Source organism: Dermacentor andersoni, chromosome 11 (assembly GCF_023375885.2).
Source record: "Dermacentor andersoni chromosome 11, qqDerAnde1_hic_scaffold, whole genome shotgun sequence".
Classification (NCBI taxonomy): domain Eukaryota; kingdom Metazoa; phylum Arthropoda; class Arachnida; order Ixodida; family Ixodidae; genus Dermacentor; species Dermacentor andersoni.
Genome location: NC_092824.1, coordinates 73,599,121 through 73,671,209, shown reverse-complemented (window position 1 = coordinate 73,671,209; position 72,089 = coordinate 73,599,121). Strand labels below are relative to the sequence as shown.

Here is a 72,089-nt window from a genome sequence, read left to right as displayed (position 1 = left end):
CCCGGTGGGCTTGCTGGATGCCAGATTACAAGAACCTGACGCTCATGAGTTTAAAGAAGCAGCCTGGCAGCAGCGCTTCTCCCTTCCGAATCCAGTTTGTTCTTAGCTCTGAGGAAAAAATTCATTAGATTTCCTTACAGCTCTTTGGAAAATGTGTTGTCCAATTGTTGAACGCAATGTTTGTAGTGGTAATTTTTTATTTGTGTTAAGCGAATAGAGTGCAAAGATAGTAGTTTAATTTTATTGCTAAGCTCCTTTTAAAATGCTCAAGTAATGAAGTCACTGGACTCAAGCTGAAATGATCTGGTTGTTAACAGCACAGCTTCCCGCTTGAAGCCTTATTTACAGAGGATGACGTAGGCCAGAAATTGTTTTCTGAATTGTTTTGGGGCCTATAGGAAAGGGCCACGATTACGGAGAACCTTATTCGAATTGTAATGAAGGCAGAGGAGCAACATCCTTTACAGAATGTAAAATCCCAAAAATCTTGGGCTCCAATCCACGCAGTGAAAGTGGTTGGCCAGCTAAGCTGTGATGTCACCTGATCCGATAGACCAATGTGAAGTAGGCTTGAACCATTAAGAGTCGAAGTACACAAAATGTTTGACACTAAGGCAACTAAGTGCACCGTGCGAAAATTTTATTTCTTTGAAAAGATATTGATAACTACTTTGTGAGCACTGTTGTAAAGACTGAGGTGTGTGGCTTGCTTTGGGTAGAAACCGCTGTGTCCTGCCTAGCGTGAGCTCGACGCCGTTGTGCATATTGACGTTGCTGTTCCTAAGCCCCTTATTGTGTTCGCACTGCTCTTCAGGGGTTCTTACTATGCCTACTAGAACTAATCTTGAATGCTGACGCATTACCACTAGTTTTACTAAGTTTTTTGTTCAGAATATTTTATGTGCTTCCTTCTCACTGATTAAATTTTCAGATGAACACCATGCCCGTTCAAAACAAAAAATAAAAAAACGTTCCCAATATTATAGTAGTAATTAACGAGTCTATCAATGTTTTAAAGCAAAGAAATGACAGTTCCATATTGGAAACCTACATAATCAATTCGCGCTATTCAGAGAGAATGTTGAGGTAACGAAATGGATATAGGCGAAATAACAGAGCATAATGAGCACAGATAAGCAAAATTGCATTATCAGAAAAAGTATCAGTTGCTTTATGCCTATTTTTAAAAACTAGTTTTAGGAACTTTCTATTTTACATAGTGTCATTCTGTATATCCTACTTACTGTTAAATTTTTCAGCTTGAGGCCACGCCCATTCTGAAAAAAGTACGGCAGGTGCCCAATATCGCAGCAGTCATAAACAAGACTATCAGATTCTTAAACCCAGGAATTAACAGTTCAATCCTTGAAAACCTAACTAATCAATTGACGCAATTCTCAGGGAAGGTGAGTATGCAAATTTTTACAAATTCAATAGTCAGACTAACCACTATGCTCACCAAGTGGTCGCTGCTGAACATCAGGCCACGGCCGTTGTAGTATTAAGCGGAAAAGTGCAAGAACACTCGTGACTAAATATCCGTATCTATGTTGGTAAACTGCCGTCTGTGAAAACTCATCCGGGGCTTCTATTACGTTATATCTCATGAGCAGTGAGAATTTTTAGTAGGTTACACACAGACAAAATCACTGAATCTGTCAAAATAAATTGCGGAGTTTTGGGTGGCAGAACCAATGATGAGTATGGGCATGGTTATTGTGGGATACTTCGGAGTAATTTTGACGACGTGGGATTCCTGAGCCTGCACCTGGATCTAAGTACTTGAGTATCTTGCATTTCGACCCTACTAAAATGCGGCCACCTTAGATAGGATCGAACTCGCGACCTCGAGGCCAAGATCGCATTTCCATACCCACTGGGCGACTAGGGTGGGTAACTCAATCAGCAATATTGTTCCGAGTCGAAGATGCGGCGAACCGATCACGCCCACAGCACGGATCACACTCGAGAGCCAGCCCCACAAGCGATGATGAAGAAGAACCCCATATGAACCCCACATGATGATGATCATGTACAGATGAGAAAGAATAGCTTATAAATGGCCACACTAATGTCCCCTCGCGCGAGAGCGGCCATCCTGGCCGCAATTCAAAGGGGCGGCGAACGCCTCGTGAAAGGCTTCATACGGAAAACGTGGACAACCTCAGCGGCGCGGCAGCGGCGGTCATTTGGAAGAATAACTGGCACCACGCGATAGTTAACCGGAGAAGTCTGCTCCAAGACTTTGTAGGGGCCGATGAACCGAAGTTGAAACTTGTCACACAAGCCAGGAGTACGAACTGGTGCCCGGAGTAGCACTTCGTCGCCAGGGCGAAAGCACACGACGCGATGAGAGGCGTCGTAATGCTGCTTGCGGTCCTGTTGCCGTGCTTCGGTGTGGGCGAGCTGGCGACAACGCAGAATGCGGGACACATATTCTTCACAGGAGGATGGACAGTGATTGACAGTTGGCGCGAAGAAAGAGACGTCAAGACAGGAACTGGGCGAACGACCATAGACAACGTAGAATGGCGAGTAACCGGTCGTGCGTTGAACGGCGGTATTATACGCAAAAGTCACGAATGGCAAAATTGCGTCCCAGTTTTTGTGAGCCGTTTCGATGTACATGGCTAGCATGTCTGACAGCGTGCGATGAAATCGCTCTGTGACGCCGTTAGTTTGCGGATGGAAACTGGAGGTAGTCTTGTGGGTAGTTCCGGAGGCTCTGAGTACTTCGTCTACTAGTTGCGAGAGGAATGCTTTTCCATGGTCGCTCAGGAAGACGCGAGGAGCACCATGGCGCATTATTAAGGATTGAAGTATGAATGCAGCAACTTCAGAGGCTGAGGCAGAACTCACACAAGTTGTTTCGGCGTAGCGTGTCAAGTGATCAACGGTTGTCAGAATCCATCGCTTACCGGTGAGAGTCACAGGAAGAGGACCATACAGGTCAATGCCAACGATTTCAAATGGTTGCGACGGACAAGGCACCGGTTGCAGTTGTCCGCTTGGAGCTGATGTAGGGAGCTTTCGACGCTGACATAGGGCGCAGGAAGCGACATACCTCGCTACACTGGCGGACAATCCAGGCCAGTAGAAGCGACCTTTGATGCGGTCATAGGTAAACCAAGGTGACCAGCAGTCATGTCGTCGTGAGAAGCCTGCAGAACATGAGCACGTAGAGAGCGTGGCAGGACAGGAACCCAGCGTTGACCGTCAGGGTGATGGACACTATGGTACAGGACGCGGTTGTCAAGCTTAAATTGCGTCAGTTGTCGACGAAGGTGGGCGTTAGGCGGGCGGGAAGCTCCTTGAAGGTGGTGTATGATGCGCCGACAGTAAGAGTCCGCAAATTGATGAGATTAGAAGAATCTGTTGTGTTTAGGCATTTCGTCTACAGTGGCCAACAAGAAAGCATGCGAAGAGGGGTCGTGCGAAAGCTTGTCACGGATGGTAGTTGGAGGTCCATTGCATGGTGTCGTAGGAAGCGGACAGCGAGAAAACGCGTCTGCATCCTAGTGTTTTTTCCGCACTTGTAGGTAATAGTAAAGTCGTATTCTTGTAGACGAAGGATCCACCGACCAAGCCGTCCAGACAAATTCTTCAGCGTCGAAAGCCAGCATAATGCATGATGGTCTGTAACGATGGTGAAAGGGGGGCGTGAAGATAAGGTCGAAACTTCTATACAGACCAAACGATAGCTAGGCATTCCTGCTGCGTGATGGTGTAATTCCTTTCGACGTTTGTCAGAACGCGACTTGCGTATGCGGCGACCCTCTCCCATAAAGTGTCGTCTCGCTGTAGGAGAATGCCACCAATGCCGTGACCACTAGCATCCGTATTCAGGAGGGAAGGAGCGGCTTCATCAAAATGGCGTAGTACTGGTTCAGATGTGAGAGCGCGCTTCAGATGGGCGAACGTAGATTCACATTCGGGAGACCACACAAAGGGAACATTAGAACCCAGTAATTTGTGCAGAGGTGACGCTACTGAGGCGAAGCCTCGTATGAATCGGCGAAAATAGGAGGCGAGGCCTAGGAAACTGCGCAAATCTTTGGTCTTTTCGGTACGAGGGAAGTGCTGAACTGCCGAAACCTTGTCAGGATCAGGACGAATGCCATCTTTGCTCACAATGTGGCCTAGTACCTTGATTGTCTTGCTCGCAAAATGGCATTTCTTGGTGTTTAGCTGAAGTCCAGCGTTGGCAAGGCATGTGAGAACTTCATCCAGACGTTGCAGGTGCTGAGAGAAGGTTGACGAGAAAACAACAATATCGTCCAGATAGCACAGGCAAGTCTTCCACTTCAGGCCACGAAGAACGGTGTCAATCATGCGCTCGAACGTTGTGGGTTCATTGCAGAGGCCGAATGGCATGACATTAAACTCGTAGAGCCCATCTGGTGTTGAAAAGGCTGTTTTTTCTTTATCGTCCTCGTGCATAGGTATCTGCCAGTAGCCGGAACGCAGATCGATGCTGGAGAAGTACTCGGCACCCTGCAGCGAATCCCAGGCATCGTCTATTCGCGGCATAGGGTATACATCCTTGCGTGTGATCTTGTTAAGTGCTCGGTAGTCGACACAAAATCGAACAGAGCCGTCTTTTTTCCGAACCAAAACAACGGAGGAAGACCAAGGGCTAGCGGAAGTGCGTAATATACTTTGTTGGAGCATGTCAGTGACGTTCTCGTCAATGACTTTCCTCTCGGCTAGCGATACGCGATATGGTCTACGGCGCACGATAGATGTACCATCTGTCTCTATCCGATGCGTCGTAATCGAAGTCTTTCCCAACGAAGCTGAATGCGCGTCAAACGAAGCTTCATGTTTTTGGAGTAAAGCCAGCAATTGTAGTGACTGCGAAGGTGTCAGGTCGGAACTGATGGCAGCTGCAAGAGCTGAAGAAGATGCGGCCCGTCCGGTACAAGGAACTTCAGAGGAAGCTCGTTTAAAGGAAACAACAGATATAGACCCCAATTCGGTGGCGGAAGCCAATGTAGTGCTTTTAGGGATGAGATTTTTTTCGGATGTCGGGTTTGTATCGTAGAGAAGTGCAGAGCCATGATCAAACCTAACCAGCCCTGATGCAAAGGCAATCCCTCTTCCGAGACAGCGTGCAAATGGTAATACGAGCACGTCGCCACAGTCAATCACATCAGACGTGATAGTCACAATGCTTTGATGGCGAGGAGGTAGCGTGGTATCTTCTGCAGCAAGAAAGTGAAGTGGTGCGTCATCTGCGTGAAGTGAATAGGTCGTGTCGGTCATGTGGAGAACGCGTTGCCCACAGCAGATGGAGGCGGAGGCCGTAGAAAGAAAATCCCATCCCAATATGAGCTGCTTGGCACACGAACTTAGCACTGCAAATTGTACATAAAGCAGAAGTCCATCGATGGAAATACGAGCTGAGCACATGGCGATAGGTCGAATGGCAGCCCCTTGAGCAGCGAGTAGCGTAGGTCCATCATAGGGGGTCGTAACTTTCCGAAGTCGCGAACACAATTCCCAGTGAATGACTGAAACACTAGCACCAGTGTCTATTAAAGCTTCTACTTGTACACCTTCTATTACAACCAAGATCACATTGCACGGACGCGATGGAGGAATTTCTGTCCTGTCGGTCGATGCAGCTTTTCCTCCAAAAGCTGCATAATTTAGTTTTCCGGACGACGCTCGGCGAATTGAGAAGCAGGTCTCAGTGGGGACGTAGAGCGGCGAAGGGGTGACGGTGAGCGGCGTCTCGCAGGACGGTACGTCTGAGCCGTCTCGGATGCTACAGTAGGCGATGGAGAGCGTCCGCGCGGTGGACCATAAGGACGGCGTTGGTCATAGAAGCTCCCTAGACGTTGGAAAGTAGCTCCGGGCGAAAAGTAATCCCGTTCGTATAAGTCATCCGCGGCGCTCGTCTTGCTGGCGCTTGCGGCAAAAACGTGCTATGTGGCCACGATAGCCGCAGTAGTATCGCCACTGCGGATAGCTGGTTTGGGTAGGTGCGCTGGTAGTCATGGACGCGATGGGGGCCGGTGTTGGTTTTGGAGGCATCGGTGGAACGATGACTGGAGTAGCTGCGGCTACTTGTGCGTACGTGGATGGGGGCCTCAGGGGTTAGAGGGTCCGTGTACGCTGCACCAGCCATGGACGCCAATTCCTCCTTGATAACGTCTCGCAGATTGGTATCGGAGGCATGAGACGGCATAGACCCTGCGGCTAAGCCAAGATACTGGAGCTCTTCTCGAATTATTGCGCGTATCATTGCTCGTAAAGTAGGGTCGTCGGCAGTAGTGTTCGCAGTGGTGTCTGGCTGCAACCGTACTGATTCGAGTTCGTCAAGGCGCTGGCAAGACGCGACGATATCAGCGATGGTAGCGGGGTTCTGGATGGCTGAAGCATTGAAAGCAATAGCTCGGATGCCTTTGAGGATGTGGCGAACCCTGTCTGATTCGGTCATAGCCGTGTTCACGCGTTGACAAAGAGCAAGCGCATCCTCGATGTACGACGTATAAGATTCACCGGTTCGTTGCTTGCGAGTGTCGAGCATCTTTTTTGCGAGGGCGGAACGAACAGCTGGTGTGCCGAAGATTTGGCGGAGCTGCTGCTTGAAAGCGCCCCAGTTCGTGAAATCAACCTCATGGTTGAAAAACCAAGCCTTTGCTACTCCAGTCAGATAAAAGGCGACGTGACGTAGCTTGGACGCATCGTCCCAACGATTAGCCGAACTCGCTCGGTCGTAGTCGTCCAACCAATCCTCGACGTCTTCCCCGCGAAGTCTAGCAAACAGATGGGGATCACGCTGGTGTCCACTGACAACCCAATACGGGGAGGCTGGGGTAGCCGAGGCCGAGATGGTGGAAGTATAAGTGCCTGTTGGCTCGTCCTGCGACATGCTGGCGGACAGCTGGCACAATCGGCGACCTGATCGAAGCTCTAGGAGGTTGAGCGGGGAGTCAGAGGACGGAGGACCGAAAAGCACACTCCACCACTTGTGACGTAGCAGTTGTCACGTTTATTCCGAGTCGAAAATACGGCGAACCGATCACGCCCACACTCGATCACGGACCACACTCGAGAGCCAGCCACACAAGCGATGATTAAGAAGAACCCCATATGAACCCCACATGATGATGATCATATACAGATGACAAAGAATAGCTTATAAATGGCCACAATATTTCTATTAGTTGCTTCATAGGCATCCACTGTTTCTTGCAACCTGCTGAACTAATGTTCCATATTATGCAAATCTCCCAGCCATGCCTATTTTAGACGATTAATATTGTACATACCCTCAACACAATTCAGAAATACTTTCTAATATTTGTAGTGAAATTTGATCTTGCACCATAAAATGATTAAGCGACGCTCACGCTATTTATAATAAAAATAACGAAATCTCTAGAGAAGTATGACGAAGACACATCATAAGGAAGTGCGGGCCATGGTGGTGGTTCGGGTAGAATTCCTCCTGGCGTGCTGCGACTATGGGAGGCCATAACGAACACTATAATTTGCCTTTTCTGCAGTCGCGAGCGTAGTCAGTGAATAGTTGGGCAGTGGTCAGAAGAACTCTGTCGAAAAGCTAGGGTAAATCTCCTTTATGCGGAATGCGGAAGACAGGGTTGCTAGCGGTGTCATGGTACCAGGTATACGAAAGGTGAGAAAAAGTAGCACAGTGTCCCATTCGCGATGATCAGGCGAAGTGTGCGTGAGGTGGTATCAATACTTTTCGATTCAGGTATTTGGTAAGGGCGATCGTTTTGGGGTGGCAAACAGTCGTAAGTTCCTGTGTGGTGGCATAAGAACAGAGTAAGTCTTACATGACTTAACACCCATACCGACGCCGGTCGAGAAGAAGCAGATGATGATCACAGTGGGGTGGAAGACGTCTTGCATCAGGATTTCAGCGACGTTCAAAGCAGAACTGGAAAGATGAGGTCTTGCTCTGGCGTAACGAGTTGAAAAACCCGCATAATAATTCATTGCTAGCATTAGTGAGATGCAATAGGCCGGGAAGCTCGAGAAGCTCGATGCCAACACGGATATATTACTTTCTGGGCATAGCAGTAAGCTGGAAGCATCCACTCTGAAGAACAGCAGGCCTTATCCGACGTAGACAAAGCTCGAAGGCAGCAACTAACGACGTTCAGCGTTACAGAGATCGGGCCAGAAAAAAAAAATCGACAGCGATTACGATACTCCCTAATGCAGAAATATGAGCGCACGTGGATACGTTCTTGCGTTTCGCAATATAGTGGCTGGCGCGGAAAATATGTCTCGTGCGGCACGTTGCAAACAGAAGGAAGTGTGGCGTACAGCATCACTAACCCGGAGATCGCGAGAGGAAGCTCGTGGATGACGGGTGGACGCGATTCACAGCAGCCGCCACAGACAACTTGCCCTCATGCAGCTCTTTGTTTCCATACAGAAGACACGCGTAGCTGTGGCGTCATCTCGTGACTACCGCTCTAAAAGCCCCGCGTTCGCGTCACTACGCTTTTCTCCTGTCATTTTCTCGTTACCCTCCTCCGCTTTCCGCTTCATGGTCGCATTGCACCCTTCTCCTGATGTTCTATTCGCTCACGGCACTTTTTTCGTGAGCCGCTGCGTTCCACGTTCGCTCGGTTACGCCGACGTTTGCCGCAGGAATGCGATCCTAGGAGCTGCGCTGTAAAAATCGTCCACGGACCTGGAGACACCATGGCAGACAGCTGTGGCTACATCATGCAGTTGCTCGATTATAGTCCCTAGAAATCATAGACATTAGAATAATTATTTCCCGCCCCCTGAGTTCAACGTTCCAGTAATATTAGGGCGGCACTCAAACTGATAAATGTACATATTGTGAAAGTCTTATGAAGAACACATTTAACATTATTCGCTCATGGACTTCGCCAGCTAACTACTATTATGGAAGCCGCTCCAGTCATTCTAAATTTCACCAGTAACATTTTTCGTAGTAGTTGCGGGTTCAAGAGCAAGACGGATTTATGCAGCGGCCGCTCCTTGCCTGCGTCTCCAATGCCAGCTCAAGATGAAGATGCTTCGGGCGCGTCGCCACCCTCGCCCACCATGAATTTGGCAGAACTGCGCTACCCAGGAACCTTCTCCGCCACCGACAACATCGACACTGAAGATTGGCTTCAAATATACGAGCGTGTGAGCTAAAGCAATCACTGGGAGCATGCCATCGTGCTAGCTAAACTGATGTTTTGCCTCGCGGTAGCGGTGCCCTTTCATTTGTGGCGCACCAGGAAGAATTCGACAGCTGGAATGAATGTAACTAAAACACCAAGAATTTGCTTCAGAAGTCCGTTGGGGATCATTGCGCCACCAAAAAAAGACCTCGCTTAGCATGCGCAGGCGCGCACTGACTGCTGCATTATGTACCTCCAGGGCGTGCTCACGAAGGTGATGACGTCACGCATGTCATTATTGAATAGCAGAATGTGCCTTTGACCTCCAGTACTGAGCAGTATCGAAGATACATGTATCTTGTATCTGTATCGTGATACGTCTTGGAAGACGTGTATTAGTATCTGCGCTTCTGATATATAAAATAGTGTATTGTGTATCTTAACATGCAAGATAGTGCTATCGCAACATTACCGTATGAAACTATGAACGTAGGCTGAACTCCGCTTCTCAAGTTGGTACAGCGGCCACTAAGCCACCTAGATAAAGCTAAGTAAAGGCAGCGACATCCTGTTATCTTTCCGTCAGAGCCCTCCAGCGAGAGCAGGCGATGATGTCCGCCAGTCCTTATTCGTGGAACCGAGTCCCATTCTGACGCTCGCACCGTCTCGACAACAGCGTGTGGTGTTTTTTCGCGCAAATTCAGATGCAGCTATAATGCCGGTATCGAAGTTCCTCTTGCGTGGTGCTTTGTTACAATGTCTGAAGAATGCAAGAATGGAGTTCTCTTGCGTCTAGTGGCTTTCACACATGAGCGATTTGACGGATCTCGTGGATGTAAGTTTGACTTCTGCGACCCAAGGCGTGGATGGCGCTGCTTTAGTCGTAGGCATAAGGCAACTATTTTGTGTACGTGATTGTTCTTCGCAAGTGCCAAAAGCAATCTTTAGGACTACGTTGCATGCGCATACGGTAAAATGTTTACGGAGAAGTTGCGGGGCTCGTTCAACAACGTGTGCATAACATTCGGCTCGTTCAGTCGCGTGAGCTATCGCGCGATAGCCTTGGGGCTTACGAAGCTGTAGATGCTCAAGTCAATCACTAGCGTTGAACAGTCCTCCAATTCTTCCACCAGTCTCTCTCCCTCTCAGCCAGTGGCGGCTGTGGAAGAGGTATACCTCAGCCGCTTTCCAATCAGGCGCCGGCGTCGCTGGAGAAAACACACGTATGATGAATCGCCTGCACAACTGGAGCCCTGTGCTACTGTGGGGAGCCTTGTGCTGCTGCTTCAGAGGTGCTGGATGAATATCCTCACCAGCAAAGATCCTCACTGCAGGAAGTACACGCGTTCAAATGTATATGCTGTTTAGTAAAGTGAAAAGCTTCGTAGAAAAAGTGGAGTTACATTTACCTTTACCGCTGAGTGCTCGCTCGACCTGGCACCACGTCGAATGCCAGAGTGGCAGGATCGATCCTGCAGTGGACGGCCGCAGTTGAGCGTTTTCTCGCCGTTTTCACCTCCACATGTATCACCGATCGACTAATGCCACCAAGCCGAACATTTTAGGTCCATACCCGTTCGTCCCCGGTATTACCTGCATTCCGCGAGCCTTGGAAACTTCAATGTGGATTGAGCGCCCCAATAAGCCTAAGCGAAGCGGTACGACAAACATACGCCAGCTCGCAGCCTGAATACTCTTATTGGCCTAGTGCGCGACCGATGGCGGCGCTGCGAATGGGGCTGCGCTGACGTCAGTGCTGACTCGCCTATGTTGTGAGCTCTAGTACAGCTTAATTTTCATCCCTTTGTCCGCACTTTGACTGCGTGCTCGCGTAGCGCGGTGTTCACCAAGTACTATCTGCATTTTTAGCGGTACCCTTAAGACTGCCAGCGTCAGGAGGACAACATACGTTTTATTTTTAATGTAGTTTTCATATAACCACCTGATGTGGCAGCCTACTGGCTATGGCGTCGTGCTCAGAAGCTCGAGATGACTGATTCGACGGCGGTCCACGGCTGCCGCAACTCGATGAGAACGAAATGCAGAAACGTTCCTGTATACATAGATCTACGTGCAGGTTAATGAATACAAGGTGGCTAAAATTGATGCCAAGTACTCCAGTACGGCGTGCGTAATAATCACAAGGTGGTTCCGGCACGCAAAATGTTGAAATATTTTTTTTTCGTTTAAAAACGTTTCATATTTTTATAAAATCACGGCCCTCATGTATAGGCACCAACATCTCCTGGCTGTCATACAACATTGCACTGTGCAAGTAAATGAGTATACACAGCTTTGAAATGAAGCACCATCGCAGCGCTCATTCACAAACTTTCGAGTGGACTGAGTGGCATGCAGTTGAATAAAAAATTTAAATTTCGTTCATAATTCTGGTCACTTGATGTAGCATACATAGAACTTTCTTTGACATTACAAATCTCATTATTTCACTCAAACGGTTTGTTTCAATCTCCAGCTGCATCACGCATTCTGAATTTGTTCAATCGTCAAGTATGCTTTGCACTATTTTCTTGCAAGTAAATCGAATTACAGCTTTCGAATGCAAAATATTACGCATGTTCAGCTAGATGGGGCTATTTCTGTTAAACGCACTTGCAGACCACGGGGAGCACTATGTGAACATCACTTTATCAGCGTAAAAAAATATATGATAAATAACACAGGGAAGCCCATGAACATTTTATTGCTGCTATGTACACGTGCACGTTTCTTTTTCTTTTGTATTTAGCGCTCCGGCTACTTATTTGGTCAAGGATTATCAAACACAAACTTTTTTAATTTTCTTGTTTTAGTTTTAAATACCTACGAGTTACTTACAGAAAATGTTTTCTTGAGGTGGGGCACTCGAGAAACAGAGCCGCCAGCCTCTCTCGCCGCCTTCTCATCCTCTCTGCCTGTGGTGGCTGAGAGAGGAGGATGGCGTTTGTCTTCCACCCCAGTGCTTGCTCCGCGTGAGGCAACACACGCATGACGAATCGCTTTATGTGTGTAGGCGTGCTGTACTGCCAACACATGTGCTGTTTAACGGCTCTTTTCTCAGCGGAATCACTCTATGAAACAAGAAGCGATACTTAAACTTCGTCACTGGAACAAATAACCCTGTTTGAGCATATAATTTAAAAAAAGAAAGAGAGAATGCCTCTCTAGAAGCGTTTGCATATTGTTTTACAGTGACCATCATGGACGAAAATTTCCGCTCAACTTTCTTATTATTCCTCACAAAAGATAATTTGAATGCACTTGTGTTGTTTAACAAATGCTTTATTTTTCATTTCAGCAAAGCACGAAAGTATTCAAGCAAATTCTAGACATGATGAGTGTGCACTTGTGCGTTGGAGTTAACATGTGAAGCTGTAATTGTGATTGAAGAATTATTTATCAGCAATTCACTAGTCGGAGCAATGCAATCGATGCTTTGGACAACGACTATGGCCCCAGAACAGCTTATATTAGATCAAACAATTCCAGATGTGTTAAATATGTTTGTTTCTCCCTTCCCCAGTAACAATTACTTCAGTTTAAGGAGTTACACATTAAAATCATGGTGATTTTGTTCTACAAAGTACCATCATGGCTGTTTATGTTTTTATTCCATTGAAGGCATCTTTACTCTACCATGTTTTATCATTGTAATACTTGCAGCTGTCGAAAGAAGCCGGACAGGGTGGGATTGAAGACTTCACTATATCGGGCCTGGAAGCGGCATATCCCAATGTGAGTCATGCTTTATCCAGAATAATCGGCTTAACCAGATAAAATACATCGAAGGCAGAATATCACAACACTCATCGTTAAAATGTTGATTTCGTGGCAGATAAGTGTTGCTTTTTCCTTTTCCATTTTTCCTAATGAAGTACAAAACATATTTTTCGAATATGTCTACCTCATTTGATAAATGCGTTAGATGCACCGTCTTTAATTATTATATCATTTCTTACACTGAAACAGTGAATGCATCCTACAACATATTCTAAACTCAGACGTTCCGCGTTGACTGCTGATTCTGCACACTTAATTAAGCGTAACACAGATACGTATGAGCAAGCCTTTTGAAATTATCTTACACTGGCATCAAGCGTGGAACAAATTTGTGAGAAATTATTCTTGGCGGGGCTCAATTTATCTTTGAGGCTGATTAGTCGAAAGTTCTCCCACGAATCAGAAATCTGACCGCTCGAACACATCATTAAGAGATCTGCACTCAGAAATTCATTATAAGAAAGTTTTGTTAATACCATATTGAAAGTGATTACAGTATTGAGACACCAACTTAGTTGGGTTCTATTACAATGGTTTTGCGTTATTTTGTACTCTTTCGGCATCACTTTTGATATGTTTGCGTTGGCTGTTTGTAATACTCAATATTTACTTCCACTAACATGGAGGCATCGCTGAAAGGAAGCCTGCTTCCAGGACAATACGACGTACAACCAAATAAAATGAAATTTAGCAAGTCTGGTAACAACTTCTAGAATATTCTATAATATATCTGCTTAGTAATGCATTTAAATAGCACTTAGCGCGGCCGCCGCGAAGCCCGCCCGTGGCCTTGCAAATGTGTGGCGCCCTGGTGTGTGCGAAGGCTCAGAAGCGCGTCATGCGGCAACCGAGCTCCTTTCTCGCGCTTCTTTCCGTTTACGCTGCACCACCAAGTGGCACTGCCGAGAAGCGCGAGCTTGGTTTGCCGAGACCGAGAAGCATAGCGCATCGGTGCCTTCGGACGCTTAGAATAGTTCCGTCCCTTGCCACACACTCAGCGGCACCTGCCCAGTGAAATCATGGCATAGCTCGTTAAAGCGTTGGCGTGAAGGGCGTTCGTTAAAGTGGCCCATGCCCAGTGAATTTGTGGCAGAGCTTGCATTTGCGTCGGGTTTGTGACCTGGAGCAACCTTTGAGACCGGTCAGCTTCAGCTCAGAATCGGCGAAATTTGAGGGATCTTTATTCGTCATTGTACAGGCGGCACATTTCTAGTGGCACATATCTATTTAGGCAAGTTCACCTCAAAGCCATTACTTGCAGAGCGACACACATATAGTGGCCCATACACCTTGACTCAAGTTGGCATCAAAGAGTTTCATTTAAGATCCGCACATACCGAGTGGCGCATACCTAGTGAACCAAGTAGGCCTCAAAGAGTTTCATCGAATGGCGGTGTATACCCAGTCCCGCATCTACGGTGACATTCCTCAGCGTGAAAGAGCTTCATCGAAGACAGGCACGTATGTGCACCTTGGGACATAGTGGCCAAGCTGATTCGATGGTTGGTTTTGAATCCTGTTACTTCAGCACAGCAGCTCGATGCGCTAACTATTTGACCGTGGACTACCCAGTGACCCAGGCCGGCGAGCAAAGAGTTAAGTACAAACGTACAAATACAAATAGATAGATAGATAGATAGATAGATAGATAGATAGATAGATAGATAGATAGATAGATAGATAGATAGATAGATAGATAGATAGATAGATAGATAGATAGATAGATAGATAGATAGATAGATAGATAGATAGATAGATAGCGTCTGGAAAGTGACTAAAGCACGCGAAGAATGCTCACGCATTAAAACGTGCTGCATTGACATGATGTTTCGACGTGCTGCTCCATACTACTTTGTCACCGACCGAAGGGTTTGTTACTTAAGCAATCCCGCAATGCAGCCGCACAAGTCACCGTAGAACAACTTCCTACGACCCGCTGACAAATGGCGTCATGGAGCACCTAAATAAAACAAAACAAATAAAACAGCACTAACGCGTGCAACCGCAAAGAAACAAGGAGGAGACACAAGCCCTGGCTGTCAACTAAATTTTATTGACGGAAGACGGACACTTTATACAAGGCGAAAGGCAGAGGTGCAGGGAAGGGGAGCGATACAATCGGGAAAAAATGACACCGCGCATTGATGAACGTACGTGGAGGCAATCCATTTCAAGTTCTGCAGCAAATAGCTATACTGTGGGGGTGCTTACGCACTTGCTGACATACTTACTTATGTGGAATGCTTCCAAACTGACGTGCGCCGTCTTGTCGGTACTCTTATCGATAATCTTTCTTTCTCCAAACCGAGGCTCACATCCTCTCCATTTCATTACGTGCGCGACCAAATGTGCGTACTCGTCCTTTAAATCATATAAATTTCGGGCATGGTGCCTCAAATGGTCATTTAGGCAGCGGCCGGTTTGGCCAACATAAATCCTTCCAGACTTCAAAGAAATAGCAAGCATAGGCCACTCCTGTGGAACACTTGACGAACGGCTTGTCATGTTTTGCCTGACAACTTCTTTATTTCTGTACCTGTCAAATCAAGTATGATACAAGAAGGGCCACAGAAACCACAGATTTAGTATCACGTTCCGTTTCCTAAACCGCGTGTCAGCGCCTGGTTTAGCAGTGTTTCACAGCAATGCGCCTTGGATTGCTTGCGACATAATGTGGTGTCAACAGCGAAAACCTTTGATGACAAAGTGCGGTAGCACCAACAGAGGTAATGTCAGGTGGAGGGCCTTCGGAGAGAGCGAGGAACAACGTGAATATGCTAGTCGCACATAGTGGGATTAACGCCAACCAAACTCTAATTTCACATATCGTTCTGCTTACATTAACCATTCTGGTAACGCTAGCTTCGGTCAGCTTCTGGTAACGCCTTGTTTGGCTTAGAAATCAAATGTACCTAATGTTTTTGTCGTGCGTATTAGGTTATTATATTAGCCCGTGAGTATAATTCGCCAGCATAGGTTAACACGTGCATGAAACAGACAAATCTTACCATGCTATCTTACCGTCATTTCTTAGGTTAATGCATTTGCCTCTCAACTTTTTCTTTCTTATATTTGTTCTGACATTGGTACAAAGTAAGAGTTTTGTTTTCTTTTGATACCATACAGTCATTCGTCTCGTCATCAAACCTTTACCGAAGGTGCCCATGCCGTCTTTGACTAGGGGACGTCGTTTGTCTATTTCATATATGTCGAAACATGTAATAACTTTGTGAGGCAATAAATTAAGAAAAAAAAAAGCCAAATTGAAAAGATAAGGAACCATGCAACGGCAGCTTTGTTTCAAGCTTTATTATTTTTATGCTTCAGTTTTAGTACAACTTTATGCCTCAATATGAATTTTTTGCAAGTATGTGTGAATTGTACAAGAAAATGACAGTGGTTGTGGAAATTTTCATTATTTACATGGCTCTGAATGCAAAGCTCCTGCAGGTCATGCATTTCATTATTTTTAAATATACGCCTACACGTCGTGAAATAAAATGACCTATTTTTGACTCGCTAACGTGATGTATTTGGAACATTTCTTGATTGGGTGGCCGAGTTAATGCGATGCGCGGCTTGAGAAATAAAAAAAAATATTTTTTTATTCTTCCTAGATTCCCATATCTGACTTACTGAGGAGAGAACTTGGAAAGGTCAACGTCACATTGAATGAATCAGATACGCTCAATGTGTTTCATTTGTACTACAAAGATTTAAATGACGCTTTAGCCACTGCCAACCCGTAAGCATCAATTTGCATATTGCATGATATTTTGCATGTCATTCTAGTGGATACACTCAGTTTTACGATATACGTGATACGTCACTTTGATAGGCGATACGTTAGCGCCTCAGCGCGCCCGTCAACTTTATATGGTATCCTGGTATTGTTGCTGAGATACCACTGTTCGGGCATACTGTAAACGCGTGGCGTGCTTGAGCGTTGACTTGTTATGAATGCCGTAAGAATGAGAATTTTACAGCCTGCCACATCGCCGACGCATTACGCTGCGCTGTGGTGCCAGTCTAGGAGTAGCATTTGCCACATTCGGCGCCGTGTTTCCGGGCCTCAAACAAACAACTGGTCTTAATATTACAGATGAATTATCTCTAATTCTTAATCCTACACGTGAGATGGGACATGACGTGATCTATTTTTTCACTTACTTCTTGCGTCCGCGACGAAGAGCACGTACCAGGGATGAAGTCAGATAGAAGCGGGCCTTTTGAACTGCTCCGAGTGCGGCCATATTGTTATGCGATGAACCACATCACAGGTAAAACAGTTGCATATCCTATAAGCCTAACAGCTTACTTGTCCCTGTAACTAATTTATCATCTGCTTTCCGCGTGTGCTATAACTGCAGAAATGGATCCCTTTACTCCTTTCCGTAATGTACCAGTTATCACGAGAAAAAATTCCTTCCATTCTGTGAAGTACGCAGAATTTCTATTGATGTCTGGCGGATCGATATAATACATTCGTCCTAAAAGTGAAATGGAGCCAGAAAGGAATCGTCAGCCAGGCTCAAACACATAAATTATTTTTCTGTTTATACAGTGAAATGATTAGTAAATACTATGTGGGCACTAGGAATGAACAACGAAAAGTTTTAAGTCTTGATGACAATCAGTGGTGTCCTTATAAAATAAAAATAATGAATAATTTCTCGCGAAAGAACTTGCACATGAAATATAGAAATAGGTACCATTTGCAAACTTCTTTTACTACTAGACCGGAGAAAATATGCCTGAGCCTTTTTTTCGTAGGATCTGTCTTGTGTATAAAACTTGTGGAATCCCAGCTATAGATTATTTGCGAAACGAGCTCTTGAACACTAAGGTATATCGTAAAGCTCGTACACTTGACGGTTAACAATTCACAGGATACATTTTATTTGTTTTCATTGCTTTCCCTTATCCCATGCTTACGTTAGAGAAAGACTAAAATCTGAATGGTGTGCTGCACTTTGTACGTTTGATACATGGAGCTATAAAATGCATTCATAGCCGTACGCATACACTCCACCCTGCGGCATTTCAAAATGTTCTTCCCCTACACTAACATATTTTCCGTATTGAGAATGATTAATTTAAGGTAGTTTCATCAAAGTGTGCGAAATATATTGACTCGCATGTATTATCTCCACCTATGCTCCTTTCTTAGATCTAACCAATGGTGCGAAATTATCGCTTGGCGCAACAGGAGCCTAAGGGTACTCGAAATAACAAAAATGTTGTCGTCGATTCAATATCTAAAGCGTCTTATCCAATCAGATTACTCGCACGACACAATTAGTGAAGTAAATTCTCGCACATACGCAAGCACCAGCGCTTATGCTGGAATGGAAAGAGCCAAAAGGTTGAAACGCGTTACCCAGGGAGTATGATGACTACCGCTTTTTAATCCAGTTTACAGTGCTGGATGATAGCTGGGAGGGCGAATTCAATCATAATGCGTTATAAAGGCATTAGCTTTGATTGTATGTGATAATGCATAACTTCTTACGATGATGACTTAGTCGCATCGCCATGTAAACGGGCTGGTGAAAAATATTCACCGAGCCTGCCCCTTTGCATCAGGCCACAACCTGTGTCGTCTAAAGGATGGAAGTCCGACATTTCTGCGAGGAACAACGTACAGCAGCTCCCTTGACTTGACTTTCGTGTGACGTTGCCTGACTTCGAGCGTGCAGTGGTTCATTGATATCGAAACCCATGGAAGTGATCACATTCCGACTTATGTGAGAATCAATGGACTCGACGCCGCATTATCGGATGTATCTCGCCAAATCGACAGGTCAGTCTTTCAAGATCGAGTAGAAGACACCTGGTAGAAACATATCGCACGCAGATTAGAAGACATAATTGGAGACGCAATGCAAGATTACACGCATTGCTTCACACATTCGTCAAAGCCTACAGAGAATGACATCGAACTGGAAAGGCTTCGTACAATACGTCGCCGTGCTGAAAGGAGGTACAGGCGCACAAAGTCAATTCTTGACCTCAGAGAAGCTCGACGCATGCAAAAGATAAAACGCCGAATGGATAAGCTAGCGGATCAAAGATGGAAATGCTTTTGCGAGTCGCTAGACCCCCGCAAGCCATTGTCCCGTGTGTGGCGTACCCTACGGGGTCTTTGCTCAAGACCCCAGCAACGACACCCTTTTAACGCCCTTGCTTTCTATCAAAACCGCCGTGAGACAGACGTTGCAGAGGAATTTTGCGCGAAAGTCGCCGGCGCCACGGTTTTAGTCCCTCACATGGCTTTTAGTCCCTCAGTCCTTCACATAAGTATGGAGGCTCCATCCTCTATGGAAGTGTTAGAAGCTGCTATGGTCCTCTGTAGGTGTTCGTCTTCACCAGGGCCCGATGGCATAACATGTACTGCATTGCGCCACCTAGGCCGTAAAGCACGACGACAACTCCTCAGCCTTTCTATAGTTCATGAAAAGATGGTGTCGTCCCACAGGAATGCAAACGCAGCCGCCTGGTACTGCTACTAAAAGCAGGAAAGTCGCTGCTCGAACTGACATCGTATCGGCCTATAGCACTTGCCAGCGGCGTCGGGAAGTTCATGGAACGCATGGTCCTCATGCGTCTCGAATGGTACCTAGAACACCACGAAATTTACCCTCATTCTATGGCGGGATTTTGACGAAGCCGTTCATCGATTGACAGTGTCATCGATCTAGTGTCATCTGTAGAACAGCAAAAATCTTGGAAACGATTATCAGTAGCGCTCTTTCTGGACGTGAAAGGCGCTTACGACAACGTTTCCCATCAAACCATCCTAGACGCACTTTTGATAGTTGAACTATGAGGGCGAGTATATCGATGGATGACAAGCTACTTGACACAAAGGTCCTTGTTCGTATGTACGGAAGATGGTTCGACTACCGACCACTACATATGCCGAGGCGTTCCCCAAGGCGGTGTTCTAAGCCCTGTTCTTTTCAACCTCGCGGTTCTTGGGCTGGCCGAATCCCTACCGGAAACAGTGAGTGTCTCAATCTACGCCGACGACATCTGCATCTGATCATCAGCGGCCACTAGACTGCAGGTTCGCGCAAGGCTACAGAAAGCAGCAACACAGGCATCTCACTATCTTCACACGCAAGACCTTACCATCTGTACAGAAAAATGTGCATTAGTTGCTTTTACACGAAAAGCGATGTCTCGTTATCCAGTATGCATCAATGGCCAGCCTATCTCCCACAAGAGAAATCGTCGGTTTTCGGGCGTCATTGTGGACCGGGACCTCTCTTGGAGCCCTCACATTGCCCACTTGAAGAAGAAGCTCACATGTATTGTTCATGTCTTCAGGTTTATCGCCGGAAAAAAACATGGGGATCGTCAGTGGGCTCCATGCTACAGTTTGTCGAGCACTTTTTATCGGATTGCTACGTCATAGTTCTCCCGTGCTTGCTAAAATATGCAAGTCAATTATTCGAGAACCTTAAAGAGTGCGAGCACAGGCACTACGTATTTGCCTAGGCCTTCCGCGGAGCGCCTCAACAACAGGAACCATTATAATAGCTCGGGACTATCCGATCACGACTTACATTAGCACCGACACGCTTAGGGCCCATGTTCGTCATGTTTCACGCATCCAATCAAACTCTCTTGCCTGCCTGCCAGAACGACAACCACAAGCGTCCTTCTCCAACGAGGTCAGCATCCATTGTGCCTGTCTACCATCGGGCTTCACACCCTCAGCACGTTCAACCCCAGCTTTGTGGTGTTTAAGACAACCTCAAGTGCGTCTTACGATTCCAGGGATAAGAAAGAAGACCGACCTGCCTACCTTGGCCCTGAAGCAAGCAGCTCTGGATTGTTTGAAAACTTTCTACTTTGACCAAGTCCACATATATACGGATGGCTCTTCCACTCAGACCAGCTCCACCGGCGCAGTGGTTAAACCATCACGATCAATTAACATCCGATACAAGATTTCTCACTTGACAACATCGTCCGGTTGGGAGCTTGTTGCCCTCTGAGGTGCCGTTGATTACATTACCAACCAACCCGCTAATCGGTGGGCAAAATTCTGCGATTCGAAGGTGGCCTTACAATTTATTCTGTCATCTCTATGTCGCGGGTCTTGTGAACAACTAGTGTCGGAGATACGAAAAAAAATTCAGTGGCTGCCCGGCCATTGCGGTATCTCCGGCAACGACCTCGCTGACGAAGCTGCTAGGAAAGCACACGAAGGAGCAAACCTTGTTTCTCTACCTTTATCGCGAACCGACGATATGCATGCAACAACATCCATGTGCTTAGATCTAGGTTAACGTTAAAGAACCCCAGTTGGTCCAAATTCTTGCGGAGTTTCCTACTACGGCGTGCCTCATAATCAGACCATAATTTCGACGCGGAAAACATTATAATTTAATTGTGTAAGCCTACCACATATTCATAATGTCGCTCTATGCCGCTTCTCGATGCATACGTTCGTGGCGAAATGGTGGCGTAAATGTCACTGTCGGCATAATATTCTGACGTTCGTGACATTTTTTTTTTTCCAGGAACACTCTGTATAACTACGCAGGGTTCCTTGCATTGTTTCCCTACATTGAATATGTAGAAATGGAGACTGAAGAAAGCATTTCTAGTGCGACGCCTCAAAGCACAACGAAGGGCCGTACCTGGAGCGAATGCATAGCTTTGTTGGACGAAACTACGCCTGACATTCTTGACTATGTATATATCACCAACTACACCGACCCCACCGTTAACAAGGAGGTGAGTTATATGCATTGTACAACGCTTAATCAGTTTTTCCATCATGTGTAAACCATGGCTTTTGTTCACCAAAATAAAACCTCATAAAAAAACAATAGCGCACACTAAACCATCAAGTCAGTTAGGCTATTTCGTGGCTAAGGACAGGGAGGATAGAAGTATTCTAATCTAATTATTTTCTTATCGCGCTATTTCTCGGACAGTAGTACGTTTCGCTGTATTCGGCTCCTCGTGAGTGATGGATGATGCGAAGAAAATATTATGGAGCAATAAGAATCGGTACCTTCTACTGGCCAAACTCTTTAAGTATACTATTGGTGCATTGGTTTGTAACAGGCAATACACCGTGAAAGTTTCAAGTTTGCGCCCGCCTGCAAAAGCAGACAGCCTGTGTTGTTTGCGCATGGCGATTCAAATGCTTATTGAAGTCCTTTCCGCAGTGTAGTGGGCTTGAAGCGCTGAAACCGTCGTCAGTCACATGTGGCACACTAATATAGGTTTGCGGGACGCAACGGTGATATGCTACTGAGAGCAAAAATATCTTGACCAGAACACGCAGGCTTGGCCTGTTCGAAGGGTAGACACGCGTTCGTCTTACGCGTAGTAGGTAGGTTTAGACAAATAGAGAGTTTTAGCAGAGCGTGTACCGTCCGCTCCGCTCAGACCGGCCTATCACAACAATTGGCACGCAGCCGCTCAGCAAAACGCTACCGGGAACACTGACGCGCGTGCGCACACCACACATAGCGGCAGCGGAACGTGGGACGCTGACCACGTTCCGCTAGGAACCGGATTTAGCGGTGCGTCAGGGAGCGTGTAGTTGCTTTCGTAATCGTTTTACTGCCAAGCTGAGAGCACGTGAGTAGCATCTCTGGGAGACGCGCTTGTTAGATAAGCGAAATCAATGCATTCTGTGCAGCCACCGGTGCGCGTGAAACGTGTGCGGAGCGGAGCGCAAGCAAACGCTCTGCTAAAACTGTCTAACGTTTCCTGTTTCCCGCTCCGCTCCGCCCGCGAGCGGGGCGCCGCATGCGCCAATCTCTGAGCCGCGAGCGCGTGAGCGGATGGGCCCCAGCGTTCCGCTAGAGAGCTCGTCGAGTGGAGCGCCCAAGCAAAACCAGCAAAAATACAGAATGACGGCACCAGCGCCATGGATCAGCGAATAAGCTCACGAGAAACTTGGAATATCCGATCCTAGTAACGATCACAATTTGTTGACGCATGCGCCTTTGCTTGATGCTTCGCAGCCTGACTACTTCGTGTGACACTGCACGTGGGTTCAGAAGCAACAAAAACAAGGCGCATACATTGACGTCTATCCTTTCAGAGATTACTAGAACATAAACGCAAAAAAATATAAACCAGATGCAATTCATAAAAAATTAAATTATGAGGTTTTACATGCCTGGAGGACTCCGGAAGTTTCGACCACCTAAGGTTGTACAATTCATGTAAATAATATATATATATATATATATATTTTTCCGTAGTCCGGTCTTCTCTATCGGGTGCCGGAGTAAGCTACATCATGCACGGCGCACGCGCAGCACGCACATGTAAAAACGATTCTGTCTGTCAACGTCGTACCAGTCCGACAGAGCGCGTGTACGTGAGTGGAGCTGAGAGCAAGAAACGTTCAGCTAAACATTTCTAGCAGGCGCTTGTACGAAACTACCGCACGTAATCATCAGGCTGCCAGTTAAGGAGGCAGCATGCAGGATTTATTGGATGCCAGTCGCCGACTACTGCACCCTAATTATTCAAGAGTAAGATGTAAGGCAACAATACAGGCTTACGGTGGTGATAGGGGCCATCGAGTGCGAATAAGCATTCATGGCATTTTAAAACGAGCATAGCGTACGTCATGGTGAAGTTTTGTTTCATTGCAAAACTGGTTCCTTTGAGCTTAGGGCCGCATGACAGAAGCCGCTCATCACAAGAAAATGACAACAATTTCACAACAAAAGGACAATTGCATTTTTTTCTTGTGGACGGCATAACCCATGAGCGTGCAAAATTTCTTGAGTACAAAACGATACATTGAGAGCAATAGAAAATGAGCGGGTATTTTACTATGTCTTAATCCAAGTCTAGGGGCCCTATAACGTAAAACCATTCCAATATGTTTTTATTCCAATCTCCTGACGTCAAATTTGCGTAACCGCCGATGCAAGTATCGGGCGGTCACACGCTGTAGGAGTTGAGGAGGACTTTGAGATGAAAACTTGGGAAGCTTATTTACATTATTTACAGTGAGTCAATTAACAGTCGTACAGTCATTACGGGCCGGCAGCAACTCGGACGCTGCGGCCCGTGGCAAGAAGCTCGAAAGAGACGAACCAAGGGATGCTCTAGGAATGCTCTTCTGCTGCTCCCGGTCTGCGTCTTTCAAGCCCTACGGTGTCGATACGACACGCCACATTGGGCCAATGGGAGGGCCCGCTCAGGTGACGCCATTTTCGGCCAATGGTAGGCGCCCGTGCGATGGAGTCACACCCGGCGAAGAGAGTCGCTGCTCGGGTGTTTGTCCGAGGGCTTTCTTCTCCCTGCGGTCTTGCCTTGCTGACTTGCAATGCGCCGTCACCATAGAGGGAAGGGGGCGACGCCGCCAGGTTGTCACGGCGCATTACAGCCGTCTTTCTTCGGGACCCATTTTACCCGCAACAGTGCCAGGACGGAAGAGTCCCTTCCCTTCACTTTCGGGAAGAGCCAAGCAGTGAATAGCTCCACCGGCTGCACACAAAGTGGGGTCCGCCAACTTGTTTGCACGTGTCGTGCCTCAGGAATGTGGCATCCGTGTTTCTGCGCTCCTTAATTAGCTGTGGTGCGATTCGATGTCGTCTGGGGAACTCGAAGTAGGCTCAGGAAATGGTCCCGTATCTAACAACGCAGGGTTGTGTGAACAGACCAATAAAACGCTCTCCTGGTTCATAGGAGGTCAGTTCTGTTTGCTTGAAAACGAATAACATTGCCCACAATGAGCGGCTTGTCTTATCTGATTGGCTGACAAGAGGCGAGGAGCACGCTCAAGTGTAGAGGGATTCGATGGGGCCGAGCCACTGCACTGAAAATTGATAACCGGATGGAGAGGGTGGTACCTGCGTCTGTGACTGGTCCGCTTTCCCTTACGTAGCTTGTGGTGGCTGGTTGAAAATAGCGGCGGCATGCAACGGAAGCTTAGGAATGACGCTAAAACGGGTGCTCAGCAAAGAAGAGTTGGCAGAATGAGGTCGTAAGCGTGCCGAAAGTACTCGAAAACGTTACACGACCACGCAAGAAGTTTTATTATACGGAAATAAACCCATGCTCCCCGGCATGTGCGAGTAGCCAGTGCCTGAGCGACCATCGGCAGCCATCTTTTATTCCTTTCGGAACGGGGCAGTCTGCGGCTATTCAGAAGAAAATTGAGTTTTGTTCGGCATATTAATGCATCTTTAACGCGTACACGTCACTTTGACGCGGTGAGATTTTGCGGTTTTGTTACGTCGCGTGACAGGCAGGTGAAGTGCGTGAATCCCGAAAGCTTTTGCCCAATAGCCGAGGGCTAATCGCGAAAAGGCGTCGAATCAGAAATAACTATACACTTTTGCTCGGTCAATTCATGCATAATCAGTTTGTACCCGTCATATCAGATGGGGAGCTATCGTGGTTTTCGTGACGTCGGGTGACAGACAGGTGAAGTGGGGGTGGTCCAAAAAAGGTTTTTGACCAATGGCGTAGGGCTGATTGCAGAAATGGAATAGAAAAGTTTGGAATAGTTTTACGTTATAGCGCCCTAGTTTGCAGAATGAGACACACTAAATACTAAAGGGTAACTTCTCTCGATATGTTACTTGTAACTTCGAGCGGTAGCGTTAAGGGAGTCACCTCCCTGGAAGTTGTGCCAATTACCGGACTTTCCTCGGCGCTGAACGATTCATTGTGACTTATCGTGAGTACGTCGCCTCCTATTATACTGTAGACTCTAGACTTCTAGACTCATACTTCCAGACTCTGTTAAGTAGAGTTTGCCACAATGCCCAAATGACAACCTGCTTTTCCGTCGTGGCCTGTTTCTCTTCTAAAAAGCTCGTTTGACGAAATTCAAGCCAGACCCGCCACCGCCCTCTCCCCCACCTCCGATCCTTAATGATCTCGTAACAATTTTCGATGCTTATACTATCAGTGTTAGCAGAATATCGACCTTGTACATGGCCACAAGCATGAACCGATTCGCTCTTATCATTCTTTAGAACAATATTAAGAACTGCGACACTGTGGTACGCATTAGAAATGGTAGAAAGAACATTTGTTCTTTAGAGAAAACGCATAGCTGGGGCACTACACCCCGATAAAACAATATTTAAAGTTTTGATGGCTAGAAGGGACTTATAGATAACTCGGCTGAGCAATAAGGTACAATAAAATATTGGAGTTTTACGTGCCCGAACCTCAACCTGATTACGAGGCGCGCCATAGTGGCGGAATCCCAAATAATTTTGCTCAACTGGTGTTCTTTGACGTGCCGCCTGTGCACAAAGCAGTGAAAAGTATATGGCCATGATGATCGCGATTTTCGGTAGCTTTTTGGCGACTTCACGCTTAAACAACTACGCCTACGGGATCATACCACCACCTTGGACTAATTGTTCGCCTTTTTTTTTTCTTTTTTGCAAAAAGTTCTCTCTTTTCAGCATGTTCGCACATAGTATGACGTGCGAAGTGTCCCATTCTTTTAAATACTAATATGGTCTGTCCGACTATGATGAGAATCCCCCTTCGGTGCAGACATAATGGAGAAATGCCGAACAAGTTCACACAAGTTCCTTTTGCTGCACATGGTGCCGCAACTGTTTATATTCTAACTTCTCCCCTCTGTGCACCAACACTGCGTTTTACGAGGCCGCGATTCCGCTACGAAATCGCTGTAGTACTTTCTGTTGGGCTCAGTGCGCCATACTGACTACCGCGGTAGTCCTGTGTTTACGGTGTCGTGCCATTGGTTTCAAGGTCGGAGGTTCGATTTCGGCCGCGTCGGCCTCATTTTAACTGGAGCGAAATAGCTAAACGCTCTTGTACAGTCATTGGGCGCGCGCTAATTAACTCCGGGGGGTCAAAAGTAATTCGGAGACAAGCCACTGAAGCATGATTCACAATCACACCCTGGCTATGGCGCGCGAAAAACTGTATGGGTAAGTTTTGTGTTTGGAAATGTTGCCCATGCAGTTGGTACCGCTCAGCCCTTTTATTGACTAATACACTATTTCTAAATTTGGTGGCTCACAGCTAAAAGCGGGAAGTTGCCCCACAGAAGGAGATAAGCGAGGCCAGAGCATACTGGATCGCTACAAAGTGATTAAAACTATAGCAGTGTCGTACGGCGTATTCAAATATTATACAAAGGAAGACAGGCATAGGCATTTAAGTGCCTCCCTAAATTGAAGTTCTGTTGGAAGTTGCATCTAGAGGTTCAACAACAAAGAAAATGCGCTTAAAATCAGCTTCATTGGAAAGCCTATTTACTTTCATTCTCGAAACTATAATGAAATGCACTGGCAGGCCCTCATAATAAGCTGTACCACGAAGAAGAAATAAGAAAGAGTAATTGTTAGTGATATTTCAATTGTTAACGAACGACTGTTTTTTCAGGTGGAACGCATTGCCAGCAATTTGAGACAGGCGCTCGATGAAACGGTTCAAAACATCACCTGGCTTGAGGATAAGACGCGCAAAGCCGTAGAGAAAAAGGTAGGAGTACCCATCAATTGCTGTGCAAAAAATATTACAGAAAATATTTCTTTTCTTCAACGATCTGTTTTGTAGTCTTTCTTTGAAACCTTCGAGTGTGGTGAGCGCTCTTTAAGTTTATTTAAGTTTGCAACTGACCCAGTTCTTGAGAGAAAGGTTGTTATCACACATGATGCAAGCACGTCAGAAATGAAGGCACACTTGTCTGAAGTAGTTTTATGTGTCCACTTACTTGCTAATATAAATGCAGGAAATTATAGGATCAGAACGGCGCAAAATCTTTGTGGCCATTTAGTTTTAAAAATTGCTAACATATATCAGCAGCATTGAAAATTGGAATCACACTTTACGCAACTATTCGCGCTTCTGCAAGATGAGGTTAGAAATGTATCATAAAAGCTAAGACAGAGAGCACAACAATGTCTTTCTTTTTCGAAGAGTTTCATTTCTCCTTCTTAGATTACGTTTACTGCACATTTGTGGGTATATTCTTTGGGTATATATTATAGCCACTATGAAAAGGAAAAGTCTAATAGACCTGACGGATTTCAATATGTTGTAGTGCGGCTAATTCTACGTAAGATCTCATATTCGCCCTTTCTTTATTTCTAAAAATTCGAAACAATACAAATTTATTTTTACACTGCAGATGCAAAAAAGCTGATGAGGAAGAAGCTGATACAACTAACATAAATTCCGCATTCATTTACTTTGGTTAAGAATTAAGAATTGGGAATTCACAGTGGTTAGAGCGGCACTGCACCGGCATTATGAAGCGACGCTCCACCCACCAATCATTAACATGATCAGCCGGCCGTCAATGGTGGGTGAAAAGCGTTTCAACCGAGCGGAAAGCATCGCTACAAAATTGTGTCGTACTTGCGCCCAGTTCCTTGAATGTGGCAAAGGAAGCTTAAGGAGAGTGTTTTTTTTTCTTTTTTGCGAATGTCAGTAACGTACATTACGCTTATAACGCTTGCCTGGAGTAGGCCGTGTTGGTTTTTGAGAGGGAGAAACCGTTGCTCCCATGCATGGGGGAGGAAATTTGTTCCATTTAAACACGAACACAAGGAAAATCACCGTTTCTATTTTAATGAAGCAAGGATCACTCATTTTTTTCTTGGAGTGCACCTGGGGTTCTTTAACGTCCACCTAAATTTAGGCACACGTTCGCTTTCGCCCGCATCTAAATGCGGCTGCCAGGCCGGGATTCGATCCCGCGGCCTCTTTCCCACGCACGCTTTCACTCGCATTCACATTATACGGCCCGCGGCGATGATTTTATCGCCCTTGGACTTTATACGGAACCTCACAGCGAGGTGGCCGGCGACGCCGTCTGCGACAATGACGGCAGACATGCGCCTTGTGTATTCAAATAATTGCTATTGGTGTAAAACTGAATACATCAATATATTTTAGCTAATGATAACAATGATCAAGAGACGCCACAGGTGGTGCATTTACTCAGCGTACTGTAATTCAAGCATTACGGTATTCATGCTCACATAGGCAATGAGGGTATAATTTTTTGCTATACGTTCACCTAATAAAGCGTTTTATTTTGTTTCAGTTGGAAGAATTGACATTGACAATCGGATACCCGGAAGTTCTACGAAACATATCAGTACTTGAAGCTCGCTACAAATACGTAAGTGCAGACGTAAAAAAAAAGTTACGGCTCATTTCGTCAACGCTGGTGACGCGTAAGCATGTGGATGCTATAGCCCACACAAAGCTATCAGCCGTCGACGTGCCAAGACGCCTAATCTGTCCGCATCGCAGGTCGTATTCGAACAGGGCTCACGTGGCCGCGCCATACGCCGCAGCCACCGAAGTAGAACGTCCCCTCCCCTTCCCACCAAGTGGGAAGACGGCGCGCTTCCTTCCGCTATCCTGCCTTGCGCACGCGAGATTGAACTGCCATCGTCGGGTCCCGGTCGCACGCTTTCACTCGCGTACAAGGCGTACGGCGCGCGACGAGGATGTTATCAGGAGAGGAACCCGGAACGTTCGTATCGCAAACAAAACCTGTAGCAGCTGCCAGAGGAGGTCAACCCAGCGCGCCTCCGCCTACGTTCCTCCTCCGCGACGCATCACCTCATTACTGCTTCCCCCTTTCGTTCAACGTCACCTAGACATTCCGCTAGGTGACGATGTTTATCCGCACGCTCAGGGCGCTCCTTCGTACTTTACCCGGGGCGCGATTTTCACGGCTTCGAACAAACATTCGGCGATTGCGCTAGCTAGCCAGTTACGCTTGCGCGTAAACCTCAGAAGGTTGCTAGAATCGCCTAAAAAGCAAATTCAACTTACTCATGTACGGGACAGCAGAATTGATCAAATATTTAACTTTAATGCAAATGTAATTGCACACATTGCGGTTTTTTAAACGAACTTAATGCAGTAGCGATGAAAAAGTCCATTAACTCCGCTTTTCTAATCTTTGCATACACTGTTGTTTCCGTAGATGAATGCAGGAATAAATTCTCATACAGCAACCTTTCACCGTTCTAATTATTACCAGTACCAATGCCTCAAAGTTATTAAGTGCATACATAAAACGGCATCAACTCAAAAAACAGAACACGGTCCTTTGTAACCTAATTGAAGAGGGCACTTGTGTATGGGGGCATGCCAAGCTGCCTAATATAACACAGGAGTAGGCTCAAAGTGAGAAAGAGGAATTGAGTGGTTTTCGTGTGTTGTTGTAGAGGACCGGTAAAATAGTCTGATCCTTGCAGTTTTATCAGCTCTTTTCAAATTAAATACATCGTATAGTCTTCTTACTTTGTCCACTTTTGCAATAAGAAATATCTTAAGCAATTCTTATGAACTAGTCTGTTCGACAACTATGTCGATATGCAAACAGCAATATAGAGAAATGCACACTATCAAACGTTGACACATTAATGTTACAAAGGATGAACGTGACGGGAAACGCTTGGTGAAGCCATTGCCGTGCAACTAAAGCAAACACAAAAACAGGCAACCGAAACCTTCGAACTCCATGATTACAAAAATGCATCGGTCTCACAGCGCAACAGCCCTGTGCTCAAATTACTAGCGTCATTGGGGCAATTCGCACATGTATCCGCAAGCGTAGCATGTGTAAGGAAAGGACGTACATGCTCGCCAGTTTTCATTCGAAAGCAAGCAAAAAATTGGCAGCATTGAATATTTGTCATAGCTTCTTTTTCTGTATGAATGCACCTGTAGTCCCCATCCCTCCCTTGCCAAACGATGAACAGCGTTTTCTTCTTAGCGGCATTACTGCGTCGACTAATCAAAGTGTACATTCATATACATGGTTGTTCGTATATATGCAAAATTTTTAGGACTGCAGAGCATGAACAAAACTTAAGAGTTATCAGTGTTGCGCATAAAGGAAACTTTTTGTCGCACGCTAAACGCTGTAATATAAAAGCCATTTGTACGCATAGCATTCGATCTGATAACATTTAAATATTTGTTTTTCAAAATGTTCCCTTCATGCACTAGCTATCTCTATGTGCTTTCGACCTGCGTAACGTTTTTCGTGTGTAAGCTGCTCAACAAGACAGCCGCGACTGCAGCCGTTATCAATCACAGTCAAGACAGTGCGGAAAGTATCTCAAGGGAATCTTCGCTTAAAAAAATGTGGCTAATTCTGGGATCATATTGTTATCTGCCAGCACAATAGCCCGATATACTAATCACAAGGCCATAGTCCAATGGATAAATCTCTTTTGCCAATAACGTCAAGCAATATGAAACAATTCGTGCGTTAGTCGCGTAGAATAACAGTAATCTGCATGAAAAATGGACAATCGGAGCTCATGTTAGTTGAATTTGCTCGCAGATGCACGAATGAAAGCGCAAATGATGGTAAGTGAAACTTTTACTGTCTTACTTGTGCATCCCGCTTTATAGGGGTAAGTTGCATATGAAGTTGACACTATGCAAATTTTTCGAGCAATTTTATACAGCATATACAAATGAAGATACCTTGTTTTACCAAAAATGTTTGTAGCATCATTTTGGTTAAACAGTTCTAGTATGTGATGGGTATACTTTTGGAGCTGAGTTACCCACTAAGGTATGTATTTGTTTTCGTGCCAATATGATAAGCGATTACCTTTTAAGTGTTTGGATGTATCGCAGAGAGTCTATGCAATATCACTGTGTCGGAAGCAATGCAAGGAAATATCGCAAACTGAAATGCTTAAAGAAGAGACCTTGTTGAAAATATTTAAGTGAGCGAACAAGACACACTTATGCGTCCTAATTGTTTGACTACACGTTTTCACTGCAACGTAAAGAACATAATTTTTTTCATTCTAGGTACCATTCATTGCTTTGAATATTTCATTCATAGAAGCCCTTTATCATCTACGAGAAGGCTTATACAAAATGCATTTGAGTAAGCTTTGGCATCATAAAAAGAGCAGCTTGGGGTGAGTAATGAGTGGTTTAAAGTATAAATTGATGTGCAGAGTACCAAGGTTTTACAGCGAAGCTGTATATGGCTAGTATCCCAGTGATCTCTCGCATCCGTTGACAGAAAACTATCGTCATCAATGGTCCTATCCCCCGTAAGCACCCATAACCCGTAAGCGAGTACATATGCAATGGCTCATAACCCCGTAAAGCAAAGTGTACAAGCACTCAGCAAAGGGAAGCGAACAGTGCTTACATTCTTTGGAATCATAATACATTATACAGAACAGTATGTCAAAAATTATCATCATCCCTGGCTCAGACCCCCGTAAGCAAGTGAATATATAACTGCTCATACTCCTTTAAGGCAGAGGCAACAAGCAGTCAGCAAAGTGGCGTGAACAGTGCATACATTCTTTGGAATCACGCATACAGCACACATAACAATACGCAAATAAAGAGCAAGCTTAACACAAAACAGACCAATGATAAGGCGCTCGTGATAGCAATGCGAAGCACGTTGCACTTCCCGCGTACGTTTCCGGCTAACGAATATTGTAGCGCAAGCCGTCACGGCGACGACAGCTTGTCACGTGTGGTGTGCCGTGCCTTGCCTCTCTTATATAATATAACCAGCCTAGAAAGCAACTGATTTCAATGCTTTTGCAGCACCGCAGTGAGCAACGGCGTGATGTCAAAATTACGATTACTCCTAGTCCTACTATTATTCAAAATTAGCATACTACAATTACTCTAAAGCTATAAAGCATTGGCTACCACTTTCAGCAGTTGTAGTGGCGGTTTTCAACATTTTCGCTGGACATCTACTTTCTAAGGGCCGCGCTGGCGAGTTTTTTCTCCTTAGACAAATTGTATATGTAAGTACAGAACTGACTTTTGCACTTTCTGGCAGCCCGATAGACTAGACCAGAAGAGAATACAAACAGGACGATTACTAGTGCGTTTGTGTATGCTACTTGTCTAGTCTTATGCGCTGCCACTATGCATGAAAGTCATAATGACAAAGCAGCCCGTATTTGTGCATTAACCTGAACTGACATAGAGTGTCTTTCATTTTACGCCCGTAATAAACCAGAATATAATTTCGAGATTATGGCGTTGTTTAGCCCAGTGCATGGGGCAATAAGCACCCTAACTACCATGACGATGAGAGAAGTGACCATTTGCTTTTGGCTTTCACGGATTATGTGCAGAGGCCATGTGAATAAGAAGAGCTAACAAATCTAACGGCGTAGTTTTGAAACCGATCAATGTAATCTGTTAGATATTGTAATAGAGATTCTAAATGGGCACTGGGCAGTCTATTTCAGATATGGTGATTGATCCTGAAATAGCTTCATGTGGTGTGGAACAGCACGTCAGTGAGTTCTCAAAAATTGTGGTCTTTTGATTGTAGATAAAATCATAAAAAACAGCACGTGGACTCCTCAATATATTTTTTGATAAGGCCTCACCAAGATAAAAAATATATGTGCGCATCGCACTTTTATTTTATTATTTGCGTATAAAAATGATGAGAATACTGTCGGTGAAGGACATCTTGGCATTTTTTTTTGTGTTTTCTTGAATATGTATTATGAAGCTGCAAGTGTGCAGATGCTCAAAATTCTGCTAACGCTGTATGAACCGTACCAATTTCTGACATGTTGTTGCGCAAACTTTAGCGAAAAGCATTTAGCAATGCTCCATCGCGCCGAAGTTGCTGCCAACAGCTAGCGCTTGTAGGAAAATCAGGTCAGTATAATCTCAGCACAAGTAAGTGTTAATGTAGAATTGTATGGAAGTTTACAGAAATCCTGGACAGTGCTTCCGAGGCGTTATAGATTTCGCTGATATGGCAGGTCAATGTGTTTCATAAAATAATTACGATTGTCAATGCTGGGGCGCTATAACGTAAAACTATTCCAAACTTTTCTATTCCAATTTTGCTATCAGCCCTCCATGATTGCTCAAAAACTTTTTCTACCACCCACACTTCACCTGTCTGTCACGTGACGTCACGAAAACTGCGATACCTCCCCATCTGATATGATGTGTACACACTGATTATGCATGATTTGACAGAAAAAAGAAAAACACTTATTTCTGATTCGACCTTTTTTCCTGCCTGTCACCTGCCTGTCACCTGCCTGTCACGCGACGCCACAAAACCGCAAGAACTCACCGCGTCAAAGTGACGTGTACGTGATAAAGATGCATTAATATGGCGAACAAAACTGAATTTTCTTCGGAATAGCCGCAGGCTGCCCCCTTCCGAAAAGAATAAAAGATGGCTGCCGCCGATCGCTCATACGCTGGCTACTCGCACATGCGGAGAGCATGGGTGTATTTGCGTATAATAAATCTTTTTGTGTGGCCGTCTAAAGTTTTCGAGCACTTTCGGCACGTTTAGCACCTCGTTCTGCCAACTCTTCTTTGCTGAGGGTCCGTTTTAGCGTCATTCTTGAGCTTACGTTGCATGCTGCCGCGATTTTCGACCAGCCACCACAAGCTAAGTAAGGGAAAGCCGACCAATCGTAGACGCCGGCACCACCCTCTTCATCCGGTTATCGACTTCCAGTGCAGTGGCTCAGCCCCATCGAATCCCTCTCCAGTTGAGCGTTCTCATCGCCTCTTGTCAGCCAATTAGATATAACAAGCCGCTCAGTGTAGGCATTCGTTTCTCAAGCAAACAAAAGTGACCTCCAATGAACGAGGAGAGCGTTTTATTGGTCTGTTCAGACAACCCTGCGGGTGACCCCCGGTGCTTGCGTTGGTGGTTACGCAAATTTGACATCAAGAGATTGGAATAGAAACATATTGGAATAGTTTTACGTTATAGGGCCCCTGTTGTGCGATATTTAGAGGAGCTGAGGCTCGCTGCGCCATTAGTATTGCGTGGATGGTTTTCCAAATGAAGCTGATTCTTTTGTTTTCTGTTGATAATACATTCCGCGCCAAATGCTTAGGGCGGACGAGTAGGAGAAAAAATGTGAAATTCTTTCTTGCTGATGCAAGTTACTTTCAACATGATTCACTCAGGAGTTTGAACACGCTACAAAGAAACGGAACTGCGAATTGAAGACAGTCTGCCAAGCTGAGTGCGATTCGGCTTTCCAGGCAATATTTTGCTCCAGAAACTGCTCACGCAGTTGACACAAACATTGAACATGACAAAAAGAAATTTGAAGAGCGCTTGTACTTTCGCCCGCTACTATATAGTGTGGGTGTGTGTGAGCGTTTTCCTTATTAAGAATTCACGAAGCATAATTTCGGTAGCTCCAATTCAGCATTCATTGGAGGACTACCAGTGTTTTCAGACTATCTGAAAATTCTTGTAAAAATTCTGTGAGATGAAAAACATGACGAGGTGTCAGGCGCCTTATCATTTACGGAAAAACTATGTGTGCAGTCACAATAATGTGATATCAGAAATCAAGTTGATGACTGCCTCAGGCACATGTTGGCCACTTCCGCACTGAAGTACTGTTCAGTGCAATAGTTATCTAAAAAAACTGTACTTGTGTGAATTTTGGGTAAACAGTATTGCACATAAGCTATTTTCTTATGGTTTGTTAATGTTAGAGCAGTTAGGGCAGCAGTTCTACGCATTTCTTCAAAAAGAAAATTCGCAGACAATGTGTGGGAACACACATGTGAACTCAGACATAAGAGCAACACGGATCTCAAACTTCTGTTTTTAACAAACTCGACTTTTTTGTTGAAACCTCTAGAATTATGTGGCAAGCTTTCGTTTATGGTGAGCCTGAAGCATTAATGAGCGGTTAGTTTTTCCTTAGCGACGAACGGTGCACATCATTTAGCTTATTACTCAATTGACAATAGACGGCTGCCTGCGAATGTTTATGAGCCAACTGTCTGGGGCAACACATTGGAACATGGACCACGTTCACAATGTTTATTTCGCGATCCTACTTATTTGATTTGTGTAGATGTTGTAGATATTATTCGATAGAAATCTATAATTTTCTACATCAAGGCATAACTTTTGAAGCAATCATGCTACAGAAACTTGTTGACTGTTTTGTATTTCCGGTTTTATGGTTTCTTCTTGTTTATCCATGTAGTCGGGACTACAGTCCAAGAAATGTTCGGCCGATTTACGACTTGTCTAGGAACACAGACGGTAAGCATCCAAATTTAAAAAGAAGTAAATTTCTGGGAATAATAGTGTAAGCTGCAGTTTGGCATAATACCTACCAACAGTAATATTTTAGCTTAAAAAAGAATAGTTTCGTAATTATTATCTGTCTCCACAATTATGACCGAAGTTAGCTTGCAATTTATCGGGTTGAGCAGTGAGCTTGGAAAAAGAACAACGCTAAAAACTTACAGTCAGCATTTCTCCAGTGACAAAAAGATTGGAAACCTATGTCAAACATATCGCCAACATGCTACCCTAAAGGTTGCGACACCACCTACTCCGAAATATTCTCGAGTGCCTAAACGCAACAATAGGTTCTAACAATCGTATTAAATTTGGGCTGGTAAGTCTAAATTCTTCACACATTAGGTGAGATTCCCGAATACATTTACATAGCGTTACTAGAAATGATTGCTGTTGCTTTTTAATTCTTTTCGGCTTGGCAATGTTTCCAGAAAATTTGAGTATTTTGCCATATTTACAAGCGCTGGCAGGGTACATTTCATGTTCTACAGACTCTTTGCGCAGAAAGAGCAGCATACAACAGATCAACATACTATTGAATCAAACTTCGCACTTAACTATATCTGAGAAGGCAGCAAAATTCAAATGGGCTAACGTCCCTTGAAAGGAACCAAAATATAATCGACAGAAAATACCATCAAATTGAGTGCAGTCTATACCGACACTGTGGAGTGTCGGTATAAGTGGAGTGTCGGTATAAGTATAAGAGTGTATAAGTGTCGGTATAAGTGGTATAAGTGGAGTAATCCTAAATAAAATCTATCAGTGAGTGAACCTTTCTGTTTGGAGCAGAGGTTGTTTTCAATGAGAGTGAATTAAAGCAAGTGCGCAGATTCATGAACTCGTATAAAACAACTAAAATGGGTTGTGACATTTCTAGGTTAACCTTCACTTACAATGCACTGGGAGTTGGGTGCCTAAAGATAAACTAAACCCTACACTATGCTTTTGAACTAACTTGCTGCGACTTAAAATTGAATGTTGATAGTGTTTAGCGCAAACAAACGCATGACACGAGAGAAGGCAGACATGACACAGCACTGTGTCCCGTCTGCCTTCTCTTGTGTCAGGCGTTTCTTAGTCCTAAAAACCATTAACACGCAATACAAACTAGCCCACCAGACTGTTTTGTTGACATTGAGATTCAAGGAAACGCTCGTAGGAGTTGTTGCTATTAATCATCTGTTTGTACTTAAATTTATTTAGACGGTCTTACAACTTCAACAGCCCATTTGAAGTATTTGCTTCTTTCAGAAATTCCCTACGCACTTTTCGCATCTCCATTTTATCAGCAAGATCTTCCACGGTGAGAATTTGAAAAATTGTGATGTTCCTGGGTGTTTATCTGTGTTCGTATGTCCTATATACGTTAGTAACATGGAATTGGAGCAATTCTTTTTAACATAGCCAAACAGGTTTATCAGTAGACTATTGCGGCCATTATTTATTTGGTAAAGGTGTCTGAGCAACGTAAAAATTTCGCGGCTGGCAGCCAATTCTTCAACAGTTATCGTTATGCGCACCATGATAACCAAAGGACAATATACGCTGTCTCTGGACCACTATTTCGAATTAATAACATTGCACAGATGGAAATGGATTGCCCGTCTTCCTGTCCTAAAGCTAGTATACGCTTCAGATGTGAATAAAAGGTAAAATATGGAACACAGATTTACAGCGATGCTGTGTACCCCTACCCTCGAAGAAAATTATCGTGTCGTAAGCAAAATATTCTCCATGCTTTGGCCGATCCCGGAGATTTGCAATGCCGGCCCAACCCGCAGCGGAGGTGAAGTAGGCGTTAAGCACTCCCCATACGAGGACCGATCCCGAAGATGGTGCCTTGCCGGGCCGACCCGCGGCGGAGGTATAGTAGGCGCTAAGCACTCCCCATATGTGGGCCGATACCGAAGATAGTGCATGCTGGGCCGGCCCACGACCGAGGTGATGTAGGCGTTAAGCACTCCCCATACCTGGACCGATCCCGAAGATTGTGCAATGCGGTCCGACTTGCGGCGGAGGTGAAACAGGCATTGGGCACTCCCCATAAGTGGCCCGATTCCGAAGATAGTGCCATGTCGGGCCGACCGGTGACGGAGGTGAAGCAGGTGTCAAGCATGTGGGCCGATGCCGAAGATAGTGAAATGCTCGGCCGACGCACAACCCAGGTGAAGTAGGCGTTAAGCACTCCCCATACGTGGAGCGATACCGAAGATAGTGCAATGCGGCACCGACCTGCGGCGGAGGTGAAGTATGCGTTAAGCACTCCCCATACGTGGGCCTATCCCGAAGATAGTGCAATACCGGCCGCTCCCGCGGCGAAGCTGAAGCAGGTACTAAGCACTCTCCATACGTGGGCCAATCGTGAAGGTAGTGCAATACCGGCTCGATCCGCGGCGGTGAAGCAGTCATTAAGCCCTTCCCATACGTGGGCCGATCCCGAAGATAGTGCCATGCCGCGCCGACCCGCGGCGGAGGTGAAGTAGGCGTTAAGCACTCCCCATACGTGGGCTGATCCTGAAGTTAGTGCAATACTGGGCTGACCCGCGGCGGAGATGCAGTTCGCCATTAGGGGGCCCACATACACAGCTTCGCTGGTCATTCTTCTTCACAGAGTGGAAGGGCACTGATTTTTTTCGCAAGCTTGTAAAACTGAATTTTCTGTACACGTTTAGCACTGCTTAATACAACCAACTTTAAAGCAGAACACTGCTGATAGCGTTTCATTATTTTGCCAGGAAGTTGACACTTAATAACCCATATTTCAGAATTTATTCCCTCCTAAATTATTGACTCATTTAGAAAGTCCCCCTTGTCATCTTTTAAACCACATGATTTGATCTTTACCTCAGGAAAGTTTATATGCTGTGAAATCTACTTGATCTTTTCCCACCAATCTCGCCGGCTGAAGTGCATGTTATTACATTGTCAGGTGAACACCGTGGCTTCATCAGCGTCAAAGCCAGATCAAATGTCGTGGTGCAGAAGGACCTTGAAATACGCTAGTTGGTTCATGGTGAACATTTTTTTTTGCGTACTAGAGAAGGACGTAAATCGTAACTTCCCCTTTGCGGGAAGTGACATTTTACGGGGGTGAACATTTGTAAGTGTGTTTGCATTTCTACTGACAAAGGATCTGCAAGAACTGCTGAGTGAACGTACAGATGAAGCGAAGCCTCGTTGTAGCATTCATGGAAACGCTGCTTATGGTAAGAACGCCGAAACATTTCCTGTGTTAATCCACCAACGAAGGAGCATGTATCGACATGAGAGTAAGCCGACGAGACGTTTTCAACACCCATCTAGTTCGGCATTTGGCGTTCCTATTGGGTAAGGAGACTTGCGGCTTCCACAGCGCTGCAAGGAACTAGGAAGATAACTAGTTTGGTCGCAGCTGCTGTCGCTTTAGGCCTTTCTGGAATCTGAAGGTTTAGATTGTGCGATTATTTGCTGCTGTGTATGGCGTTTCTCCGTCGCCAAGGCTGGTGGTTACAGACTGCGTTTGTCGCCGAAATCCGAAGCATGTCTTTCGTCCAGATACACCAAAATTTAATCTAGCGTACATTTCAAAGCCATGTAGTGTTATTTAATTATTTTGTAGCAAATAAGAAGGCTCGCCAATTATCAGCCGCAGTGCTAGGCAAGGCCTCGTCGGTCCTGGTAGGACTTCGAGATATGACCTCGCCGTCACGTTAGGCACTCCGAATATCCTGTCAGTAAACCTCTTGAGAAATGGTGGAAGGTGCACGCTACCTCGAAAATATCCAACCTGGAACTTATATCCCGCATACTACTGTCAATCATATCTGACGACTTAACCTAGCAGGTGCCTCCTTCTCCGTCGTTCGTGTGCTGCGGTGTGGTCCACCAAAGGCACGGATGGCGCGGGTGGCCACGATGGGGGAGGACTAGCTCTCGTCGTACGAGAGGGTAAGCGGGCACATCTAATGGAACGATGACAAAAAACTGAATGAACAACGGGACTTCTGATAACGTGGGTTTGACTAGTTCGAGTCCTCTTTCGTAGAAACGTTTCGCCACTGTACTGTTCTCGAACTTTGCGCAAAGCAGCGTTTAGCGGAACGAGCACAGTGACTGGGCGAAAATGACGAGCTAAATCGAGGACATCCTGAACTTATATAGGAGAGTCACACCATGTTGAAATTTTGCAGAGGAGGAGGAGGAAAAGGAGTAAACGTTTATTGTATGAAACAGCGATAAAGTTCTTCCTTGGCCCGAGGGGCGTGGCTCTATTAGTCCAGAAAGCCGTTGGCCAATGCCGCGGCCTGCACGCGCTCCACCAGACTTCGCTGATCCTCCAGGCTATGTGCCGTAAACATTGCCTCCCCCGTCAATAAACCTCTTTACAAATGGTGGAAGAGTCAGGAATATTTTGAAATGAATACAGGACAACATTTCTAGTACACTGCTTGCAACGAATCTGCGCACAATAACAGAAATTATTTTCTGCCAAAGTTACGAGGAACTTGCTCGACGACATTTCTTATTCCTCAGCGTCTGAGTCCGCGATTGCGCCAATTGACTTGACATAATCGCTTCCGAGTTCCGCAAGAGCTGTTAATTAGCCTCTCTAATATATTTTCTCTCTTACACAGCTACATGACAAACCACTCGCCCATTGCGTCATTAGGCTGACTATGTCGCTATCAAAAAAGAACCAGTGCGACCGACGCAGTGGGTCAGTGGTTACGGGTAATACCTCGAAATCTACGTGCTGGAATCTGCGCATCCTTGATCTGGCGTGGTTGCCTAGTGGCTATGGTGCTGGGCTCCTAAGCACGACGTCACGGCATCGAATCCCGGCCACGGCTGCCGCATTTAGATGTGGGCCAAATGCTAAGACACCCGTGTACTAAGATTTAGGTGCGCGTTAAAGAAACCCAGGTGGTCTCAGTTTCCGGAGTACCCCAGTACGGCGTGCCTCATAGTCAGAGAGTGGTTTTGGCACGTGAAACTCCTTAATTTTTTTTGCGCATGCTTACACATTGATCTGCAGTATATGCACTCAGGCCTATTCCAACCTTACCATTGTATCCGAGAGCGGTAATACTGTCGAGGGATGTACAGCTACGTTCAAAAGTATGTCCGTCCATGCCCCGGTTGTCAACATCGCTAATCACAATGCCACGTCGTCTGGAGCTTCTATATTTCCCTGCCTGACTAATTGGTCGTGTCGGTACCTACTTGCATGTGTTGCTTCAACTGCCATGCGCTGGCAAACGCTGGGCCGTCGTTGCAGTTGACCACATCACACGGTATGCCGAAACCGGCGCTCCCCTGGCAGCTGCAGAGGGCGACATTGCCACCCTTTTCCTATGCCATTTTTCCCTGCGTTACTGTTCACCGCAGATATTGCGCAGAGCTATTTGAATTTAACTGTAACCTTCTTGGCTAGAACGACGAATGCGGCAGTTGAGCTGGCACGTGAGGTCGAACCTCACGTTCCACACGACTACATCGACATCGGCAGAACTTGCAGCTCTCCATGCCGCTATGATGTACGTCACCGAAGAGCCAACAGAGAAATGGGTCGTATTTTGTGACTCTAAGGCAGCCCTTCACAGCATCATGTCTGCATTACGTCACAGAATATACGAGCAGATGATATCTGACATCAGGGAAGTGCACCACCATGCTCTGGAAAGAGGGCACACCATTACATTTCAATGGATTCCTGCTCACTGTGGCATTGTCGGCAACAACCTAGCAGACAAGGCTGCCCGGTCTGCCCACGAAGATACCCAGACGCGTTCAATACCTTTGGCGAGGTCGGACGCTGCCAGGGAACTTCGCCTACATGCACGCAAAAAGTCGCAAGATCTATGGAGTTCAGGTGCCTTCAACTGCCGATTATATGAACTGGACCCCACGCTACGGCTACAAGTGCCATCTAGCCTTTCCCACGGTGAAGCAACCTTGCTGTACCGCTTGTGGCTGGGGGTAGCGTTTACAAACTCATATTCCTTTCGTTTGAGAATGGCCGAGAGCCCGATGTGCGATTCCTGTGGGTGCGAGGAGACCATCGAGCACCTATTGTGTACCTGCCCCCGCTACGATGTACAACGCCTCCCTCTGCGGGAAACATTGCACCGACTCGACTTACGACCTTTCACCGAGTCAAAGATACTCGGACCGTGGCCCCACCCGTCACTGGCACGAAAAGCGAATCGTGCATTACTGCAATACTTGAGGTGCACCGGTTTAAGAGACCGCTTATAGTGTCCCTGTGCATAGTGTCCCGCCCAGACGTACTCAGTGCTCACTCTCTGCCTTTCTCCTTTTTCTATTCCCCTTTCCCCCACCCCAGTGTAGGGTAGCAAACCGGATACTCTTCTGGTTGACCTCCCTGCCTTTCCTGTCCTTGCTTTCTCTCTCTCTCTCTTGCGCAGAGCTCGCGGACGCATCTTCGTGTCCCAACTTTTTAGGCCAACGTCGATCATTGTCTCGTTGTCCATCGGACAACTTCTGCGTAGCACCCACAAATAAAGGGGATTACTCAAGGCCTCAACCGTACTTTAGGCGAAATGGTTGCGATGCATATCGCTTCCTACCACATAAAGGCAGACATCATAATGCCCTTTTTAATCTACGCATAAAACACAACTACTAAGAGCACCAGTTTTGTTATGCCGTTTGCCCTAATGTACGGCCGCTACCTTTCGCGGCCGTACATTAGTACATGGGTGCCATGGACCTGGGGCACTATAACATAACTAAAACTATTCCAAACTTTTTATTCCAATTCGGCAATCAGCGTTCGCGATTGGGCAAAAAATTTTCGGGTGACTGCCACTTTGCTTGTCTGTCACGTGACGCCACGAAAATCAGGATAAGTCGCCACCTGATATGACGTGCCCCCACTGACTATGCGTGATTAGACCGAACAAAAGAAAAATAATTATTACTGATTCGACGCCTTTTCGCCACTAGCCCTCAGCTATTTGTCAAAAGGTTTCGGGTGGCGCCCACTTCGCCTGTCTGTCACGCGACCTCAGGAAACCGTAAAAACTGACCGCGTCAAAGTAAGCTGTACGCCTTAAAGATGCAATATTATGCCGAACAAAACTGAGTTTTTCTGAATAGCTGGAGACTGCCCCGGTCCGAAAGGAATACAAGATGGCTGCCTGAGGATCTCTTACGCACTGGCTACTCGCACCTGCCGCAGAACATAGGTTTACTTACTTATATTAAACCTTTTTGCATTGCCTTATAACGTATCGAGCCCTTTCGGCACGTTTACGACATCGCTTTGCCAATTCTTCTTTGCCGAGGATCCGTTTTAGCGGAATTCTCCACATTCCGTTGCACGGCGACGCAATTTTCTACCAGCCACCGTAAGCAAAGTAAGGGGAAGCACAGCAATCGCTGACGCCGGCACCATCTTCTTCATCCAGTTATCTATTTTCGATGGGCCTGCTGGCTCGGCCCCTTCGAAACCTTCTACACTTGAGCGTGCGCCGCGCCTCTTGCCAGCCAATTAGATAAGCAAGACCGCTCTATGTAGGCAATGTTATTCGTTTTGAAAGCAAAGAAAAGTGACCTTGTATAAACGAGGAGACTTTAGATTCCGTTGTTCAGAGAACGCTGAACACCCGATGCTTGCGTCGTCTGTTACGTAAATCTGTCGCCAGGAGATTGTAATGAAAACATATTGGGATACATTCATGATGATATTGCGCTTAGTGTTACACTGACGAATGTAAGGGACAGGACGCGGACGTACGTTGTGCCAAAATACCAACTGTTTAATATTGATAAAGAACGCGCTTATATAGAAGTAGACGTGGCGCGGGGGGGGGGAGGGGGAGGGGACATATATAAGGATATGACATGGTATCGTAGGTAGCTTGAGCTACGTACGTCCGCGTCCTGTCCCTTACTTTCGTCAGTGTAACACTAAGCGCAATATAATCATAAATATCCACCAACAAGCCCCATTCATTGCTTTACTAAATATTGGAATATTTTTACGTTAAAGAGCCCCGGGTCTCTTTTCAAAATTACTACCCAGGTATGAAGGCTCCTAAAGCATCATCAAGCGCAGTTCTACCGTGAACTACGTCTCTGAAGCCGTCGCACTGTCTTCGGGCCTGCGTCGTCGGGTTCGAGATGGTGCCCATGCGCAACGCCTCAAGACGTATTGTGATCCGCTGATAGTATCGAGCTCTCGCGTCGCCAGGACGGCTCCTTTTACGTTCCCTCTAATATTTGTAGCGAAGCCAAAGAATGCTATACAATGATGATCACCAGCGCTAGGCAGGGTATCGCAGCTCGTGCTCGGACTCAGTGTTCTGACCTTACCGTCGTGCTAACCACTACGAACTCCGGGTCAATTAACTTCTTTACACTTATTCATTTATTTCATTCAAGTACTGCTAACTCTAATTTGCAAACGGGTATGCATGAAATCAGAAACAGAAATAGATAAAATCTTAAATATCTACATGAACATAGGCATGGAAAGCATGTTCAGAAGATAAGCATAAATCTTCGCAAAGAAAGCTAAACACGCACACGCGCACCAACGCACGCGCGCGCGCACACACACACAAACACACACCAAAACAGCAAGTAACTTTAAGGAAGTCTGAAAATTAGCTAATTCATTTTGTTTGCTAAAATCAGCGTCAGGCTCATGGCGATAGACTCCTGTCTAGTTTTTTGCACTTCAACAGTGATCCGCGGAAGTGCAAACCTATCTCTGTCTACTTTCACCGTTCATGTGGCAATCAATAGCAGCTGCTTTTGCGATAACCTAGGGTTGGTTCAAAAATGAAAGTCAGTTTTTTAGTGCTTGTCGTTTCCAAGAGGATAGGATGTAGAGAACCGCAAAGCTCTGTAAAGGTTTATAATATCCTCAAGGCAAGCCGCGCCCTAGAGCCATTACTTAGTAAACGTTTTCTTTATGCTTCCATTGAAAGTTTTTTTTATGGTTCTGCTATGCTCCTTTCTTTCTCTATCTCTACTTTGCTATCACTTTACCTCCCCCTCCCTTCTCTCCCCAGCGTAGAGAAGCACACGGGACCTACGCATCTGGTTAACCTCCCCACCTTTCCCTTTCTTCTCTCTCTCTCTAGCTTCTAGGAAGAATTCTTTATTATTCGCACAAGGCCTATCTTTGGTACACGCGTACCAACGCACGCACGCACACAGACACACCAAAAACAGCACGTAAGTTTAAAGCAGTCTGGAACTTAGCCAATTAATTTTGTTTAGTAAAATTAGCGTCAGGCTCATTGCCGTCGATTTAGGTCTAGTTTTTCGCACTTAAACAGTGATCCACGGAATTGCAAACCTGGGGCGCTATAACGTAAAACTATCGTAAACTTTTCTTTTCCAATTCTACAATCAGCCCTCCGCGATTGGTCAAAAGCTTTTTTGCACCACCCCCACTTCACCGCACTGTCAAGCGACGTCACGAAAATCGCGATAGCTCCCCATCTGATACGACGTGTACACACTTATTATGCAGGAATTGTCCGACAAACATTTTTATTTTTGATTCGACGCCTTTTCGCCTTTAGTCCTCGGCTAGTGGTCAAGAAATGTTGGGCTGCACCGACTTCACCCGCTTGTCACGCGACATCACAAAAACGTGTAGGCGTTAACGATGCATTAATTATATGCCGTACAAAACTTTTCTTTCTTTCTCAATAGCCGCAGGCTGCCCCATTCCGAAAGGAATAAAAGATGGCTGCCGCCGATCGCTCAGGCACTGGCTACTCGCACCTGCCTGAGATCAGGGGTTTATTTGCGTGTAATAAAACTTCTTGCGTGGCCGTGTAACATCTTCGAGCACTTTCGTTATGTTTACGACCTCGCTCTGCCAACTCTTCTTTCCTGAGGATCCGTTTTAGCGTGATTCTTAAGCTTCTGTTGCATGCCGCCGCGATTGTCGACGAGCCACCGCAAGCTATGTAAGGGAAAGCGGACCAATCGCAGACGCCGGCACCACCCTCGTCATCCGATCATCGATTTTCAGTAAGTGGCTCGGCCCCATCGAATCCTTCTCCACTTGAGCGTGCTCCTCGCCTCTTGTGAGCCAATTAGATGCGACAAGCCGCTCAGTGTAAGCAAGGTTATTCGTTTTTCAAGCAAACAAAAGTGACCTCCTATGAACGAGGAGAGCGTTTGGTTGGTCTGTTGAGACAACCCTGCGGGTGACCACCCAACGCCTGCGTCAGCTGTTTCGCTAATTTTACGTCTGGAGATTGGAATAAAAATATATTGGAATAGTTTTACGTTGTCGGGTCCCTCTATCTGTCTACTTTCACCAGTCGTGGGGCAATCAATAGCAGAAGCTTATGCGGTAACCTAGGGTTGGTTCAAAAACAGTCTTCTTTTGGTGCTTGTTATTTCCTACACGCAGACAATGTAGAGAAACGCTAAACCTTGTTAAGTTTTATAATATCCTCAAGCCAAGCCACAACCTAGAGCCATTACTTAGTAAATGTTTTCTTTACGCTTCTAGGAAGCATTCTTGAATATTCGCCCGAAGCCTATTTTTTAGCGTCTGGGTAGAATAATTGCCGGCTACTATATTGAAAAGCGCTGACTCTTGTAGTTTTCAGATCAAAAACTATCAGAACCGTCAAAAGTTGGGCAAACAACCTATAGAATGGTAGAGCATGTTCTAACACGATGTGCTTTCAAGACGACAAAAAACGGTTGTACACCAATTCTGTTCTTTGAAAGGCCTATCTACCGGTGTATGAACACCGGAGGGTCAAACCAGCAATATCAACTACAGCGGCTCTACAACTAGCCTAATGTGTGACCAGATGTGTCCTTCTAACAAAATAATTCAGTAAATACATAAATAAATATTTGATTAATTAAGCGCCACACTTTATGAGGCCATCCGAAGGAGCACCGCGAGCATAACTGTCCTAAGACACCTGCGGTGTCTTCGCATTAAACTTTGGTGCCAAGGCACTGAAGCGCATTACGAACACCAATCAAATTTTTAATGAAGCCTTATTCATTACAATAAAATACCACTTTATTTCCAGAAAAAGGTGTGCAAGTTTCTAAAATATGCCCGTACGAACACCTTCCGAGAAGCTTGTAGGCCTTTCTGCACAATGCAACGACCCTGAAAAGAAAAATAGAATGGCACCAGTTAGAAATCTCCGTTTTCAAATAATTATAGTGAGGAAGCATTAACCGGTAAGAGTGGTAATCTACAGAGCTAGGATAAAGTTCTTGATCACTTTATCAGTTGGCTCTGGTTTACGTGGGATACACAGGGAATGCTGGTGTTGAGGCGCTCCTTGTATTCAGCGCTGCATTCAGCTTTTATTTGAACTTGTCATGGCCTGAATCGAAGGATAATGAATATATTGTGGTGCAAACACATGGAAGTAGAAAACTCGGTTGATACAATGAGTGCAAATTCAGAAATAATCAGAAAGTGGTTTCGGCACGTAAAACCTCATAATTTAATTTGAGTGCAAATTTTCAAGTAAAATAGTGGTGTAATCTGCCATCTAGCGGATGCTGCACCAATAAAATTGAAATTTACTTGCTTACTTACCCGACGAAATCACTGAATTACTCGGTGGAGATTAGGCGCAGTTTATAAAGTACCATTCAAATTTGGGATTGTGGTTGAAAAGGTGTCGATGCACTGTGAAAGACTAAGATGAATGGGACAGCGTTCAGCAGAGGCCAAGAAGTGATCCTTGCTCCTGTACTTTTACTTTCATACAATAGTATGCTTTCCTCATTGTTATTGATGCATTGATTATTTTTAATTACCTTGTGTTGTGACAGTTCTACGGCGAGATAGTCATTGTATAACTAAGGGACTAGACTGCGCATTTTTAAGGGTAGCTTTATATATTCAATAATGCTTCAAAATGATCATGCGCGAAAATATATTGTTGTAACCTTGTTGAGCACAGTGTACTCCGACATCAAACGAATTTACAAAGTCACATGAAAGCAAACAAATGTGCAAATTCAAGCAACATGTTGCAATCAAAGATGCAATTTATTCATTTAAAATTTCATTAAAATATATATATATATATATATATATATATATATATATATATATATATATATGTATATATATATATATAGCAAAATGTTCTTTCAATTTTTCAAATTTATATCCAACATGCAATTTCCTCCAAAGTTCATGCTTAGGCCCTACACCATTCACACGCTTGCAAAATGCAACCAGACGCTCTCGCAGGTACAGAATGTTACATATCAGTGACAGATGTGACGAGTACAAATGCAATCTCTAAGGTTTGCTTAAACGCCAATGGACAAGAGAAGTGCGCAAAAAGCGTGACACATAGTATAAATACATTTAGAGCTCATGTTAGAGGAACACATGCCGACTGGCTAAAAATGGTGTATATATATATATATATATATATATATATATATATATATATATATATATATATAATCCCCTTTCTTCTTGTTCAATACCTAACGATGGTCTTTAATCCGGCAACATTGATGCGTTTAGGTAGCATGTGTGGGTCTATTGACCAGTTGTCTTCGCCCGGAAACGATCACGTACCCCTGACGTCTGCGGCAGAAAGGATGCTCTACATCCGCCGCCGAGGCTTGTGAGTGGTGGCGCTGGCTAACACTCCCAGGGTTAGTTCTAGTGGCAACACATAAATACCCCAGAACGCGCATGGGAAAAGGGCGCTGTGGTAGCTCAATCGGTATAGACCCGCACGCGTAATGCGAAGACGGGGGATTGTTTCCCACATGCGGCAATTTTTTTTTCATCCAGTTTCATTCCCATTACATTATGATTCTCTTAAGTATATAATTAACGACAAGTAATTTCCCCTGTGTTGTTCTTTTTGCCTTTCTTGGGTCGGTATGATATATATATATATATGAAAGCTCGCGCGTACTGTGAGCATATATGTAGTGTATCCGTTGTTAAACTGTACAATGATGCTGTCGTTTAGCAGAAGAAAGTGACACATACCACGATTTCTTCTATTTCAGCTCATTGAACTATGGGGGCATAGGCGGTACAATTGCTCACGAGCTGGCGGCTAGATTCCTCGCAGGTAAATTCAATGTATCTTCATTCTTGTTATTCCGCTACCAATGCGATCCCACCTGATGAATCTAACACAATGCCAATGAGAAATACCAGGCATCTCCTTCATCGTATATGCGCTGTTACTTTTTCATTTTTCAGTTCTGCCTATCATTGCCAGTAATTGTTCACTAGTTTCCCTATGAACATAGAGTTTGAGGTAAACTTGACCATGGCCCGAGGCTTCGGTGGCAATACCGCGGCCACTGCAAGCCTTGGTTCTCACGCCTGCGTCCTGCACGATGCTCTCTGCCAGCATTGTGGCTCATAGGCTTCGATCCCAATGGGACAGAATGTCCTGCAGCTGATTGATCAGCTTTCCTAATTCAGCCAAATCTACCACACCTCTGCAATTCTAAACGTTCGTGCACTAACCTCCACATTAACTGCCATGTTCCTTCAATGTGTTACTTGATTAAATGTGTCATTGGGATCACGTCCAGTATTGTACGTCGTTCTAAGCGTGCTGTTTGTTAAATACCTTATTATATTAAATAAAAAATCCGAATGTTTATATAAAACCTTTTAGCCGCTCATATTACCTGCACCCGTTTGGCCCTCATATAATTGGATAATAAATTACAGGGGATTAAAATATTGCTGCTTCCGTTACATAGATAAAGAAAGGGAAAAGATAGTGAAATACTTGAGAGTTCAGTTGTCTTAAAACGCTGCTCGTTTAATGCTTGGAATGGAATGTTGAGCTTCAGTGCTTGTATAAATGTGCAAATCAACCTATTTATTATTAACTCATTTTAGTTTCTATCTTTTGCCCTAGAGATGAAGAAAAGCTGGAACCTCAGCGATCTGAATTTTTTTAACAGTATAACTCCATGCTTCGAGAAACAGTACAAACAGGTCAACAGAAAGCTGCTTCTGGTGAGAACTTCACTGTATTATTGTTGGTTAAACTGATGCAACTTCAAGGACGTGTATTACTAATCCTAATATTTTATTAACTAGAAATATTTACAATGTATGTTATATTTAAAAAAACGTATTTTTTGGAGATTGGCGATTGTGCTTGCCAAATTTTGTGGGCCTTTGGTTATGAAATGGCATAATTCCTTAAGTTATGTATAAAGAGGTTTTTGAAGCACTTATATTTGCATTGAAGTATTCGAATGCTGAAACTTCAATACAACAGTTTTTTCACTAGATGTATTACAGTAAGTACAATCGCCGTTATTTATGGTCTTCACGGTAATGCTCAAAGTGGGCTTGCTTACATTAGAGTGCTTTTAAATCAATATACTTGGTTCCGCGCCGGACAACTATGCGCTATTCTTTGTAGTGGCATCAACTGTGTGGGCTTAGCGCTTCAGAACTAATGAAATGATTATGTTTCAATGTCGTGATCAGAAATCTGTTGTAGTTGATTTGAAGCATAAGTTTTGCACTCATCAAGCGGTAAAATAAACAATCAGACAATGAAATGAGCGAAAATTTCATGTCATACTTTCATGGTGTGGCGCCACGTTGGTGCCTAAGACGCACTAGTTAGGAATCGTTGCAAACTTTCGATGACTAAGCCATGCTGGGTGGATTTCACTATAGCGCGCTGAATACCATCCGCCACTGTGTGACATCAGCAGAAACATCACCGTGAATGGTGAAACTATGCGTGTGCATCAGACCTTTGTTTTGGTTTCGAGCGCTCTTAGAGTCTCAATTGGTCACGCCGCATTTTTGTGGGTAATAATATAATTGAAGATTCAAAAATTCATATGGCTTACGCCGAAACCTCGTTTTACTTTCCTGATTACAATGACCCTGATGATTAAAAATTTTAGATGTTATAATTAGCTTCTCTTTATTCACGATGAGTTAATTCGTACCAGCCATCACCTCATTGTCACCACCGCTGATGACGTGACTCTGAAGGAACCGTGCCTTTATTTCAGCGCGCCTATTTTAAATATTACTTAGTCTTTATGGAAACATATCGAATATACTATATTTACTGCCAGTGCATATTACCTGTAAGAGTATTCGCCCCTTGAAAAGCACTACTTTTAGCCCGTTTGTTCTCGACATCTCATAAGACAGCTTGTAGTCTAACGAATAAGGCAAGTTGCCTCTTTATAACAGTTTATTTTCCAAGCTGCATTACTATAAGGCAATTTAATGTTCTCCCGTTGTATCATATCATTAACATTCACAACGTAAAACATATTTGTTCAAGGAAATCGATGGGAATTACAACGAGAATACGAGTGCTGAAGCAACCGTAAGTATTTTCTATCTGTGCCTCTGACTTTACTATCTCTAGACGTATTGCAAGATATGCATCATGGCTGCCAGAATTATTATGAAATATTGGAACTGAAGGCGCCTACAACTGGCGTATTAAATTGCGTAGGCTGAGCAATATCATGCATTATTTAACGTAATGGGAGCGAGAACGGTGTGCTATGAAACAAATGTTTATTTCCAACAAATTTGAAACAAATATGAGAACTATTTATCTGCCAGTTATTCTTTATAAGTATCCTATTTCCAAAGAACCGCTGGCAATTCCTTGCCTGGAAAAATGTCTGGGTTAAAGCGAGGCATGAACGAAAGTCAACTTATAACGTGGCTCAGTAAATACTAATAATGGCATGAGTAAATTTGAAAATAAATCCACGTCTGAGTGGCAGCTGTCACCACAACTTTTTACGTAGGTCTTTAGGCCAGGGTTGTGCTGGTTGTACGCGCAGGAAATACGCGGTTAGAACTGTACACAATCTTTAAGACACCTACAGAACATCATCATATGTTTTGGCTTTGCTTTTGGCTACTTCTCGCTCACGAAAATTTGTGTTTGGCTGTTTTCAGCTGCATTTTGAGATCATTTGGCTATTTTTTGTTGGGGTCATCTGGCAACCTTGGCGGAAGGGAGGGGGCCGGCTACGACTCCGCTAAGTAGCGTGCAGTTTGCACGGGCGCGTGCACTGTATCTTGAAAAGGAGCCGCGGACGGCTCATACCTTTGGTCGCGCTGTTTTCTCGCCGCTTTTGTGTTGAAGCGATAGACAGCACGGTCACTTCAGTGGCTGCTGCCGTAACGCTTGCTTACACCAGCGTTTCAACAGGGACTGTCCGCGCTCATCGAGTGTGATACATTCATGTTTGCTTCTGCTGCTGAGACCATGCTTGTTAAGTCCATTAGGTAATGTTTACAAGTTTATACGACCGATAAAACCACTATCGTTACTTTGTATACCACTCCACTAATTTGCTATCGCCATCGCTGCTTCACCTGTCGGGCGAAGCTGCGTCTCTTTTAGTTGCGTCGGTTCCATGATACTTGCTTGTTGCCACTGTACTGTGCTGTGTACGCTATAAGAGTAGGAGTCGGGCTTGTAAAACTTTGGTAATTGGCCCATGCCGAAAACCAACTCATCCACGCTTGGGACGTTGTTGAAGAGAAGAACTTGCTCTCATCTAGAACTAGGAGTACAGGATTTATTTCCAATATCTACATGATGACAGAAGGTTACATTTTGTCAGTATTGCATGACTGAAAACGAAGCACGAAGCACACCGAGCAGCCGAAAGCGGCTGTTTAAAAACCCTCTGTCCTCCCTAGATGCCTTGGTGAGGGAAAACTGCCGTCTATCCTTTGTCCAATCGGACCGTCGAAAGTCGTCGTAGTCGTAGTCGACCCGCCTTTGAAGGGGGAGGGTTCAAACGCTCATGCCCGCACTTTTGTTTCGCTGAACACACCGAGCGGAGAGGGTCTCGTAGACAGGGGTTATCACGCTTGACTCAAACTGGCGCCTTTTTATTCCAGAGCTGACCCCGCAGTTAGCCGCCGCGTCTGTGAAACGACTGTGGCGATTACTGGGGCCCGTGAGAAAGCGTCGTAAAACATCCTTTTCCAGGAGTTATCCTGCTCCAATCAGACCGTGAAGGCGAGAGTGAACCAATTAGCAATACTCCGTCCGCCAAATGTGGCTAGCCTTGCTGGCGCCGTTGGGCTGTCCGAAGGAGGCGCATTCCTGGCTTTACAAGATCTTACCCTCCGCTCTGCCCCGCGCAACGGCGTGGCGGTACTCCCCGAGAACAGAGACTCCCCTTCTACATACAATGAAATCACGAAGTATTACCTTCTTAATCGCAGGGTTTACAGTTTGCCGCATCCTAAACTAAACAGGGCTCAGGCACTTACATTACGCTTACTACAGACTGGTACTTATCCTTGCCCACGGAGACTGAACATGTTTTATCCAGAGACGTATACAGAGCCTTGTTGCCAAGATTGTGGTGCTTTAGCCTCGCTCGAACACATGCTCTGGTCTTGCGAAAGAATTGAAGACTCGGCGATCAAGGATGCGTCCAGGTGGGAGGCTGCACTTCGCAGCCCGGACCTGGATGAACAATTCTGGGCTGTCCAGCAGGCTCACGATGTGGCCGTGAGGCTTGGCCTTCCGGTCCCAACGTGGGAGCGGCCCGCTTAGTGATTAATTATCACTACTTGCAGGACCACATAAAGTTTTCCTTCCTTCCTTCCTTCCTGGCTTTACAAAGCGACTCTTCCCATCGGGCTTGGAGAGGTCGAAGGTCCACTACCCTTGCAGACTGATTGTAACAACGCCAATGCGCGTGGGGTGTCTTGCGCAAATTCCGCTGCCGCTATTGTGTCGTTATGGAAGTTTCTCTTCCGTCTTGCTTTGTTACTGAGGCACAAGAATGCAAGCACGGGGTTATTTTGCGTATATATATATAGTGACTTTCACACATCAGCGATTTGAAGGATCTTGTGCATTTGAGTTTGGCTGTTGTCAGCCACAGCATGGATGGCGCTGCTTCCGCGAGGCTTGTGCATAAGGCGGCTATTTTGTGTACGTGATTGTTGCTCGCAAGCACCGAAAGCGAGTTTTTGACTACCTTGCATGCTTAAGCAGTAATGCGCTTGAGGGCAAGGTAAAATTACACAGCGGTATTTGCGCATTGATCAGAGCCTTCTTATGGACGTTCCTGATATTAAATGGCGACCCGCTAGCTGGTCGGCAAGCAGAGCTGCGGCTCCCACCAATTACAGAAGCGACAATCAAAAACCACTGACAGCGCAGCGTATAAAGAACTTTCGTGTTCTTTATACGCAGCTAAAGGAGCCCCAGTAAATTGTTTCGGAATGACCATATTACTTCGATCAAAAAAGACAAACATTCTGAGTAACTGCATACCAGACATATATTTCGAATGAAAGAAGGTTGGTGGGAGCTAAGAAATTTTCACGGAAACCTGTTTGTTCATACACATTTGCGGCTACACCATCTATAATAAATTTGCGAACCTATGGAAGTATTTTAAGATATAAATGGAAAGTATCGTATCTGATACAATAATTGAGGTAGTGCCTTGTGTCTGTATCTCAAATACTTGCTGCTCGAGTATCTTGCATCGTATAATGATACAAACGCAAAGTATCTTAGGCCAGCCTTGGTTACACAACGTCACTCCAAGGCATTATTAGGCAGCTACCATTTCAACAACAACAATGTAAGGAAATTAAAGTGGAATATGACTGCGAATTAACGAAATTAGCTTGCACTTATTAGGGTTCAAGGACGTCAGCACTCCATCGCACCATTCTATGCGATGGTCGTGGTCTTTCTGTAGTATTGTTTTCTTAGGTAATAACACAGTCATCAGCAGACATGCGGATATTTGAAGATACATGCAAGGCTAGGTCGTTAATGACTACTAGGAAAAAAAGAAGACGCAGGACATAGTCTTCAGGTGCAGCTAGTGAACAGGTTATCAAATTTTTTCTATAGATTATCTATAAACCCGGAGTAGACAAAAAGAAATAGAAACTTTATTGACTATCGTCTATAGACAGTCTATAGACAAAGAATGGAGGAAAGTAAATAGAGATTGTATCGACTTTTGTCTATAGGTAATATAGAGAAGGGAAGTAGACAAGAAGAAACGAACACCTTATCGAATTTTTTCTATAGACCGTCTATAGAATTCGAGTAGGCGAAAAGAAATAGAAACTTCTCGACTCTCGTCTACATACAGTCTATAAACATTGTATCAATAAAATACCAAATCTATAAAAATGCAAGGTCATCTATAAAAGTCCATAGACTTTCTATTGGCAGTCTAAACTCATTATTGGAAGGGTGGGAAGCTGCTGGCCTATTCCTCGACCATGGTAGAAACTGTAAGTCCGGCTGGAGAATTCCAAGGAGAAAACAAACTATCGCCTTCCTCAAATGAAAGTGGGGTTTGAGTGAAACTGTTTTCTTCGTGCCAGGCTGTAGCCCAAAAGTATTTCTGAAACATAAATTAAAACAGGCTCCCCATAACTCTCGATCGACAGCTTATTATACACTCATCAGTCCCAAACTTGAATATGCATGCATCGTGTGCGATCCTTTCACCCAAAGTAAGACTAATGCCTTGGAAATGATGCAGCGCAGAGCGATGAGATACATTTTTTTCCCAATAGCGCTCAACTGAATCCCCAACCGCCCTAATTCTAACAAACAACATTCAAACCTTGCAATTACGAAGAAAAATTCATAGATTGAAATTCGTTTTCGTGCTGAAAAACAAACATTTCTGACTTAGCCAGCACCCTTTCTTTAAACCACTTGTAGCACGCCGTACAAGGCATCGACATGCTGAATCTTTAACGCCTGATATCATGAGGACTAACCTTTTCAAGTATTCCTTCATTCCCAGAACCATATCAGACTGGAACAATTTGCCTATAGCACATCTATTCAGCATTGCGCCTATTGAATAATGAAGATGTTAAATTTGTTTTGTTTTTGAGTGTTCTTTTTATATAATATAGTATGTAAATATACCAATATATTATATACTGTTTTAACACTCCTTAAAATATGCATTGTTGCTCTTTTTCGTAACATTTATTTCTTATCTCGTGCAGTGTTCTACATACTGTTAAATGTTATTATTGTTCTGTCTTATTGTACATTTGCCATTGTAATTACCAATCCTTAATCTTTTGTATACTATCAGTGCCCCTCCTGCTTGAGCCCTTGCTGGGACCTGCAGTATGTTATGAATAAATAAAATAAATAAAAAAAACTGTACTTCTCAGCTGAGCCTATGTAACATTCACGGTTGAGGTTAATCTCACCCTACTATATCATTAGAAAGCGTCGGGTTCACGATCGAACCCCTTTAGTCACTGGTGGCTCATGTAATGAATACCCCCACTTGCGCAGGCTGTGCAACCTAAAGCATTAAATTAGAGGGAACTAGACAAAAAATTTACTTTTTAAATAAAGTTGGCCTTATTTTCATGTAGGAAAAGTATTTCTGTGTTCCTTTATTTCTAATACTAGAACAATCTTTACGGAATGCTCTCAGTTTATGTTATTGTATTGTGGATTCATCATATATCGGACGTATGATAATGCTGGAAATGGACATACTTTTGATTAATCGCGCACCACTTATTGATGCTCAATCTTTGCATGGATCTTTTTTCAATCCACTAGAACGACTGTGGCACACAAGAATCGGATCCGTACTGTTCGGTGATTTAACGAAGTTTTTTTCTGGATAGAAATTACCACGAGGGAATAATTTCCTGTGTTTACACTTGCCCTTTTACCCACATATTATGTGTAGCAAAAGTACCACTGCAGGCTCGGTTTCAGCAGAAAGTAGGACTTCGATGGGATTCAAGGTTATTGGATAATCTTCTAGCTAATTGCTTTAAACAAGAAATCGCATTTTGCTTCTTAAGTTACAGCGAAGGGGTGGTAATCCGCATGGCATTGCTATACTCAAGGATGAAATGAAAAGAACTTTTAAGCGTTTCGGCAATTTACTCGTTTCTTTTTGAATAGTGACATATTCGTACTGCCGCCCCTTCAACAGCAGTATTTATTTTAAGAAAAAATGTCATAGTTGGTAAATCGGTTAAGTAGGGAGGGTATTTCAATATGGTAATGCAACTGATTGCCGAACATGCGCGCACTATCAGCGCAGTGTTCTCAGGGGCATTATGGTGGTGAACAGTCCAGCGCCTTTCTTTCGACGAATTTGCGTACACGTAGCGAACACAATCTCCCGTGCATTTCCCGACTTTAGGGTAATAACTTGCAATGAGAGTTTGACTTTGAGGCACAAATTTATGGGGCAGAATTTCATGGCAGTACAAAAATGCACGATCCATTACTTGAATGTGATCGCTGAAATTATTTTGTTTAGGAATATTTCTTATAAAGGGTATTCAATGGGCGGTGATGTGACTTATGTGCAGCTCATTGATGATCACTTTCGCCTCTGTCGTTTCGAATTATCCTTCCAGCGACATTGTGGAATTGATAGCATGGACGAATATTATGATGATTAGCCGCCGTGGTTGCTCAGTGGCTATGGTCTTGGGCTGCTGAGCACGAGGTCGCGGGATCGAATCCCGGCCATGACGGCCGTATTTCGATGGAGGCGAAATGCGAAAAGACCCGTGTACTTAGATTTATATGCACGTTAAAGATCCCCAGGTGGTCGAAATTTCCGGAGTCCTCCGCTACGGCGTGCCTCATAATCAAAAAGTGGTTTTGGCACATATAGCCTTTCATTAAAAAAATATTATGATGATTATTGTGATGTTTAAACGATGCAAGTTACGATACAGAGAGGGTTTTGATTTAGCATACAAGTGCAGAGAAATTATTGGATAGTTTGATGAGGCATCTGGAGTAGCCATGCTCCTCTCTCAAGCGTACCTTGTTTTCATTGAAGAGCAGCAGATACGCGTTGTCACGTCCAGTGACCGTGTCACCGTGAAAGCGTCGCGCTTGCCCAGTGACTTCAGCTTGCGCGAAAAAGCAGCACCTATCAACGTGGCCCATATTCTATCATCAATTGAAAGGCTCCCAACTGTTCATACACTATGTCGCAAGCTTTCTGTCCCCAATCGACAACCGACCCAGTATTACTTACGCTTTATCAAAAACTCCGCGGCTCTAGTTCACGTGAAAAGGTTAGAAACTGTACAACATTGCGAAAGGTGCGTAAGTTACTAAAGAATACCTGTAGCGCATAAACAGTCGCCGGAAGTCTGGCGAATGTGGAAAGTGTTCCAGCACTGCGATGAAACTGGCGGCTGTGGGTGAGTCGAGGTCAGGCAGTGAACAACTTTAATGTAAGAATGAGAAGGGGTATATATACAATGGAATGCCGCAGTGGGTTACACGCAGTTCATATATCTAAGCGTGACGATGTGCTTATTCAGCCTTGCTTCAGCTTCCCTTTTACAGGGGAACTGAGATGCGGCTAATGTCTCTAGCGTTGAGTGGACCGACAGGTCTCGCGTCACTGTCTTGTTCTTCTCCATGGCTCTTGAGGGGACTCTGTGGAAGATCCGTATTCGGGTGCGACGCTCGCTTCAGGTTGCAGATCTACTAGAATGAGAAGCTCTTGCGTGCGCCGAAATTCCCGACCGTGGTAAGCCTTGACGATCGTCGAGCGGTGTTCGTCGGCTCGTCTGAGAAAGATGGTGAGAGGCCAGGTCCGCTTGTTTGTATTGTACACTGTGACCTGCTGGCCTGGCGCGACAAGTCCCTGCTGCTACGATCGTAGTAGGTCCACTGTCGATGACGTATTTCTTGAAGGCGGCCCTGAACCGTGTCAGATGGGAATGTCCGCGGTCCCAAAAGGGTAGTAGGAACCGGTAGAACAGTCCAAGTTTGGCGTCCCATCAGCCTCTGCAGGGGGGTCTGGTGAGCAACATGACGCGTGGTATTGCGCCATTCAAGCACCGGCATTTGAAACATGGGTATTTTAAGGGAACACTTCTTAAAAGCTTTTTTTGCTTCCTGAACCGCTCTATCAGTAGGGCCATTGGAACGTCTGTGATAGGGGCTTGAGGTGATGGGATCAACGCCTAAGCTGTTCAGAAAGTCCTTGAACTCGCGGCTGTGAAAAGGCTAACGATTGTCAGTGCGCAACTTCCTCGGCAAGCCATGGACAGAGAAAATTTTAGAACACTTGTTAAGAGAGCTTGCAGTTGTACGAAACTTGAATTTCAAGGAAGAACAAGTAGAAGCCGACAATAAGGGGGAACTCGTGGCCAGAAAAGGAGAACAAGCTCATGCCAAAAATTTCCAAATGGTAGTGAATGTACATAACGATTCAGGAGTGGCATTCGAGGGTGTTGAGGCTGATGCTTTTGGCACAGTTTGCAAACTTTACAGAACTGCTCAATGTTGCTAGAATTATTGGGCCAAAAGATCACCTTCTTTGCACTCACATTCACTCCCACGTGTGCCTCGTGAAAAAGACACAGCATTCCCGATAATATTTATTGCGGTACAATTACGTTATTGTTACAAAATGCGAGGCCGTCCACTGCATGTATCGTTCCGGTACGCCCATACGTACGAAGTGGCCTAGCGACTTCTTGCTTGAGAAGCGGCCACGTTCTGCTCGCGTACTTCTGTAGGTTTACGAAGATGGCATCATCATTCGTTATTGCTAGTGAATTTTGCAGGGAGCGTTGAGAGGCTGAAATACATTCAAGAACATCGACTAGAAATTGCTGGTTTTCTTCCATAAATCTTTTACTAGGGAGCCTTGATAAGGCATCAGATATAATCAGTTCTTTGCCATGCTTGTACGTCACATTGATAGGGTAATGTTGTAGATTTAGACAATTTGTAAACGCAGGGGCGCTGGTATAACGGCTTACTGAATATTGTTACTAAGGGGCAGTGGTCAGTTTCAACTGTTACTGCATGCTGTCCAAATAAGTAGTCATGAAATTTGGTGCATCTATGAAGAATAGCGAGTATTTTTTTTTATTCGAGCCTATCTTTTCTGTGCGGCAGTTATGTCCGTGACGAAGAATCAACGGGCTGTGCATCCTGTCTGAGCAGAGTGGGTAGCTAGCTTGCCTCAATTGGTAACGTTAGTTGTTTGCTTGGGTCAAAATAGTGGAGGATGGGCGCTTGAATCAGAGCTTCACGCAATCTACGAAAGCTTTCCTGCTGCTTTTCTGCCCAGATCCATGCAATGACTTTGTGCAACAAGGTTCAAGTGGTGGGGTCACTACAAACTTGTTTGGGATAAACAATGTACAAAATTGGTAGGGCCCAAGAACACATGAACACCTTTACAGTTTTTTGGTGCCGGACATTCTTGAATGTCTTCTACACGTTGGGGGTCCACATGACGGCCTTCGGCGCTGACAACGTGCCCCAGATAGCGCACTGCTCGCTGTAGAAGGAAGCATCTCTTCAAATTTACTCGAAGATTCTGTTCACGGGAGCGCCTCAAAAGAAGCTGTAGATTGTGGTCGTGCTCTGGCTTAGTCTTGCCCCAGAAAGGACTCTCATTCATTACTAATGCAAAATTTGGCAGGCCTTCTAGGATGCGGTGCATCGCTGCCTGAAATATCCCTGGATCAAAGGGAATTCCAAAAAACATGCGCAAGGAGCGGTAGGGTCCGCGCGGTATACTCATTGTAGAGAGTTTGGAACTTGAGTCGTTTATCTTTATCAGCCAAGACCCCAATGCTGCGTCTGAAGTTGCAAAAAAGTTGGTGCCCGCAACCTTTGGCACAAAGTTTTCTAGAATAGGCATCAGATAGTAGGCCCGTAAGGACGCCTCTTTTAGCGCTATGGGGTCTAACCAGATGAGCTCTTTATCTTTCTTAACTACTGTGACCATGCGACTAGGCATCCCTTCGGGATTATTACCTTTTATATCGTGCCTTGTTCTTCCATGCGCTACACCTCTTCTTTAGTTTTGTTTTGAAGGACCACCACAAATGTGCTTGCTGGCCAGGCGACTCCTATGGCTCTGGGCCTTAGCTTCATTGCCTACTCCACGCCTTTCAGCTGTCCCAGTCCACTGAAAACTTCTGCGAAAGGTTCTGCTGCTGGGTATGCCTCTTCGACGTGAATGTATTGCAGGCAACAAGGAAACCCTAGGCGTTTCGCCACTCATCGGCTTTGACTCGCAGGTACACTTTGCTCCACCATGAAAAATGACTCTTCGTGCATGGTACTCCGAGAGCAAGCCCAGGCTATCCAGAGGGCCCAGGAAAGAGCGGAGCGTCACGGCGTTCTGTCCTTTACGTGGCCGCGGCCAGCGGCTACAATGGCCTCCCGTTAGGAGGTCCTGACAGTAGCTCCTCAGGATTAAATAAAGTTCGTTGTCTGTCTGTCTGTCGTGCATGGTGTTGTTTGCGAACACGTGCAGCCGCTTTTTTTCCCTCGCGGTAGTTTTATGGCTGACGAAAGTGGGCAATGTAGCGGGACAGGTTGCAGAGGCTTGTTCGGCAGCTTTTAAGCATCTTAGCTTAATATGACCCAACATTTAGCATCTGTCTAGCTTACACATGAACTTTCGGCCTTCATTTTTAACTGTAGCACTCTAATCATCTATCACTTTGACGGTGCTGAGAGTGAAGGCTTGTAAAAAAATCATATTCTTCTGCTTGAACCTCGCGCAGCTCGTCTTTAACGCCTGTAGTTTGGCACCGCATGCACAATCTATAGGCTTGAGCAAATACATTACACCCATTACACTTTAAGCGTGTTTTTCCTTGAACCGTACACGTTTCGCCACGGTAACTGTGGCGAAATCACTGTGCCACGAGCGGCTTCTGTGCCTTTACTGAACATTTTAAATTGCTCCTTTTACAGTTCTTCGGCCCGGCAAGTTTTCATGGTCCTATTGTATGGCGGGTCCTCGGCAATATGACTTTCCTGCAGGTTTTTGTTTTGCAGTCCCAGAATGATTTGGCTACAGAGCAAATGACCTTCTAGGCCGGTGAACTCGCAGCTCTTTGTTGAAACCCCGAGGTCTGTTAGCCAGACATTGGAACACTCCCGTTGCTTTTGGTCTCTTGATGCGAAACGAATTTCTTAAACGTCAAGTTTGTCACTGGTTCATAGAATTCTTCAAATTTCTCAAGAAAAAAGTCGACGCTGTTCTGATCTGCTTCATTGTCGAATTTGAAGGCGCTGTAAGCATTGCTGCCTTCCTCTCCAACTTCAACTGCAACTCTCCAACTGTTAAAAATAACGTAGCTTATTTTACTTCTTTGTGCTGCTTGCTTAGCAGAGTAGCCAGGGAGAACTATGGCAACTCACTTTTCGAAGTCTGTATCCAAGTCATGCGTCTGCTGACTGGTCCAGTGGTTTGATGCGCGTTGACGGGGCCCACTAAGTGACGGTGATTAGCTGCCACCATCTGTGCGAGTTGAGGTCAGGCAATGAACAGCTATATGATAAGAATGGAAAGCGCTATATATATAATGTACTGCCGTAGTGGCCCATACGCGCTTCATATATCTAAGCGTTACGTCATGCTTACTGAGTCTTGCTAGCCATGTTAAAACTTCACGTACGATCAATGCAGATATTGCAGAAACATAATTGTGGTGCATAATCGCACATCGTTTTTTTTTTACAAATTGGGTCGCACGCGGCACACACAATGCCCTAGCTGCTTTAGGATTTCTACTTAAAAAGTGACGTTGAAAAATTGATATTTTGGTTCAAATTGGTGGTGCACAATTTCATGGCACTGACAAAAAATACGGCCAACATTTCTTTTATCCTTGCTTTCTTGTTACGCGCTTCCGAAATTAGCATTATATTGAACTTCACTCAGCTAGCGGTAGTTCTATCCGTATCTAACCTCGTTCACGCAAACTTGGGTCTCTGTTCAGAGAGCATTGTACTTCTGTGCTGCGGAAACGCGGTTCGAAACGAACCTTCGAAACATGTTAGGTTGGATCACATTTGCTGATTTTAATGCGTAGCATTCTTGAGGGGACGGTCGTTCTTTTTTCTTGAGTGGCTTCTTTATTGCACATTTCTTGTAATATTGATAAGGCCACCTATCGAGGGGGGGGGCTCTTTGGGGAAGTGAGACGAAGACATTATGGCCAATAGTGAAAGACTAGATTGATATTAAGTGGTAGGTAAGTATAGACTCCGATAAAGAAATAAGTTATTTTCTAGCAACGCTTTTCCTTTATATGTTTGGCTGCATGATACTTGGTGTCAGAGTTCGCAAAATTCTGCTAATTTCAGTGGACGTTTAGAGGAATGAAAGAAGTCGCATGTCTGTGAACACAAAATTTCTACCGAATGGCTGAATCAAATCTTCTCAGGGAAATTGTTCAATACGGAGACCTCGGTGCCCTTCACAAGTTGCGCCGCACAGTGCCGGATCATCTTCGATCACCGAATATTTGGTGACTTTTCCCGTAGACACCGCAAATTACGTTATGAGAAAGACTACGTCATGCTGTTCCCACGCGCTTCAAGAAGCGTTATTGCGCGAAAATATTTTTTATCTAGGTGGCTACTCGACAGTGTTTCGCGTTAAACAAAATTTTGGCAAGGCTAACAGCATATTTGGGTCAGTTGACTAATTGTATGCGGCATTGATATTTTGTAATCTGCCTCCTAGTAGTCGGGTCTATATTTTTTCTTAGATGCTCATAGTGTAAACTCATTTTTAATTTCCCTGTATAGACTAGTTTATAGAATGGTGTTCCCAATTTAAATTCTCATCCTTTGTTTAGGTTATACGATCGGCATGCTCCATTCGGAAATTATTGCGAAACTTTGGTACAGAAGCAGTTAGAAACGGTGACGTAAAAAGACGGTAGCAATATAAGCTAATGTATGCTTAAATTGAGCTCAAAAATACATAGTATTATGTCTTACATGAATTTGCCAGATATAACGGTGACCCACATTGACGCAGTTATTTACCAGAATTTTAGCACAGCAAACTACGAGAGACTCGAAATGCAATGCAGACAGACGCACCGCTCTGTGCTTCTGCTGTCGTCCCTCATCTCTTGCGGCACCTCAGTTGTGGTAGTCAATTGTGCATTAACTAGCCCAGAAACGTGTTTCATAGACGCATTTACCCTACCACACCCGTATAGTCCACTGCAGGTTTAATATATAAATTCCTTTGCAGCAACTGAATTATTACAAAAACTCAAAACAACGCGTACCATGGAGCAGAACATTAAACGAAGATCTTGCTGACAACATTGCCCTCCAGGTGGCTTTTAAGGTGAGTTTCAGCAATGCCTCACGGAAATATTCAGGCGATATATTTTGGAGTCGTGAAATGTCTATGTAAAACTCTGAAAGCAAAACTTAACATTCTTACGCTAATTAAACACAACATCAAACAATTACACATGCTCATTTTATTCAGAAGTGCTTTCGATGAAGGATATTGTTCCATGCGCAAAACGGTTTTTCTGCACAATACAATGTTTCTGGAAACGTGCTTAATGTATGTTTAATAATGGAGTCGGAACTCCGAATTAAACCGACGGCGCCTCCCCAAATATTTTTGAAAAAAAATGACAAAGACGTATTCACTTTTAAAAAATTGCACGTAAGATGCAAACCAGTCCTCCACAGCGATGTCATTTCTGCCACTGAAGATCTTCGGATCACGTTGTCGAGGAAGCCTGGTACATATGACGGACTGGGCTGAAGGTGCCGGTGGGTCGGTGTTGTAGGTCATGATGGGCGTAAGCGTTCGCCTGCGAAGCTCCAGGGTGCAAGCAGCGAGTGAACGCCAACAACCTCTCCCAATTGACAAGAGGTTTACTGGCGGTGCTTTCCTTCACAGACGCGACGAATAGAAACGGCGAGGCAGCGTGAGGCACCGTCTCGAAAGGCACCAGTGACGAGCAGCGTGAGCAGAGTGAGCCGAGCGCTTGCGATGCTGCTGGACGCAGGGGCTTCTTCTTGGCAGCCCAGTATATCTGTTAATGTATTGCAAGTATAGACTGTTGCTGCAGGAGCGTAGCGCAGCCTCCCCCCCCCTCGCTCCCCCCACCCAACCCCCCCCAACCCCCCCCTGCATTTCGCGCAGGGGTGGGGGGGGTGGGGTATTATTATTATTATTATTATTATTATTTACATTATTATTAATTAGTACTACACAGCCATATTGCGCTAAGCTATACGCTGCACATTTTAACCGCTAAGTAAGGAAAGTCATGCACCTTGTGCATTTCATGGTGAGAGACTCACAGAGTCAAAATAATGCGCGTGCACTCGCACTTCGAGGATATTGAAATGCGACTTATTTTAGGCGCAACGAGATGAAACTTCATAGGTATATTCTGAAAAATTGCAACACACATAGTACAAGCCGATACCCAAATAAGCTTTTAACAAAAGGAAAAAAAAAACCACGTGGCTGCAAGTGCAGGAAATATAAACCGCTACGTAATAATGTGTAAACAGAACTCTTCGTTATTTCTCGATTGTGGTCGTGCGCACAGTTGCCGTACAATTTACTCGGTACTTCTGGATTTCATACGAAAAAAAACAAGCTGCTAAAAACCGTGTAAGAGTTCAAGGCACCTGTTTTTGAAATGCTGGCGTTAATTGACAGCAAGCTTTCTATCACCATTCGCCTCGCCTTGAAATCTTCTTTCCAAAGGTCAATATGGCAGACTTTGTAAAAGAGTAGAAGCAAGCTGAAACAAAGCAGGGAAACACCTAAGTCATCACGTCTGTACACGTAAGGTAACAATTAATCGGGGCAAATGAACTATGGAATTGGCCATGAATTTCAACAATATTTTTTAATTCATCCTCACACCATTTCTGTTATTTTCTTTGCCACCGGCTACCACGCAAGTTAAAGATGGTTGAGTGATTGCGCTGCATAAAATGAATTAAAATTGAAGCATACTAAGACTGCAGTACTTCGAGGTCAACTTAAGGGCACGATTTTGGTGAACGGCATAATTATACCGTCCTCTCTTTCATTTCCAGGCGTATGACCAAGTACTTAAAGAAGAATGTGCAGGGATAGACACTCGACTGAAAGGTCTAGAGAACGTTACCGGATTGCAGCTGTTCTTCCTTTCGACAGCTAGGGTAGGTTGTCTGTGTTTGGGTAAATAATAATATTCTATATGAGCGTACATTTCTGAATTACTTTTAAAATGACTGTTATTGCTTTTGCGTTATTTCTACAGACTCAGTGCAGAATAGCAGATAACCCTACGCTCATCAAAGAGATAAGGAAGGCAAAATACAGCGCTACGCCTAACAGGTAAGAAAAAAACTATAGGTTCAGTAGATGTGTATGCGTGGTTTCATGGTATTATTCCCCTCTTTCATTCTTTTTCACAGAATTTCAATAAAACTAAAATAAGAGCTCAATCTTATCCTTTCTTCATATTTTTTTGTATTGTGCAAGCATATAGCAGTAGTAGCTCATCAGTTGAAATTATTCTAGTCTACACTACCTAATATTTTCAGCATTTCCTTTCGTTAGGGTACTATGTCACGAAGAGTCAGAAAAGTGTCACAAGTAATTCGAGAACACTTATAGGGCAGCACGGGGGGCTGCATTGAATAAAAAGAGCATTCAACAATCCATTCTATTTAATCTATGCTGACTGCAAATAGCTTACTTTTACCGTTATGTATAAAGAAGCATTGCAGCAAAGAACCTAGTTCACCTAGGTCTCCATGGTGACTTTCTGTCGAGAAAGTAATTTTGGCTGTGCAGTTTTATTTCACCATCACCAGTTTCGAAATATGCTGAATTCTGTTAACGGTTTTGTATTAACGTATTTAAAGAGCTGCTCAAGCACTTCAACTAGTTTTAAATTCATAACACTCACCTACCATGGAGGTTTTGCAAAGGCGCTGAACTAAAAAATAAATAAAACATATACAGTGAGTAAATAATGCGTCTATAATTCTAGAAAAAAGATAGAAATTAATCAATAATCAAAGTACTAAATATCTCATAAACGAAGTGACACCTATGACTCTTAACAAAATATCAAACAGTGTTGGTATTTGAGTAGAATGGTCATTTTCATCTTACAGTGAATGTGGCCCTAAACCTTAAAATAAAGAAGACAACTAGAGTTCTTCAAACCTGCATGTCGGAAATACGGTGTGCACAACCACAAACAAATTAAAAGACTGCCGAATGTGCTATGAAGCGCAAAAGTAAATGGAACGCTAATGCATTTCTCCGTAAAGTTCCGGAATTTCTTGCAGCTCAAAGCACAGTGTGCGAGTCCGAGTAATACGGCTTGAGGCTGGAGAGGCGTACAAGTTTTGTAAAAAGGGCCCTAGACACACGTGGGGCCACCTGTTCACAAATCCCGTAGGTCAGGTCAATCACTGGGTCCGCGTGTCGAAAAAGGTGGCCGGAGGAGGATCAGATATCTATTGAGGAATACGGGCGATACTGCGTGCAGGTTCGGTGCGGGCAATCATGTCATGAGCGAAGGAACAGGTCGAGGATGTATGAATAGGAAGCAGAGTCGAAATGAAGGAGCAAGTAGGGGAAATACGTGAGACACAAGGGTGAATAGCTCGCAGGGCTCTGCCGAGATCTTAACAATGGGCAATGCAGAGTCCGAATCACGGTGTTCTTCCTTGATGTACATTGCGACCATGTTGGCACGCATGCGGTTGAGGCACTTGGTTAGTCTGTTTGTTTGCGGATGATAGGCCTTCGTGAACTGACGATGAGTGGTTCATGACTGGAAAAGATCAGCCACTTTGGTGAGAAAACTGAGCCAGCGATATGTCAGGAGCAGACCGGAAGAACCGTGGTAAAGGATAATTTCACGAGGTCGGTGACTTCGGTGGAGAAGCTAGTAAAGAGCACCTACGCGATAATGAAGCGAGTCGCATCATCAGGGGCGACGACAATCCATCGGTTGCCTAAGTTAGATGTTGAGAAAAGTATGGAGAGGTCCAGCCCCACGTGAAAAATGGCTCAGTGCAAATGCCGGCTTGAGTAGGCCGGCTTGAAGCCAGAAAAGCTTTTCGCGGCGTTCGTCACGTTTACAGGTTGCAATGTATTGTTGCAAAGTATCGTCGAATAAACAGTGAAGGCAAGAAAAAAACGTACATGAGCGTGGTCATAAGTATGCGTCGCGCCCAAGTGTGCAGCGGGGAGAAAAGAGGAGGCATCAAGAAGTTGCGTGAACACGGCGCAGCTAATGCGTTGGTGCTCGAAAACGCTGACAAGTTGGGCGCTTTGGTGTTGCAAGTTGTGTCCGTACAACAAATCGTCTTTTAAAAGGAACATACGATGTGTAGTAGGCTACAAGGTTTGAGCGGTGAGACGGTCGATGATAAACCGTAGAGAGGGATCACGGCTGTGCTAAATGGCGACGTAGATAAATTCCGTAATAGACAGGGCGCTGGCATTGGTGTCGTTGTCGGTGCGATCAGGTGGGTAGGTCGTATGACGTGAGAGATAGATGGCGTCCTTGTGCAATTACCTTGATTTGTATAGCACAGAAAATGAGTATACTCTTAATATCAACACCCTGCCACCGAGGCGTCCAGAGGGGTCTTTAAGCGTGGACAGCCAGCAGTGACATGATGGTCTCTAACAACGTAAAAGTGTGGGCCAAAAAAAGAGAGATGAAATTTTGCGGCGGATAAAATGAGACCACGACATTCGCTCTTCAGTGTAGAAAATTCCACTACGATGCGAAGAAGAGCCGGCTGGCGTCAGCAATACCACAGATGATACCGGGCTACTGTTGGGCAAGAATAACACCGATGCCGCAACCATTTGCATCTGTGCAAACTTCGTTGTCGGCAGCACAACCAAATGAATCAACACATGTCGGCTTATGAGCCTTGGTAGAAGGAAGTAAATAGCTGCGGCTTGTCCTGCTCTACATGAACAGTCTTCTTGGCGAAATCGGCAAGGGACCGAAAACAGTATCGTGTCTTAAACCAAAGTCTCATTTTCAGCAGGCGATAAGTTTCAGGTTTCACTATTATATGCAATGCATTTAATCAAGAACAGTTGGGAGGTTATCAAAAGCATGTATGCATCTCTCGTACAATTCCACGTGAATATCCCAGTTGGCCCAGAGTTAAATCTTCATATACTTAAACTTCATTCGTAAGACCGAGCAAATTGCAATTTGATCTTGCAAAATGCGTACTGAAAGATCATATGCCTCCCGTTGTTGCTGAGTTCACTGTGTTACGACGAAACAGTTTCCAACACGGGCGAAAGTGAAATCCCCGTTGCTCTTGTTGGCTTGAAATACCAAGGTAAGGGTAACGAAGCGCTTTATTTTCTACGCCGCCACGTTAAAATACTGTTTATTCCATTCGTTCAAATAAAAAGATTCACAGCAAGCATGTAAATTAAATTGTTCCATTAATGGCGGCGAGATAACAATTTCTGTATTGCGATGTGTGTGAGCTGTCAGCCACACACTGCAGAGAGCCAGAGCAGCGCCCTCGTTGTCCTCAGTTTTTCTTCTCTGTCGTGTGAATGGTGGCTAGGTTAGTGGTTAGATGTGTGTCACGTGTTCGCTGACGATTGCGTCAGCGATCTTCTCTGTGTTGTGAATCCAGTTTGAGTAGAGGGCATAACACAGCTATCAGCTAAAAAGCCGTGCCGCTTTGTAGCAATCACAGAACTTGCACGAATAGGTAGGTTTTGCTGCGCGTTTAAGTATTCTGACTGCATATATTAATCATGCAGTCTCTTCAAGGAAATTTTCGACCGAAATCTTTATTTTTGCCGCAGTTGTTTTCAGGCTCTCTCGTTCCCTATGTCACCGCCCAGACAGTTGGCAGCAGTGTATTCACACGTTTCCACTTACCCGTATGTCGCCACCGCTGTTTGCAAGGCGTGTCGTTGAAGCACAGCAGGTTCTAGCGAAACTATTGCTGCTGCTTAAGCTGTGCAGTTTCTTTGTGAACAAATGATAACCATTGTAATTTTTTACGCTCAGTATAACAAGACTCAGGAAGGTGGCTCGATGTGTCCGTCAAATTGAAGATTGCTTCACCTGCAGCAATCCGCCTAAAATTTTGCGATATACTGATACTTTCTTCCTCTTTCTATTCTCCTTTACCCCACCCCCCGTGTAGGGTAGCAAACCGGATGCTGTTCTGGTTGACCTCCCTGCCTTTCCTACCCTTGCTTTCTCTCTCTCTCTCTGATACTTCTCATGATACCGTTTTTAAATGGTATCTTCCGTTTAGTTGGCAGTCAGTGGCATTAAAAGATGTCATAATCGTTGAGCCGCTGCCCAAAACACCCAGATGCCACTTATTCGGCGTCTACCGTGACGTATTATTGTTAATTCTTGGCGTCAACAGTATTGGAGTGCCCCCTGTCATTAATACAAAAAAAGGACGCGCTTTTTACGCTCTGGATGGCTGCATTAGAGCAACTGCCGACATATTTTTGGCACATTGCAAAAGAGAATTTCTGGCGCATGCTATAGGTGAACATGTACAAAATGAAATTCTACAAAAATGTACGGTGATGTAGTAGACTGAACTTCTCGGAGCAGATTGGCGCCGATGACACAATGATTACTTTTTCAGTTGTCCCGTAGACTTTATGATAGCTTTAGAGTCTAAGTGATAACAATTTAAAACAAGGCTAATGTGACTGTGTGGTCACATCAACACAATTGGCAGATATTTGCTATGATAACGTAAACAATCATTCTCAGAACAAAATGTGTGTTGACAGGTTAGTCTGAGTAACAGGTCTTGATTTCGCTACAAGAAAACCTGATATTGATCACTAGTGAGTAGAAAATGATGCAAACGCTGCTAAATAGCCTAGGCGGGCTGACATTGCAAGAATAACTTAATGAGGCCGCTTTCTGAGATTGCTTTGACTGTTCATGAAAGCTTCCAAGTAACGTAGAAACGAAGAAATGTTTACCCTGGCATCGAAAAAATTTTTTAATTCATTCGTTTTTAGTACAGCGATATTACTTGGAATGAAGTCTGAACAATGAAGTCTGAGCTATAAATGTGCTGATTCGCGTTATTGTAACTAAGTCAGCTAAGTAAAGAAAAGTTGCGGCAGAGCTTGTCACTCCTGGCGTTATCGCTTAAGCGAGACGCAAATAAACTTAAAATTACAGTCCCATATGTTTATATCAACAAAGCTCTATGCTGAGAAATTCAATACGGTACCTATGACATAATCACCAATGTGATTACCGTTTCATGAAGTTGTTTTATAGAGGCAGTGATATCGTTTGTAAAAACGACGATCCCTTGTCTTTGCTCACAAAATCATAAAATGTGTCTTTTATTTATTTTTTAGGGTCAATGAGGCCATGAAAAATTTTCCAGAATTTGGTAAGGCCTTCAACTGTTCACCTGGCTCCGCTTTGTATCCGCCCAGGAATGAAACCTGCTCTTTATGGTGAAGAACCATACGACTACTCCATAAAACAACTGTGTTGAAAAATTGAATGAATAAATACTACTGATGTGCAAAGCTCTAGGCTTAATGAGTTCTTGCGCCTTATTGGCATCTTGTCACTAATTCGCTAGAATTCTAGTCATGCACAGTACGTGGAAAAAATGCCTACTTGAATAGATTAATGCGGTAGTTACGCTCGCACATCTTTAAAAATGATTTACGCTTGAGGACAGGTAGGTGAGCTTTTTGAAATACTTGTGCTTATCTACGCCAGTTTTGTTTTTTAGTATATAGTAAAGCAATGACAGCTTTGGGAGCTGACCTCTTCCAGAGCACAAGACCCAGCCGAGCGATTTGACTACATTTGAGGAGCATCTTCGGATATCATAGGTGCACGTCACAAACCGAGCTACACGCTTCTGAACCCACTCCAACATATCAATATACTTGATAGCAGAAGGATCAGACGGGCGGCAGCTGAACTCCAAGGTTGGGCGCACATTCCTCATATACAGATTTTCTTGTAGCTTTAAAGGTGGTCGTCTGAAGTTACGCCGAAGAAGTTTCAGTACCCTGCTTGCCCTTGCTGCCGTGTATTCAACCTTAGGTTTGCAGGACAAACTGTTTATTGGAAGAACGCCGATATATTTATACTTTCAATTCTGCCAGCTTATCTGATAAAATAGTGTAATGACTGCTAGCATATGTACAAACATTCAACATTTTTGTTACCAGCCCCTATGATGTCACTACTAAATTCGTACCAATCCGCAGCAAATTCAATACCACGAAATGCAGTGCTTATACAGTCA

The 72,089-nt window shown here is 44.7% G+C and overlaps 1 protein-coding gene across 1 annotated transcript; it reads left to right on the top strand.

The window, feature by feature from the left end:
• The first annotated feature begins 28,937 nt into the window (after positions 1 to 28,937).
• Positions 28,938 to 71,317, top strand: LOC140214139 (neprilysin-2-like). Its single transcript, XM_072285499.1, has 11 exons — positions 28,938 to 29,034; positions 31,707 to 31,819; positions 35,891 to 35,949; positions 37,246 to 37,297; positions 49,000 to 49,064; positions 49,875 to 49,975; positions 51,282 to 51,326; positions 64,030 to 64,128; positions 65,862 to 65,966; positions 66,068 to 66,144; positions 71,176 to 71,317. Exons 2-11 carry the CDS (start codon positions 31,776 to 31,778, stop codon positions 71,279 to 71,281), a joined length of 753 nt encoding a protein of 250 aa, XP_072141600.1. The 5' UTR covers positions 28,938 to 29,034; positions 31,707 to 31,775; the 3' UTR covers positions 71,282 to 71,317.
• The last annotated feature ends 772 nt before the right edge of the window (positions 71,318 to 72,089 follow it).

Coding starts and splice junctions, on each gene's coding strand:
- LOC140214139 (XM_072285499.1), top strand. CDS start 31,776: ATGCATTTGAGTAAGCTTTGGCATCATAAAAAGAGCAGCTTGGG. Junction 31,820..35,890: donor CATAAAAAGAGCAGCTTGGG/GTGAGTAATGAG, acceptor TTATCCATGTAG/TCGGGACTACAGTCCAAGAA. Junction 49,065..49,874: donor GGCGGCTAGATTCCTCGCAG/GTAAATTCAATG, acceptor CTTTTGCCCTAG/AGATGAAGAAAAGCTGGAAC.